The sequence below is a fragment of the Ceratosolen solmsi genome, unplaced genomic scaffold (genome assembly GCF_000503995.2).
Source record: "Ceratosolen solmsi marchali unplaced genomic scaffold, CerSol_1.0 scaffold29, whole genome shotgun sequence".
NCBI classification, from domain to species: domain Eukaryota; kingdom Metazoa; phylum Arthropoda; class Insecta; order Hymenoptera; family Agaonidae; genus Ceratosolen; species Ceratosolen solmsi.
In genome coordinates this window covers 7,670,605-7,742,693 of record NW_011948417.1, presented here as the reverse complement: position 1 = coordinate 7,742,693, position 72,089 = coordinate 7,670,605, and the positions used below count along the sequence as shown (strand labels likewise).

The window sequence follows — 72,089 nt, the reverse complement described above, 5'->3', positions numbered from 1 at the left end:
ATGAATTTGCTTTAAGAAATAGAATAAATAAATAAGAATTTGATATTAGTAAAATATATATATATATATATATATATAAATGTACTTTATTCGGTATTATTGATTGATTGTATGAAAGTATTTATAATAAATGTATTAAATTATCTGTAAAAGTAGTTGAGAAGAACTTCGCTCAACAAAATTTTTAATAGTTTTAGTATAGGCAATTATATTTACAATACTTTAGCCTTATAATTAAATATTAAATGGTAAAATGAAAAATAAAATAATATTTAAAAATTATTTTTAATTTAAACGTACATATTCTTTAATATCTTATGTTCTAAGATGTGAAAAATATCTTGAACTTTTCAAAACTCACACTTCAAATTAATTATTTTATAATGAAAAAATATTATTCATTCTAATTAAATTTCCGGAGGACAATAAAAAAATTTAATAAAACACTGATGTCTTATACCGTTCTTAATTTGAAATAAAATTTTTAAAAAATATATGATTAATTGCAGGTTTTATAGAAGCTTCTTTTTTAACTTTTTTAAACTTTAGGCAGAGTATTGGTTTTAGAGTAGGTTTTTTATTTAATATTCAAGATATAAAAGTAGAATATAGTTATAAAAAATATTAGAATAATTATGTATTATTTTGTGAAAGGGTAGAGAATTTTGAATGGACGTTGAAATTGTGTTTCAGGACGATGAAAAAATGTCGATAAAAAAAATTTAATTTTGCATTTGTTTGACTGCGCGTTGTCATCGATGCAAGATTTTTTGACGATAAAAGACAGCGATCGAGTAAATTTGAAGTTGCACAATATATTTAAATAATTATATTTGTTGATCAAGATGTTGTCATAAATTTATAGCTTAATCCAAAAATTTCTTTATTCATATCTGACGAATTATTATAATTAACAAAAGAATTAAAAACAATAGTCGTTATTAATTATTGAGAATAAAAGCTTACTATAAACTATTAATTATGATAAAATATAACTTTCACCGGTTGGAAACGTAAAAATTTTCTTCTATATGTCAACTGATAATCCAACGAGTAGAGAGTCGAATTGTCCTCATTTCACTCGTGTAATTATAATTTAAATAATATAACTAAAAAACGGGATACTCCAAATAAATAGATTACAAATAATATTTGACAAGTATTTATTTATGCAAAAATTAATTGTTGAACTTCACACAAATTGTACTTTTATAAAATTAAAATATTTTTATAAAAATCTTGTAATTATTCGATAAAAACCAGCATACTAAATTTAAAAAACAAGACTTTGTATAATATTGCGAACTTTTATTCTTCATTCGCTTTTCGTGAGGTAAAGTAATATAACATCCTGATTATTATTATTCATTTAAATATTTTGCGTCCAAAAATTTTCAATTTGTATGATGACGACTTATCTAGAGATAAAAATGAAAATATTATACTTCGATATAATATATTTTTAAAATAATTTCTAGTATAACTATATTTTCTACAATTTGCATAAATATTCAATTCTTTGAAATATTTGATTGTATTAATAGTTTAATTAACGTTTGCACAAATTAATATAATAGTATCATTAACATAATTTATTTAAATGTTTACTCATTTTAAATATTTAATTCAGCCATCATTTTAATGATATTTTTTTTAACCTAGAGACAAAAATGAATATATTAAATTTAAATTGACATTCCATTATTTGTAATATACATATAAATGTAAAAGTATTGTCAAAAAATTAATGATATGACAAATTACTGGCAATTCATAATATTTCAATTACTTGAGAATAAGTTATCACAAAATCGTAGACAAACGTTTTTCATGTCGGTTGGGAAATCTGGAATAACACATTATCTTTAAAAAGTCCATTAATTATTAATAAAAATTACTGTATCAGATAGTGGATAATTTTACCATTGCATCTGTCTTGGCAATCTTCTATTGAAGTAACTACAACAGAATCTACGAAATGAAAAATATATTGTTAATTTGTCTGCAAAGCTTTCGAATATGTTTTAATAAGTTAATTATAATTACTTTGTCCAGCGAATGATCTGTCACAATGTTGGCGGCACCTTTGGTGAAAGGTAATTGGGAATTCTAAATTGAAATGAAATATAATTCGTTATTAGTGAATATATGACTATATTAAGAATAAAAAAAAAAAATTATTTGCATATTATTTGTTAATAATAATATCATTTAACATATACATTACAATGAATAAATGAATAAATTCAATTTCACAAAGATGGATAAAAAAAATTTGAAATTAATATGGCTTTAATTATATTAAATGTGATTATAGTTCTCAAAAGTAAGGAATTATTACTTAAGGTAAATTTCAAAAATTTAATAATCTAGTTTAATGTAACTTAGTGCATGACATACGCTATTATTATAAAATATATATATGTTCTCATAATTAGAAGTTATTTGCATTAGATAATTAAGAAAGCTTTGAAATAAAATTAATTTAAAGATAGAATTTTTATAATCTCATAAATTTCCGCAAAATATAATAATATGTAATGTATTGAATAAATTTATATTATATGACAAAAATCAGTTGGTAAAATCATATATTATGTTATATTACAATGTTATGAATTATTTACTATCTTATTGAATTCTATGAATCGCTTTTATTAATTTTTTTATTATTCATTTTGAATTCATTTAAAGGAATTTAAAATATTTATTTAAATGAAAGCATGAAAATATAATTTTATTATAAATTTTTGCTATTTAATGTTTAGATTTCTAATAAACTTCTGCTCTGTATTATAATATGTATACTTTTGAGTTTATTGTTTTTAAGCGATTTAATCTTTTGTAATTAAAGAAAATATAAACTGCATCAAAAATTTTAAAGCCACATTTTGTATATTGTTAAGTGATAAATTGACAATGATGCCTATATATATATATACATTGGACAATCAATTAAAATTGTAAAATACAACCGTTGATCATTATCTGTGTCCTAACAAATGAATGAACAATTTCAATCTAAAATGTCAGTTTATAATAACAATTTACGTACATTAAATATTTTCAATTAATTAAAAAATATTTCTATTTATAGAAAAGCTCTGCTTACGAAAGAAAGGAAAAACCTTTCACAAATTCTTATTTCTAATTTAAAAGTTAATAGAAAGAGAAAACAACTTAAAAAACATACATTCTGTAATATCTTTCGGTTTACGTTTTTTATTATCAAATAACTATTAATACATATTTAATTTAATCTGACTTTGTAATTTTAAAAGTTAGTTATTTAAATTTATGTGTCAATAACCATTATAAAATTATAACATCGTATAAAATTTATTAGAATTTCTGACACGGAAAAAATTAAAAGTATTTTAAGTATATTATTTAGTGGCTTTTTTCATATTTCACAATTCTAATATATAATTGTATTCTTATTATTATTCTATTGTATTGATGAAAATTTGGACTATTAATATGAATTTAATCAATATTTTCTGTATAATAAATAATATATATGCATTGTAAATGTTTTTAGAAATATAAATATTCTCACCTCTGCAATGATTGTAGCAGTCCCTTTTGTATATTGTTTTATTTGTTGCTAAATATAAGAAATATAAAAATGAGTAAATTTTGGTTTTAAAATTATAATATGAATAATACGTACACACGCATATACGCAGAGAGAGAGAGAGAGAGAGTGAGAGAGAGAGAGAGAGAGAGAGAGAGATACCTTGAGCAACTATTGCACAATAAGTGACAATTAATGCAATCAATATAGAAATCTTCATTTTTGTAATATTAGTATTATACAAATCTTTTTTCAATCCTAAAAATTTTATAAACTTACGCTACTGTGACAATTTTAATTTTACCTCTATTAATGATTTTATTATTTCGATGACATTTATATAGATAACAAATTTTTGATTCATTTTAAAAAAGGGGATAATATAAATTCTTTAAAATGTAACTAAATCATTTTATATATTGTTTATTTATAAGATATCATTCTTAGAATTATTATTGTTTGAGTGATTTAAGTACCTAAATTACAACATATGAAGAATATATAATGTCTTAGGCAAATAATAAAAAGTATTTGATATTCTTATAATTAAACATTTCTGTTACAGCTGATTTTTTAGACATGTGTTTTTGTAATGAATCACATTTAATCCAATGTCAAGTTGTCATTTAAAATTAATATAAACAGATTTTATAAAGTATTTAATTGGACATCTTTTAATACTACATAGAACATCTCATATTACTAATGTATAAATGGTATATGTCGGTTATATGTTAATTTTATTTAAAAGCTTTCTTATTAATACACCCGCTTTTTCATATTTTATATTGAAAAAATTTAATTCTGTATTCCCATTGACAATATTATATAATATCTTACCTTTTAGAATTATTTATTATGTTGCTTATATTTTTTATATAAATAAATTCTTTTTTTGCCCATTTTTTCTTTGAACCATAGTTAATTGGTTTTGTTCACTTTGAGTTGTATATATATATATATATATATATATTTTTTTTTTTTTACAGCTACTTAATAGATTAATTCCATATTATAAAATATTTGTAATAATAGAATTCATTGTATTTATTAAAAATTAATACTATAATCAGCATTGGTCTTCTATTATATTATTTGATTATTTACTTTATAAATGTATTTTATTTGAATTATAAAAAATGAATAGCTTGGTAATAAATTAGTTAGTTTAGTAAAATAACTAATTAGAATCTATTTAATTTAATTTAATTTAAATCTAACTATTCAGTTTAATTTATTAATTAAGTTATATATGTGTATATTATAGAATTAAATTGTCTATCATAAAAACTAATCCAGGCCATTAAGTAATAGATACCTTGTAGATTTCATGCTTTAATTCCTTTACGCGTGATTAGTATTAGTATTAGTATTCATTGATTTACTTATTGGTTTACTTTAAAATACTGAAACTATTAAAATCTGAATTGTGTGTGTATTCTTTGTTTAAAACCATACGGCTTCTTAATGAAAATATTGGAATATTTACGCATAAATTTTTGTCCAAAAAAAATTTATTATAATAGTCTTTAATTGTGCTAAGGTCGTATACCTAATTATTATTGAAAACAGATTTGTAATAAATCAATAATAATTAAATGTAGAATTTTTGTTATTTAATACTTTGATGCAGATCAAATTTAATTAAATATTTATTTTGACAATAAATAATTTTGAATATTCTTAATAGCTCAAATTGTTTTCAATTTTATCATTGTTATCCCTATTAATTTTCTTGTCCGATAAGAATAATTATAACAAAAACATTATCATTATTCAAAATTTTAACTTCTAGAAATTTGTAAGTGTGTGAGTGTGTGAGAGTGTGTGTGTGAGTGCGTGCATATAGAAATTGATTATTTGTATTTAGTCGCAATAATCAGTGTATTTTATATTTTAAAGAAGAGTTACACAATATTGACGAATCTTTTTCGATTAAATAAATTCTGAAGACCTAGTTATTAGACGGAATAGTTTTTTTTTTTTTTAATAACTTATTTCTAAATCGTTTTGTTATGTGTACTGTAACATTTCAATAGAATATGTTAAAAATGATTTCATAAATCTCATAAATTAGCTTAAAGGAAGGTTTAACATATAATTCATATAATAATTACTGAATATTTAAACAAAAAAATTGAATAAAAATCTCTGTATTAATATAAAATTTATTACAAAAATTTATTGTTTATACATTTCTTGTAACTATAGTAACATAATATATTGTCTTAAAAGATATTGCAACTGTCTGAAACAATATTATTTAACTTTCATTATTAAATTTTCTTTTTTGTCCTATGATTCCTTTTTTACCAGATGTCGAACACTCTTTTGAATCTAAAGATATATAATATATTTATAAAATATTTATTTACCATAAAATATAAGATACAAACAATTCATATCATAAGTATAAATTTATTAATATAGATATACTTACCAGAGAATAAACTCTCGCAAAAATGAAGACAACTGTTTCTCAGGTCGACAGGGAATACTTTAAAAATTGTTAATATTATTGTAAAATACAAGACCCAACATTTACATTATATACATATATATTTAGTATTGTAGATGTATTCAAATTTAACTAAAAGTAAATATTTAATAGAATTAAATTTAATAGTTTCAAAACATCAAATAGATTTAAAAGAAAATTTATAAAAAAGAATTTTGTTCGTGGGGTTATGTACGCATTATAAATAAAGAAAATTAATATTTGAATACAGACGTATGACTTTTACTGCCTTTTAATATAATTAATTGCTGAAAATATTTACCTTTGCATATGTATTTGCAGTCCTCCTTCGACTCAATTAGGATTTGATCTATACAAGATAACAGAATAATCTATGTAATACAATGAATGAAATTTATTTCTTTTTAAATAAACGCTATTTCTTTTTAAATTATGTATATTGCAGTTATATGATATATTCAAAAAATTACTTGTAAGAAATGAAATTATATCATCAGAAAATTTTTGACTATTCAACAATGTAATAAAATCATAATAACATATTTTATGCTTTTTTTACGAAATTTTCTTACGTATCACTTTATTAATATAGTGACAGAAGTGGAAAATTTATTATAACGTCTGAATTTCGTAAAATAATGCCGAATGAGCAAAAATTATCATAAATCTTTAATTGAGATGAATGATGTAATTTTGATAAGGGATGATAGCACAAAGTGTCGAAAGGATTGAAGTTTGTGAGAATTTATGACGATTAGTCAATGCGAAGATGGCATATTGAAGATTTCACCCAATTTAAAAGAATTTATGAAAATTAACTAATCCAAGAAATTTTAAACTTTAAATTTAATTTTTATTTTAAATTAGTAAGTTCATATTCTTTTACAAAAGTAATAATTAGCATTTAAATTAGCATTTAACATATATGTAAATTGTTATTAATATATATTCTAAATTATTATGAAATAAATAATTTTCTACTTACTTCTGGTACCGAATGTTTGATCACAATATAACTTGCACTCTGATTCAAATTTCTTAGGAAATTCTAAATTTAAATCAAATTAGTAAAATTTATTAACAGTTATTTTAAATTTTTATATGCACTATTATTGCTAAATTCTGCAATATAATTTAATAATTAAAAATAACATAATGATAATAATATAATAATTTTAAATAATAATTTTTAATATAAAAATTTGCTATTAAATGGTTAATGAAATTTCCTTTGATATAGAACAAAAAATTATGCATAAATTGAGTTCTATAAAAGTATAAGAAATTTATTATGTATAAAACTCGATTTACTAGGTTTTAATCAAATTTAATGAAACAACAATCGTTTATTCTACAAGAAATCAATTTTCAAAAATTTAATATTTATCAAATTAATTGTGTTATTTACTTTAATCTTTATTTACAATAACATAATTAAAAATTGTTTGTTGTAAATTTGTATATATTTTTTTTAATATTTATATTAGTTTTGAACTTACATAATACTACCTAAAATTAATATAAAATAATATAATAATTGGAAGTTAAGTTTCATAATATTTATTTGTTTTAGCATATTATTTTATTTTTAACCAGTTATATATTGTATCAATTGCTCATATCAGATATACAGTTATTGAAAAAATTATATATAATTTTGTAATTTAAATTAACGTTTTAACAAAAGAGAAACAAACAGAATAATTTATAAATTGGTTTATGAAGTGATTTAAATGGCTATACATTATTAATATATTATATTTGTAATACGAATAGTTAAGCAAATGGGAGAATTTAAAAGTACGTTATATTATAATATTTAAATTATATAATATATTCAATTATATAATATAATATTCTGTCAAACAACGGTTCATGAATTATTTGCAATTTATTGATTGTTTTAGGCCAAGTTTGTTGTTGAATATTAAAATAATTTATTTAATAAATATAAATATTTGGGTAACATGTATTGAATTAAATACAATTTTATCCAAAAATTTTAGCATAAATCTATTTTTGTACACTTTATTGCAAAAATTTAATAATAAGCAAAAAATTATTCTTACGTTTACAGAGGTTATAGCAGTCCGTTTTTTTTATAGCTTTTTCCGCTATTAAATAAAATAATAATTAACTAATACATTCTTGTAAATATCAAGTAGATTATAAATATATACCTTCAGCAAAGATTACACAATAAATACAAATTGATAGGATAAGTATGAAAATATTCATTTTGGAATATTTAAAATTTTGTTTAATAGCCACAACCAGAAGTTTTAAATAAAAATACAATATCATTCATTAAATAGATAAAATTACTATTAATATATGTATTAGTTTATGTGTTTGAATTATTATTTAGTATTTTTTTTATTGTTCAAATTGATAAGTTCACAAATAAAAATTTTTAAGACAGCTTGGAAAAATAAATTATAAAAGTTATTGATATATCTAGCAAAATTATTTTCACGAATACTATTTGTAATGTGATGAAAAAGTGTTAAATATTATCTTCTAGTGTTCAAAATATATTCAATTGATAAGAAATTATTCACATGATTATAGCACATGAATAATGTTTAATATCTTAGGTAAACAATAAAATATAATATAATTTTTCCTATTTTTGAGTATTTTTTAATTAATTCTTGTATAATAGTAGTATAGCGGGTGTTTCTTAAAATTACGTCTTATTCTTATTTAGAAATTGATATATAGAATAATAATATATTTATTATATCTTACTTAGTGCTGCACGTATAATTCATAATCAATGCAATGTCTAAAGATATATATGAAAATATTAAAAATTACTATATTTTATTATTTATACGACTTTATAAAGAAAATTCATCTATTATTTATAAACTATCAAATTATTTTCAATAAAAAAAAAAAAAAAAAAAAAAAAAAATCGGTCTTTTAATATATATTAAAGCATTATATAATATTCCACCACAAGTATGATCGTGAAATTTGTCAATCATTGAAAATTTGTAATCTTAAATTTTTAAATAATAAACATTTAATTTAAAACGCAATTTTTGAAAAATATAGTTAGACATTTTTTTATTTTAATTACTAGTAATTTCATATTATAATGGGTATACCAGTAATGATTATTACAATAATATTACTAATAATAATAATAATTAAGAATCGATTTAATAGTCGAATAATAAGGAAAAAGTATAATACTAATTGAATTACGTAATTATTTAATGGCAGCGACAATAATAATGATATAAAAATTATAGGATAGATGTGATCGGTGGTATTTATAAAATTCAAATAAAATAAATCAAATTGAAATTAAAAAAATATGGTTGTTGCGAAACTATTATAATACATTCGGCTTAGACGTTGAATTCATTAAACATGGTCAAGTATGTTGAATTGGACTATGTTATGATAAGACGGGTATTATTATAATTGAATACGGTTGAGATAATGAGAAAATTTATATCATAACACCATAACACAATTAATGGCAAAACTTAGAAAGTCTTATTGAAATAATTTATAGTAGACTGGAAAAAAAAATGCAATGGTGAAATGAAAGCAACTCGTTTAAAGAATTTAGTATTCATTATATTACAATCTATTTAATAAATTGATTTGATTATATTTAATAAAATTCATTATTAAAAAAAAAAAAAAAAAATTAAAATTAATAGGAAAGAGTACTTTTCATTCAGCCTATTATTATAATTATCTTTTTAATTAATGAGATATATATTTATACGTAGAATAAATGATGTACTTGGGGTAAAATGAAACCAAAAGATTTCAAAATTTTCGTATTTTATGTATATATGTTACTATTAATGTTCTGCCTTCAATTTTCAAAAATATTGTTCGAAAGTTCGTATTTCCGAAGACATGAAATTTGAAACTCTCATCTTCAAACATTAAATCGGAGTTGTCTCTAATGTTGAAATGCACTTTAACTTCAAAAATGAAGACTAAATAAGAAGAGAAGGCTTTCATACGATGATCCCTAAAGGGAATAATCAGAAGAGATAATAGTTGAACGACTGTTGCAATTTATGTTTTCTGTGTCCTCATTACCCATTTTTGTAGGCGTTGCTCGTGTCTATGATGTCGCGATAACGACGAAATTATTCGTAAAAACACGCGGTTAAATATCACCTAAATTACATTTAATTAGATTAAGAGCATTCATGGTATGTATAGACACTACAAATATTTGTCAATTTCGACGAAATGAAAAGCTGTGTATTCGAGTAGAAGGACACATGAAATTTATATAAAATTTAATTAAAATGACATAAATTCATTATTAATACTTTAAATTCTGATAAGTTATCTATATCTGATAATATCTAAATACTAATAAACAAATTTTTATTGTTGACTTAGAAATTATATATATATATATGCATATAAAAATTTATTATGTATATATATATATATATATATATATATATATATATATACATAATAAATTTTTATATGCACAAAGATGAGATTAAAGGTTATTCTTTTCTTTTCTTTCATTATCTCAAATAAGAAATGCTTTAATTAATATATAAATACGCACTCTTCGAATAAATTTGTTGTATTGGTAAATGACTTGTGATATGATTTTAATATAGTGTCTTGGTTTGGCTTTTCAATTAAGAGAAACTCAATTAATCCTAATATCGCTAAATTTCAAATATAAATGGCTTTCCTTTATGATCGATTGCTCATTTATTTCCATGTCAATGTCTAATATGTAGACATCTCGGTTATTCTAAAAAATCATGAGTACATGCAATGTATTCTTGGTACTGTGTATATAAGTTTCGTTTTTCCTTGTATTTTATTTACATGTGGAACCATTGTCAAAAATAAAATATATCATTTTGTTATTGAATTGCAGATATGCGAACATATTACCTTGCTTTTAATAAGATGGAAAATAACTATAAATGATCTTGTAATGTGCTTGATATAAAATAATGTATAAACTTACTTTTTACTTACATAAATAAATATATATACGAAAAAATAAAATGTGGATATCAATATAAAAGCTATATTAGATTTATTTTATTGCTAATACATTCAGCAAATAATAAATATCTATATTTAATAAAAAATATATCAGACATTAAATGTAAACCAAATATTATTTACGAAGAAAAGAACTATTTTGTTGATATATACCAAATAGTAAAAACAAAACCTCGTATTGTCAGTATCTTAATAAAGTTTCTTATTAATTTTCTGATAGAAGTAATAACCTTTGAAGTAACTTAAAAATGCTTGATTATAACAAAATAAAATGTATTATAATATAGAATACATCTAATTAATTGTTAAAAAATTGACATTCTAATTAGAAATCGTGGATTTATTAGGTATAAATTGCTTATATTATTTTAAAGATCTTAGTTGACCAACGCCAATTCAGACATCCTTGATTATTTATCAATTATAATGATATGGATAAAGTACGAGTTGGGTAAAGTATAGTATTTTCCTTAAATTTATATTTAAGCGTAATTTATCCTTTGATTTGCTGGTAAATTTTGTTTTATAAAAACAAATTTGCATTGCAGATACTTTTTATAAACTTAAGAACCTTTTTATGAACATAAGAAGAAATTAACTATGTTTTATTAAAAATTAGCGAATTTTTATTGTTGATAGAATTTGATTTTAACATTAAATTTATTATATATAGGAAAATAAAAGTTCATCAATATTTTATAGAAAAGCTGTAAAATTATTAAAGTTTTTGCTCATTTTAATTATTTAATTCTATTAATTTATGTCAAGTACATTAAAAATTGATTATCTGCAAAATAATAAATCCCCTGTTATAATATTATTATCTTTAAAAATAAAACATTTATAAATAATATTAAAATGTACGTATATATGATTTTTAAATGTTATCATATTGTCTATATATTCATGTTTTGTTAAATAAACGATTTATTTATAAATATTAGTATCTTTGTACTGATGAATAATTTCTTTTTTTGTTTAATAACACTATCAAAATATAAGATAATGTTTTATTTTTTTAAATAAATTAAATGTGTGAAAGGTTACGTATGAATGTAATCTACAAGAGAAACGAGTCCCAATTAGAATTATCAAGGTAAAAGAAAACATGGAGCACACTAGTATAAAATGATATTAGAACATGCTGTCGCATAAAACCTGTCCACATCCATGAAAATTAATAAAAAAACAAACACTTAAAGTACTCTGTTGGCTTGAAATTTCCACACAATAATGCATATGTGAGCGATAACCTTTAAATGTTTATTATATCTAAAATCAATTACATACAATTTTAACATCTCTAGGAATTCTAGGAATCTATGAATCAATAGAAAGTTCTATCTTCTTCTCTTTCTCTATATTTATATATATATATGTATATATATATATATATATATATATATATACATTTCTCATCATTTATAAATTATAAGTCATTATTTTACAAGTTAAAGCAACATAAATACCATCGAATCTTTCATAAAATAAACCATTTTCCCTTTTTTCCCCGTTTTATATAAAATTTAAAATTCTCCTCTGCTGTTTATTACGTTTTAATACATACAACACATTATTAATTTAAATTTGAATATTAAGATATTCATGGGGCTTACTTATAATTACCTGTCTCTACTCATTTGTTTTCAACCTACATAACATATATCAAATCAGACCCAAATAATCTCTTTGATAAACACAATTTATTATTTAGATAATAGTTAATATAAATTCTTGTATATGCCTATATGTAGATTTTGTGTGCTCAAAAAAAAAAAAAAGTGATAAACGACAGCTTTAAAAAAAGTTTATTTTCCTTTTGTAATTTATTTGCATTCACAGCCAAATTTGATAAATTTATAATTACTAATATAATATTCGAGATATATTTGAGTGTACATATTTATTATTAAATCATTTAAATTATTTTGACAATATTTATTTTAGTTGTTGTATTGTTATATAACAATATTATATATTATTAAATTTACGTTTTTTCTCATTATCTGAGTCTTGTCCATGATTCTAAAATATAAAAATATAATTATATATATTCATAAAAATTCATAAATATCAAAATATACACACATTACAAAATAATATAAATTTTTTTCATACTTTAGCATCTTTCTGAAATAAACGTTTACAATACTTAATGCAACCAGCTTTCATATAATCGGGAAGTTCTAAATACAATTTAATAATATATTTTTATTTAATTTTATTACAATATTGAATTAAATTAAATTAAAAATTTAATTAAAATTAATTTTATGTCATTTTAAATTAATTAAAGTTAGTTTTTATCTTCATATAATAAAAATTAATAAATATCATTGGAATGAGAATCTTGTTTTATGTATATAATTTAGCCAACTTTATTCGTGAATCTTTATCTATATAATAAGGTAATTATTATTAAAATAGCTTATATTTAACAATTTACCTTCAAATTTTATAATTAATTACACAATTAATTGTACAACATAATTCTTTTACAATTTTATAAACAATTGTTAAATTTTTAATGTATAAATTTTATCTTTTTTTTTAATAAAGAAATTTTCAAAAATTATAATAGCTTATTCAGATTACTGTTTACCAATTTTTATAAGTTAAAAAAATATGGAACTATAAAATTGATTTGAATTTATAAGTATGAAAATGAATGAATATAAATATCTTACAAAATAAATCAATGAAAAAATTGAGTACCATGAGTTATTCAACTGGACTTAACTTAATTAAAAAGTAATAAACAATTATTATACTTTAATATCAAGTTCTTCGCCGCATTATCATATTTCGTATTTCATATTTCAATATCATGCTTATATCAATATAGTGTCTTAATAGTTATAAGAAAATAAAAAAACTAAAGATGTACATATAAATTGTGAAAATCTTATTTTATCAAGTATATATTTACTTTTGTAAAAGTGATTAACATTCATAATCATTGGAATTAAAAAAAATCATCGAATATACAATATAATTAAAAAAAATTACATATTCAAAAATTTAATATGAATTTAGGCAAATATTTTTATAATAAAATTAATTTAATATATAAACATACTACTTACTTTTACATATAGTCAGGCAATCGTTTTTATTGTGAACTATTATACAATCTGTAGAAATATAGAAAATATGGATAATTTTAGAAAATGGAACGAGTACATAAAATCATTTAATTTTATTAGTTTTCTTTCAAGCGTGTAATTTCATTCATCATAAAATTACTTTAAAAAAAATATATATGGTAAATTTTATAAAGAAATTATAGTAATAAATTTATTGTCTTTAAAATATAAATTTAATAAAATTTTATCACTTTATTCATATGAAATTAAGAAACACATTATTTGTATTAAATGTTTTATTCTAAAGTAAATAAAACTTAAAAATTAGAAAAAGATGAAAAATATAAATGAAAATAAAATGATTTTTAGAAATACACTGATAATCATGTATTTTAAGTAAACAAAGCAAAAATAACAAAAGAATTTTTAAATAATCAAATAATTAAATACTATTCGATTCCAATAAATCATTGAAAAAAGAAAATAATTAAAAAAATGAAAGTAATTTGCACTTATTATTTTACTTACTAGCAGTGTCGAATAATACATCACAATTTTGACGGCAAATTTGAAGGTAATTAGCAGGTAATGCTTATAACAATGTAAGAACAACAGTTACAAAACATATATCTATCATTAATATATATAAAATACTTTAAATATGATAACACTGATTTGTATAAATGATTTTTTATGATATTGTATATAGACATATACAAGAATTAAAGAATAAAAGAAAATCATGTTTAGAATGTTATTTAATTTTTATTATAAATCTTAATATACTTAAAACATGCGCTTATATATATATATATATATATATATATATATATATATATATAATCAAAGTAATATTTAAATAAATAAATAAAAAATGTCATATTATATAACAATGCATACTTAATTTGAAAGTTGTAATTGTAATTACGTACTAAAAATATAATTGGAATGCATAATTTGATTATATCTTTTATTATGGTTAAATCAATGTGGTTTAATTTACAAAAATAATTAAGCGTATCGCAGAAATAAAAATCAGAAAAGATAATAATTCTCATACTTTAAATCCTTTTAAAATACTTAAGTAAAGAAAAACCAAAAGTAATTACTATTAATTAGTTAAAAGACTATGTATTAATGATATATAGGATTAAAAAAAAAATGATTATTTTGAGATCATTATTTTAATAATATAAATTATGGAGATTTCTAGCAATCTTTTCCCTCGTTGCTTTTATTTTAAATTATATTTAAGAATTGAAATTTTCGATTTTCATTTCAAATTTTTTTGAATATATAATTCAATACTATTATATTACTTTTAAATTGTAGCTTATACATTATATATAAATATAATTAATAATTAATCAATGACAATAAAAATTATTTAAAAATGTTGCTATTATATAATTAATGTTATCGTATAAGATAAATAGGTCGTATTACAATGAATTTAAATATCGAATTAAATTGTAGTATTTTTATTGACATATAGAGAAAAATGTGTTATGTATTTATTTAATAATATTCAATAATTTGTTCATCATTATTTAATAAACAATTTCCAATTATAAAATTAGACTTATTAGAGATGTATATCCTATAGAATAAAAATAATAATAATTGCTATCGAGTTAAATTAAAAATAATTGTTTCCATTCAGGAATGAGGTAAGTAAATCTTACTTGTACAAAGTTTATAACAATCTTCTTTCGGTATGCTTAGTGATCCTTGAAATGAAAGAAAAAGAGTTTACGTCTTTAATTTGTAATTATCTACTATCTCTAATATATATTTACCTTCTACGAAGGACGAATAACTATGGAAAACTAATATACTTAATATTATAATTTTCATGTTCAAATGTACTCGACTTTACATTAGTATTTAAAAAAAAAATTTATTTATTTAATACTGTTTATTATATAGTAATATATAAATATAATATTTTAATACTCCAACATTATTGTTAATTTTACATTTGTAGATAAATTATATATTACTGTTTGATGCAATTTTATTCCATCACGTTTTAATAATTATTTTTTATAAAAAATTTGCATAAAATAATTTTTAAAATTCATGTGAAATAAAGAAAATTTAATTATATGTCTATTTCCACTACCTTAAATTCAATTCTTATTTGTAGTTTAAAATTAAACTAATTTGAAGTTTAAAATTATAATCAGTCTATTCATATAATTGCCTTTATCAATATTTCGTTTATTCAAATGCTCCCTTTAACTCCAATAAAAATTTATCCCATGCCGCCCCCCCCCGCCACCACCACCACCACCACCACCACCACCACCACTATTATAGTGCTATGCGATCAAATCCCCATTTATTCATTATTCTTTATTTTACTACTTCCTATATTTACACGATCATGTGTATTATAATTCGATGAATAATCTTTAAAAAGGCCTTAAAAATTCAATATCATTATGGTTTGATATACACGTATTTCTAAAAATAGATAAAAATGGCATATAAATATGGTTAAATTTATTTTTTTCTTTTTTTTTTTTAATTTATAATGAAATAATTGAAATTGCATAGCAATAATCCATTTGAAAGATTAGGAATAATCGCAATAAATAATAGGTAAAGTGAATATTCGTTATGTTTTAAAAGAGTAAAACGTAGTTTAGTTTGTAAGAATCTTTATTTAATAATTTTAGTAGAAACAAAACATTCGTTATCTCCCAAAGAATTTTCTTCTATTATCGTTTACTTCACCAAATTTCTGTTATTTCAACTTTTCAACAATAAATGAAAATTTTCATTTGCTTTAATTTATTACTATTTAACAGCATTTAATTATAATTATCATTATAAACTATTTATCGAATTTAAATAATCGACAAGAAGTATGGAAAAAAGAAACAGTCAGCCATTAGATAATGGTAACAGTATACTATACTAATAACAAATAAAATAATAATGTCGATAGATAACGGGGAGTCGAAAAATCGAGCCAGAGAGCAAAAGACCATGAATTGCATAGGCTGACTTATGCACGCAACTGCAAAGGATAAAAAAAATATATATCCTTCATCGTATATCTTCTTCGTAGTCGTATCGTAATTCGTAAGGATTATTCGCGATTGAGAAAATTGGAATTAACTGAATTAAAAACGTCTTCCATCTTCCATCTCAAAATGCCTTGATAATAATTGAGTATTTTTTGCATAATTTTTTACGCTGGAATGTTTAAGTGACTCCAAAACAATTGTTTGAATCCAGAAATATAAAGTTGCTAAAGGGCCTTTAACTCTTAAATGCAAAATCTCAATCCATTCCTTAATGTAAAATTCAATGATTTTAACTAATCTCAGTAAACCAAAGTAACCAAAGAAGTCCAAATGCCGTGTAATTAATTCTTTGTAGATTTTTATATTAATATAGATGACGCCTTAACGCTTAGTTACGATTCGTAATTTTATCATTTTAATGTTAATAAACAAATACACGGTGCATGGTAAAACGTAATTAATTTTATTTATAATTTATAATTATGATAAATAACAGCCATAATGAAAATAATGCAAATGAAACAGGCAGTAAATTATTTGAAAAATATATGTAAATATAACAATGGAATATTTACACGCGCAGGGTTACGCATACATTCACATTCAATGTTTCAATAATTGTAAATAATATTATGTTTTAGCTTTAAACTTATATAGGCGAAAAATCGATTGAAAAACTTCCATTGGACTTAAAGCCGAGATAATAAAATTCAAGATCGATAAACGCCAACACGTGGTCATCTGCGTTATATACCAGCGTTACAAAGTCATAGTCACGAAATAAACTATGTAACTATGTAACTATGTAACTATATCCAGCTGCGCCAGGTTTTTGTAGCCATCAAAGTAGCAATACCGATTCGACTCTTCTTTATTTCTGTCGGCCATCTCCTTTTCCCTTTAGTACTAATATGTCCACTGTGTTCAGATATGTCTATGGTTGAAATGAGAAAAGATGAAGATTCGTAATAAGTATGCAATTCTCAATGAGAGGGTTTTTAAGATTGATCATTAACTAAGAGTACAAAGTGCATTTGTTCTTAAAAATTTAATTAGATTATAATTCAACTCTTTACTGTAAATATTGTGCATTTACAAGAAATGGCGGACGAAACGGTAAAACACGATGCTGAAAATAATTTAGTGTGTAATCAGAGAAAGCAGTTTGAAAATAACCGTAAAATAAATTATTAGCTTATAGCTTATAGTAATGAAATGATATTTTTTAGATGCCAACGCCAAAAATTAAACACGATTGGTATGAAACGGAAGTTTATGTTACTGTTATAATTTTGGCAAAAAATGCAGAAAATCTTAAAGTCACGTATGACGATACAGCAGTAAGTAAAACAAAAATATTGAACATTAAAATGTGGAAAGTAATTGTAAATAAATAGGCCAAAGTTGTATTAAAATTATAATATTTCAATACAATCGAATTGCTTAATATATTAACGATAATAATGGATTATTACATTATTATTAAATTATCTGTCCATTATTTTTCCTTATAATGTTATTAATATTTTTTTACTTAAAGGTTAATCATGACAAAATTTAATTTACAAAATAAAACCATATTCTATTGGTAATACTAAAATAAAATTTCTATAACCTTGTACGTAAATATCATATTACTATAAATATGAATATTAATTTAATGGCATAATTATTTTAGCCTATAATACTTTTTATTATAAAGAAGTCAGCTAGTTACAATCAAATATAGAATAATTAATATTAATAGTCAATATTATTCATACCAGGTTGTTATGTTAAAATGAGTAGAAAAAATATAAAAATTTTGCAGTAGGATTTATAATTGGTTTTTAAAAAGAATGTAGAATCTATTAAAGTGTTAAATGTATTGAATATTTCTGTATTTATATGTATTAAAGTTGTAATTAGTATCGTCTCATTGTTCATAGTAAAAATTTTAATTATGAAACATTTGAGGTTGGAATCGACAAGTTAATGTGACGTTAAACTATCCAATATCAACTATAGATTTGTCCTGCTAAGCCATATTTTAAGAATCCAACCAAATATATAAATAATGAGAATAATCATGATATTATATCTTATTTTATTACATTATTATGGTATTATCGTCACTTATAAAATGTAATAAAAATATAATAAAAATATAATAAAAATATAATATGATAAGATTTGATAAAAATATGCTTTGAAAATATGAAAAGATTACAATGTTGTAGTAAAATTCTTTCTAACTAATTATTATTATTAAATAATAATATACTTTTAAAAATTTTTACTTTTAATCTATAATAAAGATAAAAGCGTGATTACACGTATCCAGTGTATTAATTTTGCTGTAACTACAGAGTCAGTTTTCAATTTCATTCAAATACATAGACAACTGTGTAGTTAGATGTATTAGTAAAAGTTATCAAATTATATCTATTTATAAATAAATGAATAAATATATTGTCATATGATTTGTGTATACCATGTATTTAAAATAAAGTTGATGCAACAATGGTGGAGGGAAAGAAGTAACACCATTACCATTACTTTTAATACTATATTTAAGAAATGTGATTTCATAAATATTATTTATATTATTCATAATACGGAATAACGCTTATTTATGTCATAAATTAGAATATGTACATTTGGAAATCAAATTATTATTAAGATCTATGAAATAAATAATCACGCACAAATAATAATAATATATATTGTGATATTTTGATATTAAAGTGGATATTAAATGTACTATTAAACAATCATATTATATATATTACATAGATTCTAATTAATGCTTATAATAATAAACTTCTAATACAATATTTTATATTCTTTATGGTAAAGTATGTGCATAAACTTATAAAAAAGATCTCATCTTGCGATGTTATTTTGATTAGTTGTAATAAATTACTAAACAATTAATTAGTATATATTAAATTATTTCATATTAATTTTAATTAATATGAGTATCTTTTATGTAGTATACGAATTCATATAAATTTTCTTAAAAATGAAACTATTTAAATTTGCTGGTTTTTTATTGTAGTGATTCAATATTCTTCTTAAGGCTTACTTACGCATCAACGAAAAGACAGTGAATCAATATTTTTATGTTTCTATACTTGTACTAAGCTTAATAAAAATAATATTTTCAAATATCATTAAAATGGGTTTTACTAAATGCAGCAATCAATAATCCACAGGGTTTACAGAAAAAATCTCAAAATTTGTAATAAAAATTATTATTAAGTCTGTTTTTATAAAATCTTTTAATATAAATTTACAACCTCAAGATTATTGATTAAAAGAAAGAGAAAATTGTTATTATAAATATCGAATACTTTTATGCTGCAATATTCTCAATATTTATTGCTTAAAATATAACAGTATGTTCAAATAATTTTATATTATATAATTAATAAATAAAAACATTAAAACAAACATTCATTTGTTTATTATATAATGGAGATTCATAATAAAATCTATTATATTTCACATCACTTATAATAACAATATATAAATATGTAGATTGTGGTTACATTAAAACATCTAGAGCAGTAGAGAATAAACTCGTATGCCTTTAATCTTATTGAATTAAAATTATACCAATAATATAGATGTAAAAAAAAGTACCAGAGGAATTTTTTAATTATATATATGTAATGACACTTCGATAATAATTTTCCATCGTTTATATATAAATTTAAGTATTCTATACTTTATTTATGATAAATTCAAAATATTATCCAACTTATGCAAATAGTTTAAGGAATAACGTTAAAATTTATGCTACTATAATATTTACTAAAAAAAAACTCACCTAAATAATAACAAAAGAAACTTGTTTATACAATCATGCATTGTATTTTATAGTTTCTTTATTTTTAGCTTAGCGTCTCCGCTAAATTACCAAATGGAAATGATTACAGTTTAGAGCTAGATTTAGCCCATCAAATTGTACCTGAAAAATGCTCACACATAGTCACACCATCAAAAATAGAAATAAAATTAAAGAAAAAAGAAGGATATAGATGGACAGTTTTAGAAGGAAATCCTGAAAAGCAAGAGATTCAACCCATTCCTCAAGGTAATATATAAAACATATAATCAATTGATTTGGAGTAAAAATTATTAATATAAACTCTGTTAATTCAGAAATATTACAGGCTGGAACACAACCACTTAAATACCCAAGTTCTAGCAAAAAATCTAAAGATTGGGATAAAGTAGAGAAGGAGATTGAAAAACAAGATAGTGAAGAAAAAGAAGGTTTAAGTGCATTAAGCTCTCTTTTTCAACAGATTTATGGAAATGGTTCGGAAGAAGTTCAACGTGCTATGAATAAGTCATTTGTAAGTAAATTATTATTTTACTTTTCAAATACTTTGTAATGTTAAATTAAAATGTTTTTGCAGCAAGAATCTGGCGGTACAGTATTAAGTACCAATTGGGCAGAAGTTGGTAAAGGAAAAGTAGAGAAAAAGCCCCCAGATGGATTAGAATGGAAGTCTTGGTCTGGATCTGGATCCAATTCATAATTTTTTTTTTTTATATTTAACAAATTTTTAATTTATAAAAGAAATATGCTAATTTAAATGGAATACTTTTAATATTAATAAATCTTTTTAATGTTATTAATAGAAGGCTATTTTATTTCTGTGCCTTGATACTTTTAAGATGAATGAATATATAATGAATCAACATATTTGCAAAAAATTCAATACTTTATAAATAATTATTTTAATACAAATTTTTACTATTACATATATTACAAGTATCGCTATACAGTATTACGTTAAATATATCATTATTTTTATATATATTCAATTATATGTATATATATATATCTTATCGATATATTCAATTGTTAAAAATTTTACATAAAATATAAACAACAGTTCCTATTACTATAAGATGACTTATTTGTTTCATATCTAGTATTTCCATATTATGTGGTTTATCTACATTAAGCATGTTAACTTTAAGGTTCTCTGTGCTTTTTTGATTATTAAAAAGTTTTAAAAATTCAGTTTTTAATATATTTTCTATTGACTTCTCTCCCTGATTAATAGTGTCCTTTAAATCTGCCACTCTTTTATTATTATAAATAATAGATGCGGTTAATGAAACAATTCCTAAAAATGCTGATGCTAAAATAGATAGATATTTATACTTTTGTGTGTTCATAGTCTGACAGTCATGATATTCCTTTATCGATGTTGCCAATTGTGCAAAATAATCATGTTCTTGTTTTTCTAAAATATTTAATTGTTCCAAAATTTTCGAGTGCTCTTGTAAACTTTTATTTTCCATAATTGTTAATTGTACATATTTGGGATTATCTCGTTTTGTTTGAATTAATTCGCTATAAATTTCTTTTAACTTCCCATTGATTAATGATATTTCTTGTGTACAATTACGACGTTGATTTTGACACTCGAATAAATTATTTTGCACTATAATGACTTGTTGCTTAGCAATTTCCACTTTATCCAAGCCTATTAATTTTTGGTACCATTGCCAATAATTAATAAGACGTGTTGGTAAAGGAGGTGATAATTGCAGCAATGTAGTATCAACATTTGGAATAATTGTAGGATTATTCATTCGCTATAATTAAAAAATAAAATTTATAAATCCATTTATGTTTATTTGTACATTAACGTGATACTGTGATTGTACCTTCAAAGCAGTATTAAATTTTTCAGAAACGATATTTGACAGGTTTATCACCTTATATTTTGTATTGTTTGTCGCATTTATAATTCCAGACTTTCTATTCAATATTAATGGTAATTTCTGCACCTTTTCTATTAAAAATGTTAAGGCTCGTCTCGAATCTCCTGCCATTTAACGATATTAATTGAACAATTTAAAGTATTCTACATACTTTCATATTCTTGTGATACAATGGTAATACATAACCTACAATATATTTTTCTAATCTAAAAAATTTTCTTACAGCTTGTGGATCAGCAGAAATTGATGTTACTTTAAAAGTTATGATATTTGCGCGAATTCAAAGTTTAAAGTGAACATTAAATCATTTTGATAATATATATTTTTTTTTTTTTTTTTTTTTTTTTTTTTTTTTTTTTTTTTTTTTTTTTATTAATCTTTCGACGTTTCATTCCTACTTTAATGTATAATAATATTAACTACAGAGCAAATCAAATTATTATAAAATAAATAAAAAACAATCATGGATTTCGTTTAAAGATTTTTTTTAAAGATATTTTCGTTTAAAGATAAATTTCGATTTAAAGATTCCAAAATCCCTTATAATTTTAATAGAAAAATTAGAATAAAATTATTAAATATGGTATAAATAAAGTAATCTAGCAAAAGTGTAATGAATGAGTGAGTTTATGGCATTAATAAAATTATTAAAATTAATTTTAACTAATTAAATAGGCCTCGTAATGTACGGTAATGTTTTAATTTAAAAACATGCAAATTTTAAGTAAATTAATTTGCAAATAAAAATGTTTAAAAAGCCAGATGCGAATGCCATAGCTAGAAATAACTGATAATTGAAATAAATTTGATCTTTTATGTTAATTTATATTTGTATAACGAATAAATTTAATACAATACTCATATTTTATATACGAGACCGAAGTATTTTTATACTATGCGTAATAAGATTATGGACAATTATGTTTGAAAGAGGGCAAAGAAAATGTTTATTTAAATATCAGTAACTCGGAAAAATTGAAAATTTATTGCCAACAATATCGGCATCTACAACAAATGTACAATATTTTAATAAATAACATACAGATTTAATATAATTCCATAATTGCATCTCGTCACGTTTCCTCAAAATAATTTTTTATTCCCTAATGATAATAATGTTTACCGATAAAAATATTTTAAAAAATTAAAATACGAGTGTATTTGCATTGAAAGAATTTAACATTAAAATCTCTGCATTCTCATTCGCATGTAATTTAAAACATTTCACGCACAATGCACAGTTACGGTAAAAATGATAATTTGAAAATTACCAATGACATTGAAATTGAATTTTCACAATTGCTACCAACTTTTAAGCTCCAAACCTTCATATTCCTGCTTTACATGCGGATTTGTTAGTCAATATCCCGTTAAGGTTATTTTTCTCTATTTTTCTGTTTTAACGATATATGAATATATGAATATAAGAAAATTAATAGATGTGAAATAATTTAGTAATAAATGTAAGTTATTGAGAAATAAAATAAAGTGACTAAAATGACATCTGATAATTCAATTATAACAATTGAAGATAACAGTTTTAATGATTTTGTTCAGGTATAACAAAGAGCACATTTCATTTATATAAACAATTTAAATATTTATGTACATTGATATATTTATAGTTTTATTATCAAATTATTAATATATAATATAGCTTAACGTATTTAAATGCTCAAGATACTATTTTTATATTTATTTAGGAATATATTTAATAGCTGAAATTTCAAGATCTAATCATTTTTAATTAATATTTAAAAATAAATTTTAAACAAAATTTTATTTGAATTTAAAGGACTTGAATTGTGTATTCGCAATGTACATTTATTTTTACCTAAGCTAAGTGCACTCGATATTATATAATACTAATAATTTTATGATTAAAATAAATACAGATAATTCAACATTTATGGTAATTATACCATATGTTCCCACTTGTATAATTATTATAACAATCAGGTGTTATTAAAATATTATTAGTTATTATATAATAATATTAAGACATTAAAGATATTTATTGCATTTGCTTTTATAGAAACATTCAAATTTCATCGGTGTAATTAATATTATGCAATAAAATTATAAAATTTTCAGAAATCATTTAGTATCTTAAAAAAAGGTATCAAAGCTTCTAATAGTCTACCCAATAATGAGAATTTCAATTATTACTCGTGTTTTCCAACATTTAATGAAATTAAAAATGAACAAATTAAAAAGATTATGCATTCTATGCAGTGCATTGTTAGAAAAGCAGAAATTTCAGGTAATATTAAACAGAGAGATATCGAAGAAAAATTTGATTTGTTACTGGAATCAAATGACACATTTTTGGACAGAGCTGTGAGTAACATTTTTGTTATATAATGTTTAACTATCTATTAAAATTAGCTTTTTAAGTAATGATTAGTCCTGATATTCAGAACGCATGTATGGACGAAGAGGCTGGTATAAGTAGAAATCAGGGTGTTGAATTAATAGTTACGCAAGCAAAATTAACAAAAAAGCTTAATGGATGTTGGAATAATACCGTCGATAAACAAACTTCAACGAGTAGCGATCCTACTCAAACTGTGCGATTACTGGCAGGTAAAAATATTCAAAGACCACAATTGACATTTAAAGACAAAATTGATAATAGTCCAATGCCATGGCAGCCTAAAATTAAATATAAACCAAATTCTATAAAACCGTTGGCTATATATTTAGAAGATGACGATAAAGAAGTATTTTGTCATCCTTACGAATGGGAACTCGATAAATTTGAGCCATCAGAAGAACAATTAGTAAAGAAACATCCAATTAAATATAAATCATTAAAAGAAACGCCCCTAATTATAATTGAGAAACTTGATGATCTCAAAATTATACTAAATGATTTAGAAAATTATAATGAAATTGCTATAGATTTGGAACATCATTCTTATAGAAGCTTTCAGGGCATTACGTGCTTGATGCAAATATCAACTCGAGATACAGATTACTTAATCGATACTTTAACTCTTCGATCTGAATTACATGTTTTAAATGAAATTTTTACAAAGCCATCGATTCTGAAAGTATTTCATGGAGCAGAATCAGATATTTTATGGCTACAAAGAGATTTATCATTGTACATTGTAAATATGTTTGATACTCATAAAGCAGCGAAACAGCTTGAGTTACCATTTCTAAGTTTATCATATCTTTTAAGAACTTATTGCCAAATCGATCCTAATAAACATTTTCAATTGGCTGATTGGCGAATTAGGCCTTTACCCGAAGAACTTATGAAATATGCTCGAGAAGATACGCATTATTTATTATATATAAAAGATATTTTGAATAATGCTCTAATCGATGTTGCTAATGGTCAAACTAACATACTTAAAGCTGTATATGCTTGCAGTACTAATATATGTAAGCAAACATATGAAAAACCAGTTTGGTCAGAAATCAGTTATACAGCTATGTATCGTAAAAGTCAAAAGATGTTTAACAATCGACAATTATATGCTTTAAAAGAGCTGCATAAATGGAGAGATGAAACAGCCCGAAGTGAAGATGATAGCACTCATTATGTTTTACCAAATCATATGCTATTGAATATAGCGGAAAGTCTTCCAAGAGAAATGCAGGGTATTCTAGCCTGTTGTAATCCTATTCCACCTTTAATAAGACAAAATTTATTAAAAATCCACAAACTGATATTGAAAGCAAGAGAACAACCTCTAATAAAGACCGTATTGAATGACGATATAATAAGATTATCTCAAAGAAGTCAAATCTCCAACTCCGAATCTTGGATTTGGACACCACATGACCTACCAAATGATATGGAAGCTAGAGAAAATCTTCCTTGCTTATTAAATACCACTCCTAATTCATTAGTATCGTTAAATCAGATAAAATTAAAACCAGGCATAACAATTTTTGACAATTCGTCATCAGAGGTAATAATTTTTTTTACTCACTAATTTTCTCAATGGTAAACATAAATTAATAACAATATTTTAAATAATTTGGTAGGATGAATGTAAGGACTCCGTAATAGAAAGTTGTAAAAAGCCAAACAAGCTTATTTTTGTCAGCCCTTTTGAAAGATATAAGCGAGTACAGCCAATAATAGCTGAAGAAGAAAAGAAAGAGAGAGAGAAACAAGAGAAGGAAGCTGAAAAAATAAGAGAACAAATCGAGAAAAGTAAACAAGAAACTGCCGCAAGCATAAAACGAGTACATGAATATTTTGTACAGTTAACGACAAAAACTCAATCGACAACAGCAGCTCGCGAATCCATTGTATCTACAGAAAATACTGATTCAAAATCTGATAAAACGAGTCAAAATCCAAAGCATTTTGTAAAGGATTCGAGAAGTAGTAATCTTGCACAAAATGATGACGTAGTAGATACAATTGTTAAGTCGCATATGCAAACTTTAAGTAAAATGCAAAATAAGAAAAGAAAAAGACAATTAGGACCTGAAATAATGCGATCAAATAAAAAGAAAAAGGAACGTCAAAAAGGCTTTAAAAAAAATACCGATAAATGAGAACATTTTTGGTATTATATTTTTACATTATTGAATGTAAAAAAATTTTATGAGTAATTAGTTTTCATTGTAAATAATACTAATTAATAATCATTATTTCCTTAATATCTTTACTTATTTGTTACCGTTTCTTTTTCTTTTTTCTACTTACAAATAATTTCATATAACTATTATTGTGTTTAATGTACTTCTAAATTGCTGGACAGTATGTTGTATAAATTTTTTATTTTAAAATATATTTCCTAATATAAAACTCGTACAATAAATATGATAAGAATATGTATGTACGTACATAGTATGATTAATTATGATACAAAAATATAATTTTAACATTAATCTTGAATAAACATCATTTACACGTTGTAATTAATACATTTTTAAATCTAACTTAATTTATCATTTATAAAAAATGAACGGCAAACGAATGTCTTTTTTTTCTTTCTTTCTTTAATTGAATTCTTTAGTTATTTTTTAGTGTCATGAATTAATGAGATTTGTATAACATATTTTCTCTTGTATTTCGCCATTAATATTAAAATAGTTAATTTTTCATTCGCACATTATATTAAAAAAAAAAAAGAAATAGAAAAAAATAGCATTAAAAAAATTATAATTGCACTAATGGCATTAAATATCTTTTGAAATTCATTTCTATACACTGAATTATTTTAAATGTGATTTTTAATATTAATTCAATATTTCTATTTTCTAATCATACAGCAAGTTTATAGGTCCACGAGTTAACTGAGACTCAAGAGTCACTATTCCGTGTTCGATGTTCGATATATTCTTTCCCGGCGTTCTTATAGCTCCATGCGATAACCTATGTATCTTTGATTTAAAAATGCACGAAATAAAACAAACTCTATAATTCATAGACTTCATAGACTTTTTAAATTAATGCTCTTTTCAAGTTTCTTTAACGAATTCCTTTCTCAGCTCATATTAAAGGCATTCACCATTTTACTAATAAAAAAAATAAAAAAAAAAAAAAAAAAAAAAAAAAAACCTGTATGCCCATATGTGCATATGCATATTTGCGCGCACACGCGTGTGGGTGTTTTCGTGTGTGAGATTAATGTTGGGCGAAATTAGCACTAAAATGAACAGAAGCACGCAAAAATATAAGTATTAAGTATCTATCCATCTATCGTTTCCTAATAATAACCAATATGATCAGATAAACGTGAAGGAAGAGAAGCAGAGATTTTGTCAACTTGCTCAACTCTATTTCATGTTTTCTTTATGAACGATAATATTGATTGATTGTGAAACCGAAAAGTACTTAAAAATTTGAAAGCCCCATTGTAAACGTCGTATCCGGCTTGAAACGTTGCGCGCTAGCCCCGGTGGTTCCACCCATATCATTTAAAACTCTACTCGCAGCTACGACATTAATCGCGATTCTCATATTTGACTGAAATTATTGCTCGCAAACAGACAGCACCGAGTTGTTGGCCGACTTTACTTCGTTCGCGATTGATGCACTTTTTCTGCAAGTACTGTGCAGCATGTTTAACACTGTACCACCAGTCGTCCGGCCGTGGCGTAGATCATCCGAAGCACGTATGCGGCACGAGCGACGGCGGCGGCGCAGCAGCAGCAGCAGCAGCTCCAAAATTAGTAAATAAAGATGGTGCCTCGACAGAAGAGGTCCGCTCCGTGTCCTCGCTCATAAAATGTCGCGCAAAACGAGACGGAAGATGGGTTCGCGGCCCTGTGCCGTATCGAAGCAGGTCTAGGCGTCCCCGTCGTCCTCCTCATCGTCCTCGTCAACATCGTCGACACTGGTAAAACCGAAGGAGGAGAGCAGAGACAACGTTTAAGGGACAGACAAGTGTATACGTCGCTTATCTGTTCCTTCGCGACGAGATCGAACGACGGTAAGTTACGTTTTCAACGAGTATTCCTGCCTGCCTGTCTGCCTGCCTGCCTGCCTGCCTGCCTGCCTGCCTGCCTGTAACGCAAACCCATCTATACATTTTTCAAATAAAAATCATTCTGCCGTGTCAATGTATGTCAAGCCTCCTCCTCCTCCTCCTCCTCCCTACTATAGTCCTGAATTCCTGATCTCTCGTCGTCTAACGCACACGCATACTGTCGCTCGGGCGCACACATGTTCGTTTGTTCGCTCGCTCGTTGGCGCTTTGGCTATGCTCTCTGACACGTTGCAGCTCGTGCTTACAAGCAATGAAAAAGCGGTATCATCGGCAAGTGTAAACGAGCCACTTTTTTTTTTAATTACTCATTGCACAATTACACGCATTATCATTAACAACACGTTAAATTATGCGAGTAGATTTATGCCGTCAATGCCTTCTATGCTTTTTTCGTCAAACATTTCATTAACATGATAATAATTGGCTTTCCTATGTGAATGCTTACGTTTATCGCTCAATAGAACCGATCATTCTCGATCGATTCGTTATTAAAAAATCATTCTCGTCATTAAGAACGAAAAAATAGAATTAAATATGTAAGAAGCCACAGCGATATCAGACCCTTCTATTCTGAATATCAAAATACTATTTTTATCCTTAGACGCCTACATACCGACGCGTAGCCATCGTCATCGTCGTCGTCGTCGTCATCGTCGTCGTCGTCGTCGTCGTCGTCGTCGTCGTCGTCGTCGTGGTCGTGGTCGTGGTCGTAATGTTAATTGGAATCGCAATCCTAATCGTCATAATCAGAGTCCTAACCGTCGTCGTCGTCACCGTTGTCGTAATTACCGGTACTCATACCCAAGCACGGAACAGGAAAATGATGGTTCAAACGTTGATGACGGTTTATATAAAAAATTTGATGTATTATAAAAGATTACAGCTGGTTTGAATGACAATGAGGTTCTTTGGCTGCTATGGTAGTAAGCTTATTTTCAAGGATGTTCAATGATTATTTGGGACTAACAATTCTCGTGGTCAGAGCTGTACATTCGCGTAAATTACTTAACGATTAATTTGTAGAATATTCTCGTGTAAAATAATTACGCTGAGAAAGAAAATTTTTTTTGTTCAATTTACTCAATCTATTCGATTTACTATAAAAATTGTGTACAATACTTTCTGTGTCGTCTGGCATATTTTTTACGATGATACTATATTTGGCTGCAATGCAAAATAGTCAAATTGTGTAGGTGTAAATATTTAAAAATTTTCAATAATTTTTCAAACTTAATTTTGACTAGCGCTATCGGTTTCTATTAGATTCTCAAGAGTCGATAAAAATTTGATCAATAACACTTGTGTTTTTCACTTGTGTTGTCAAAATTAACGAAAACTGACTGCACGTATTGTATGACATATCGAGTGCAACGACAGTCAAAGATTGTGAAAATAATTTTTGAAAATAAGGGACGCTACGGAAAAGGTCATTTCAACACTGTCAAGTATATTTTATACCAGGAAGTTCAGGAAAACAAAAAAACAACAACAACAACAACAACAACAACAACAAAACAAAAACAAAAACAAAAAAAAAAACAAAAAAATCAAAGAAACAAACAAGTTGGGAAAAAGCTGAACATCGCTGAGGCCTTGGCGTTATACCAGAATTTGATCTTCTTGAGGTGTAATAGGAAACCGTTGTAATGCTCGTGAGAGAATTTAATGTATTGCTATGAAGAATCTTTTTCGAATAAAATAGAAATTGAAACCATAATGTGCTTGAACGTCCTATGGCTCGTAAAATATTTCAAATCTATTCAATAATATCCCGTGAATCGTGCATTATAATTTTTCTTGAGACATGTATACAACATCTATGTGGATATTAATTTTTAAAAAAAATTATCGAAGATTCAATCTTTTTATTCATTTGCCGTAGCGACGCCGCTTTTAGCTAATGAATTATAACAAGTTATTTTCCTTGAATAAAACTGTGTAATCTGTAAGAGACGAAATGCCAAAAGTAGATTTTAGATTTTAGACACATAAAGAGGATCATAATAAACAAACAAATAAATTTGCTTATAAATAATATTTACAACTTACAATTTTTTATACGTGTTTTCATATTATCACGATCTAGATAAAAATTGGTATGGCCTTTCATTTACAGCTAAAAGTATTGTTTTATGCATTAGAATTACACAATAATATTATATAACAGAATTATACGGTATATGATAGATAATTAATATTGATAAAAAAAAAGTGTTAGAATAATTTTAAGAGATGTGAAGCATATTCTAATGGCAAGTATTGTTAAAGCTTACGACAAACATTATTATTTAATTTCTCGTATATTAAACGTCCTTTTTTCACATCTCTCGTATCTTAAGCCAAAATGAGCCTTAAAGAACACATAAATTAAGACTAAACGAAGTGACATCAAAAATAATCGATAAAAAATTGTTTGAAAAAACGATGAGAGACCAGATAGATTGACAGTCACGAAAGTAGATGATCCGATGAAATAGCCAATAGACCGAGGATAAGAGTAATAATATTCACGGACTATATTCCTAGCATATTTAAAAAGGAAGGATCCTTATTCCTTAAATCGGTTGCGAAGCTCGAGTGCGGAAATCGGATGGTTCATAAGACGTGATATTAGCGTAAAACAGCGAAAAGAGGATTGGGCCATGCGGCCTAGTGCGTGTCGCCGTTGCTGCCGTTCGCCTGCTACCCACGTCGCTAAAAATAATCATCGAAAAAGCCGATCGGGTATACACGAAGCGAATCCGATGCTCTTCCGTCTTCGGTATGTGTGCTTCTTGTCTCATGCAGCCACGGACATTGTACCGAATAATGACGAGGCGGTGGTAGTCGTTCGTAACAACTACTTTTCCTTCACCTCCTACCCTAATAATTTATCTCTCGGTATAATACAAAATGCATCACCTACATACATATTATTGCCAATCTATATGTAACTTATTTAATCCTCTACATCTCTTTTTCTCTTTCACATCCATCCATTTGCAGGGCATGCGCCCCCTTCTACCCCGCCCCTCTCTCACGCACACCGTTACTCTGTTTGTTTGTTGTCGTGTGTGCGCGCGTGTGTCCCCCGTAGAGAGACTAAAATTATTATTGGTATTTAATTCACATTTTTTTCTAACATTTGTTAAGATTAAGGAATGGAATATCCAGATATATACTAATGTATGTGCTCGTCTGCACCCATTTACAGATATATATTATTTATCTGTATAGTCATCGTCGTAAAAAGTTAGAAAAAAAGTATCGTAAAACGATAGCATATTTTATAATCTTAATTCTCAAATTAAAGAAAGGAAAAAAAACTTTCATGCAATTGCAAATACATGATCCGTAAAAAGAACTCGATGAAAATGTGCAACTACAAATTATATATCATGTAATATCATATAAAATTTATATATATATATATATATATATATATATATAGAAAATTTTTTAATCATATTTAAATCAATTTATTTATTATGTTTATTTATATTCCAATTAATATTTCTTTATATTTACACGAGTCTAAATGTTATTAATTTATAAACTTATAAATTCAGAACAATTACGAACATTTTAGTTTTTTGATACATTTTTAATGTAAAATCTATCCACTTATGTTATCATAAGAAATACATATATCTTTGAAAAATCTCGATAAATTAATATAATTATTCTATTTAATAAATTAATATAATATAATTAATATAATTTATTCATCGATAATAATATTTTAGACTTTATGAATACTTTAATTTTAAGGTCAAATAATTTAATATTACAGTAAAATATAGAAATCCCAATGAAATTTAATTAACTTTCTTAATATTTGATTATCCAAAAAGTTTCTTTTTCAAACTTACATATTTTTTATTACAAAGTTTACGAAAATTTGGAAAAATACTGTTAGTGCTTTAAATTTTGAAACCAATCGAATGAACTAATTATAGAACTGGAAAAAAGTTATTTGAAATACTCTTAATTGGTATGCTAATACGAGAATTGCAATTAGAAAGTATTTTGTTCAAGGGACCAGTAAAATGAATGGAAAAAAAAAACTTGAGGGTATGTAGATGAGTAGGAATTAAGTGCAATAAGATTAAATTCGTGAACCGAATGGACGTTCAATGACTTTACCTACATATATGGAAAGAAATATTTATGGCACATCAAATTCGCTTGCTTTTGTAACTTTTTCAATATCAATATTTTAATGATCGTACATCTTTCGAAAGTTTAAGCATTCAAGTTAATAAATTGTAATTGAATATTGTCTGATATATAATGACAAACCTTTTCATTCAGAATAATATTATACCATTGCTAAAAATAAATATTCTTATAGAAAGTTCTTTGTCAAGATAAGTTCCCTAAAAATAGTATAGCCTTTGAACTTCATACTTGCATACATGTAAAGCACACGTTTAATGCACTTTAAATTCATTTTAACTACAATCAAATATTAAAGTAAAATATATTTTGTGCTATTTTTATTATTTCATTATTACTGTGGTTTGCGCATACATGACGAAGAATTTATTTTAAAACCACAATACATATCTAATTATCAATATAAAAAATTATCCTATTTACATCTACATGTTGAATATAACAAATTTAATATTATTTAAAGCATTGTAATATAATCAAATTTTGTTGGAAAATAAGATATTTTTATCTAAACACTGTTACGCGTAAAATTACTTTAAAAATATTTTGATTAAACGTTGTTAGAACAACGCTAAATGCAATTTATTTGCGCGTCCACACTCATTTTAGTTTCCCAACTTAAATACTTGAACTTCCCATTTAAAAGATTACTTATAATCTTCAAATAATATTCTTTAAATAATATAATCTTTTCTCGGAATTTTAAAATAGTCGTGGCAATGACTTAAAAATAATAAGTACTGTAACTGGATATAAAGCGACGTATTCACAATTAATGCAATAATATATATATTTTCGAAACTTTCGAAACTTTACGAAAGTTTTGCAGATAATTTAAATTTGATAAAATTTAAGGATTATTGCTTGAAAGATACACAGTCGAAGCCGAAATTAAGTAAATCGAAGGAGTAAAAATTTTTGTACACTAAGTAATGACAATTCATTATTATAACATTCGTATAAAATTCAATTGTAATTTTTAAATGTTGAAATAACTATAATACGTTATTAAAAAAAATTTGCTCATTAATTTATTAATAATATGCTGGCCATAAATGCAAATTAATGTTAACGTTAACGATAATTATACTTTAATCAATACAATATTTATGCTAAGAATACGAATAATTAAATCAATATTTATAAATCATTTACTAGTCGTTGGCAGAAATAGTATTAAAAAAAAAAATTCTCACCTTTATGATGTCCCATCTATTATATATGTTATACAAATTATGAATTATGACATCAAATCAATAGAGTAGTATAAAGCGTAAAATAACGTCCACAACGAGATGTAGAATAAAATAAAATTTATTCAACGGAAAAATAAAAACAATTTTATTGTTTTATTCGAAAGTACTACTTTATTTTATTACATTTTATCTTTTTGATAACTATTATATTAGCATTGCAATCTATATGATACGTATGAATATCTTTGAGCATTACAGTTAAATTTTGTTATGTACCAAATGAGATATTCTTTGTTCGATTTGAAAAAAGTTAAATTATCATAAATTTTGTGACGAGTATATAGTTTAAATATACATCTTATTCGTATCTAGACTTTCTTTCTCGAAAGCTAAATAATGGTTTAATGAATTATTGGGGAAAAAAAAAAAAAAAAAAAAAAAAAAGGTAAAACATTAAGGAAAATTTTATTTCGTTCAAATTAAGGAATTAATAAAGAAAATCGCAATGAAAAATATTTTTAATAAAATTACTGAAATATTTTGTAATAATATTGTCATATAAATGTAATAAACAATGATGTAGACTCGGATTCAATAATGATAATCGAAAATTTTTAATTTTTTCTGATACGAATTTACATTAAGTCCTTATATATAGCATCTAGATTTTATTTTTTCCTTCTATTTCACAAAATTCTTACATCTTCGCTTTCACATTTGTATGTAAATGGATCAATCAATCACATGTTTACTATTTATATATATTATTTGATTGTTTCTGTAAAAAAAAAAAATACATTCATATAAATAACAGGTAAACATTATATTAGTTAATTAATTAATTAGACTTTGTTATTGCAAATATTATTGTATCTATCTTAACGATAGATTCTATTTTATACATTATTATTCATATAATAGCATAAAATTATTTATTTGCCTAGATACAAAAATAATAATATCATTCAAAATTGTAATTCAACATATTTTTATTTATCATTATTTATTCTCTATAAATACTTTAAACATAATTTATTAATTAGTCAAATTAATTATAGATTAGAAAATAGTTATAAAAAGAATGCCCGATTACGTATCTTATAAACATACTCATTTGTACCTTTAATTGTTACATCATTCTGTAAACTAGAATGTGACCATTTCATTATACTTTTAAAAAATTAATGTTCTAAAATTTTTTTAATAAATATACTATTTCAATGGAAATAATAATAGTATTATTATTCATTAAAAGAAAAGAGGAAAACTATATTTTTATTTGAAAAATTCGACATCAAATTTGTACAATTTTATAAAGTTTAGTTTGTACTAATTCAAAGTTTTATATATTTTATATATTGCATGTATTTATATTATGGCATTTACAGTATAAACTCCTTATAAATTAATAAATATATATGATTGTTTTAAAAATTGCTTTAATATGTTTAATGGTTATATAATATTATTTATTATCGTTATATTTTTTTGCAATGCATATATGGATATAATTATAAAATTAATAAGCATATTAAATGATCAAATTGAATATAAAGAACTACGAAATTTCAATTTAATTTAAAGTAAAAATTTTAGATTGTTGTAAACGTGCTACAAAAGTCGCATGGACAAAGTTATGTTGCACAAATTCTTACAAAATGTATATTATAAGTTAATCCAATGACTTTATCGAAAAAAAATAATAACTAAAAAGATTCAAGTCTCAAAATAATTTAGAACTTAAAGTTTATTTTATCGGTATGCATGTCGTAACTTCTTTCTCTGGGCACAATCTCCAGGCACTATCTAAGATTGTTAAAAAAAATTTATTTAAAAAAAATCAGATAATATAATAAATATTAATGAATAAAAATTATTGTTCACGTTGGTAAAAAGACCTATATGTATATAAGCACACATCTTTTATTATTCACTCGATTACAAGATGCTCGAACTTGTATGCATTTATAACTATGAAAAAAAAGTTTATTAAGTACACAATAATTTATAACATTTATAACAATAATATATATAAATTAAAACTAGAGCCTGAATGTACAGGTTGGTAGCCTCTTATCTGCCTGATCGATTGAATTGCTGAAAATGTAAGCGGAAGCAGACTAGCCTTTCTTTTTATACCCAACTAATAAAGGTGAAGGGGCTCTTGCGTGTCATAGCATAGCAACAAGTTTACATACACGTGTTGCCCGATATATATATATATATATATATATATATATATGAAATCGTCGTCTTTGTGAAAGTGTAGAAGTAAAAAGTAAAAGAAACGGAAGCCACTTAACATTTGTTTGCAATGATACATAAGCGATTGGTCGATTATATTGTAGTTTGCATGGATTGTCCCTAGAGCCACCGACATACTAGTAACATTGAACCTGTTGCTCGTCGTGGAGGTAGTAGGACAGTAGTGTAGGCCTTTCGCTTTTGGCATTGTGTAAGTCGACGGTAGACTTTTCAAATACGAGATCAACTATAGCACTTTGAATATTGAGTTTCACACTTTCATTGTAAATGGGTTCTAGTCAAAGTTATTATTCTTCAAGTTTTACTAATTAAGTTGTCATGATATATTTGCATTAAAACGTTTAATAATTGATTTTTTTTTTTCACAAAAGGATTTTAATGAAAGTGACAGCAACTCGACGAAACTTAATAAATCATTTTATTTTGCATAATTGTGTAAGTTAGTCATATGCATTCTGTTAAGTAATAAGCATGTATTACTTACGACTTTATATAAACGTTATGTTTTTCTCTAAATTTTATAAGTTTTAAATCTCTATAACTTATAAAATCCATTTGATTCTATTGGTTATCTATTTAATAGATCGAAGACAATTTTTTCAATTGGCGTATTAATTATAAAATTAATTCCTATATACTATTGCTTATTTCAAAAGTTAGTAATTTGTATAAATTATAACAAATTTAATTAATGTCAGTCGTTAGGCAAAATGGTGTGTTATTTAATTTTTGACTGTACTGCAATTTTTATACAATACATTAATACATATGTTTGCCTTGCATTAAGTGAAAATATGACAACTTTTTTTAGAATAATTTTGTAAATATTAATTTTCTAAATTAAAATAATTTTTTATTTTACATGATAATTGATTGATCTGAATTCAAATCATAGAAATAATGTAATAGTTATTGAATTTTATAGCTATATGCATATGTGTATATATGTATATGTGTATATATGTATATATGTATATATGTATATATGTATATACACTTTATTACAACTTTTGAATTGCAGAAGATAACATGAAAGAATTGTTAATTTATAAGATTATTAAATATTTTAGACGATAATTAAATTATTGATTCAGTTTGTGGATTGAAGTAAATAATAATTTAATGGAATAATTTTTTTTTATATACATTATTTAGCTTAACTTTTACAATTGATCATGTTTCTGAAAAAGAAAAGAAAAGAAAAGAAAAATACCCATGACAATTTGCATGAAAGGAATTTATTTATATCTATTTATCTAAAGAAATAACAATTACAAAATGAAAATAATAAAAATAATACAAATAATACAATAACAATTACTGTACGAAATGGCGTGGGGCATGGGGTAATGAACTCAAGTGGAACGAGCAATAAAAGGCGCGCTTGATTTAACAAGTAATCACATGCGAAGTAATTATTAATTTAATTTATTATTAAAGAGATTATATTGCGGACGATCAAAGGATTTGAAAGACGTTAGATCTGACTGTGGAAGGAGCAAGAAGCTCGCACACCTGCTCGTCACATTCGTCTCATATCTCGAGATCTAATCGTGCATGGCGTTTGCAAAGAATTTTTCATCCGCCGACACTTATCACAATACAGTACGCGCTTTGTAAAAACTTCGGCGTCATAATGTCGGTTCCTATCACATCCCAGCGCAATAGAAGTAGCAGCGGCGACGGCGACGGCATCAGCATCAGCATCAGCACGTGCTCGGCTCCCCCGGCTGCTCCCGTAGAAGAGACAAGCGGCAGCTGCTGCTGCTCTTATACGACGGAAATAAACCTGCCGGGATTTTCTCGCCCCGCCCCGGCGCACGAAGCTATTAACGCTCCTCGCGGACAGTCTACCTTCCTCTTCGCGCTCCCGGCTGATTTTACGTCGCGGCAACCGACGCCTCGATAAAATCCATCCGTCGTACTTTCCTACCCAATCGACTCGCTGAGATGCGGCCACCACTTCTCCCCGCGAGAGCAGAGACCCTTTTGGATAATATGCTTCTTGGAATTGTGCGCGGGACGCTGTAACCCAAATAAATGGATGCAAAAAAATTCGTGTGTCTTTGGCAAAGTGTCGCAATGCCTCGCGACTCGATTTTTGCAATTGCATTTACTACTTTTTTATTCGTTACCGGCCTTAGTATTTTGGAAAATTTACTTTTTTTTTTCTTTTTCTTTTTTTTAAGCGAGGGACAGCATTTTATTCCATAGGAATATTTTTAATTTTTGTACGGGTATAAGTAAATTATTTTTAAGCTTGAAGAGTCACTACAAGCAAGCTATTCCAGATGTACACTTACATGGTTAGAAATATTAACTGCCACATGGTAGAAACGAAGAGCGGATAATTTCATGTTGCCTACTACGTACAAGTACAATTTTCATTAATTTCATGAACAATCGTAAATATTTTTGCTCTTTATTTAAAGATCGTTTTTACCTCAAAATTCATATATTACGATAAAAATATATATATTTTCAAATTTTATTTCTCACGCCTTTATATTTATTTTGATTTTTAAATGAAGCGATGGTACAAGTAAAGAAATTAGTCCCCGTAAGCAGTTGAAAAATTTTATATCAAACCAATACGTTAAGATCATATTTTTTAGCTCCTATTCCATTAATATTTCTAATGTAATTTCTAATTAAGACACATAAATCGTAAGCATTAAAATAACATTGATAGCAAGGGGTGAAACGTGAAAAAAAAATAATATGTTTTTACATATAATTTTTAATATTATAAAATATACTTTACTCTAAAAATTGCAATATTTTAATGTCGGGTAATTATTTTTCTAATTTATTTTGTGAACCGATTGTTATTTAATAACAAATTTGATATTAACAATAAGGAATAGAAATTAATAGAACTTACAATTGCGAACCATTTTTTTTTCTTCTAACCGAATTTCCAATAGTTACACGTTACACGTAATGGTCATGATGAAATTCGAGAAAAATAATGAGCCATACTAACACAATCCATCTGTGGGTGTACCAGATTCAGTTTTTTATATTCTTAAATAGTCGCCGAGATGAAGACTTGTGTTTATAAAAGCTGTTATTTTAATTCTCTAATATAAGTATTGCATCTTCTAAATTTAGAACTAAATCGTTAACATTAAAGTTGTTTTCAAAACATTCGATATTTAATTTAAATATCTATTATTTTTTCTTACTAATAAAATAATTAGTTTATGCAATAAAGTAAACAAAATAAAATCAGTTACTTTTACAGATTTCAAATTTTATGCACTGCAAAGTTCAGTAATTTTTCATTGTGTACACTATACTCATTTTTCATTACATTTGATAAAAAAAGACTTAAGGAGGATGTTTAATTAGTGTCGTAAATTTACTCTTATATAAACAATTAATTAATGCATCAACTTAAATGCAGTATAAAAACATTAAGTAAAGTAAAATACTTATTTACTTTATTATAATAGTTAGCAGTTATATAATATATTTTATCGCATGACTTATAATTAAATAATTTTGATATTTCTTGGTCTTAATTTAATACACATAGTATAAAAATTCATATTAATTTGTATATGATTTTTTTTTTTAATTTAAAAGTATAATCAAAATTTTTTAGTAAATAATTGATTAATGTAAAGAGAGACAAATTAGTATTAGAAAAGTATAATAACTGTATAAAGTATAATAATAATTGAAATAATTATTTAATAAATTTCATTATTTAAATAAGTAATTGATAATTTATATTTTACAAAACATGCGATATATTATATGCAAATATTCAACTGACTATTTGAAAAACAATATCTAGAATGCATATCAATTCATAAATAAATAAATATTATTATAATACACTTATGTATAAAGAACTTATTATACTTATGTAACATATTTATAAAAAAAAAAAATTCATTTATTTAAAGAATTTTAAAAATTTCAATGCAAATCTATTCATATAAAACTTAAAAAAATATACTTACATTATAAAAATCTCAGGTTTACATTTCTTCAAAATAATTATAAGTAATAATATTCTTGGCCTTTATGTATCATTACATCATTTTTACACATTACTGCATTTTATGAAAAAAATTTATACGCAATATATTAAATTGATATAAATTTCAATGTAACAAACACAAATATTTTATAATAAAATATGCCATATATTTGTTTTAGGGTTAATAAGTGGCTAATGTAAAATTATTAAAAGCATCATTTCTCTTTTAATTTAACTACTGCTTATCTATTTATATAATTACATTGATGAAATATTTACAAATATTATTTGAATTTTTAGAAAGTTTAGAAATAATTTTTTTCAACACAAAAATGCTAAAGCAAAAATACGTGTATTAAACATTTATAATTTATAATTTGCATAATTTCATATTGTTATGTTAAATTAAAAGTTCTGTAACTTTTGCATAAATCCAATGGGTTAATATTTATTTAGGAATAAATTTATTTTATTTCTATACTTTCAGTTTAGATAAATTTTTAATTTTTGTTTTACTTTTAATATTAAATTCATTTCCATAATTTTACTATTATTTTCACTGTTCAATATATACGACTTAAATATATTTTCGTCAAATAACTTTAAAATGGATTGAATGAACATAGATCTATGACGACAATATCTGACTTTTAATTAAAACAAAAATTTTGGGTAAAAACGAAAACGTTATTCTATCGTACAATAATATTATTATTGCAAATGATTATAAATAAATATTATTGCAATAGAATAATTTTTATTCTATTATTATTTATTAGTGGAGAATATTTCGACGTGCGAACTCTATATGAATGCGTTTCAGCAACACCACATTTTTTTCAAATTGATTTTATATTTATTGCTTCATACTTAATTGAAAAGTATTTTCTAAATTATTTGAGCTGAAAATCAATGTATAAATAGTTATTTTTATCTCTTTATAGTTGAACAAAAATGAAAGAATGAATACTTTCTATATGTATTTGTAATCAATTATAAAAAAATAATGTATATAATAAACCAAGCAAATATATAATAAAAGTCTATGTAATATACGTATAAAATAAGTGCATATAATTTATTAAAATATACATATAATATGTTTTTCTTTTTCATTTTATATATAGACATAATACAATTTCATTGATTTATGTTTTTGTCCTCGTTGAAGTAAACAGAATCATATAATTTTTAATTGGACAAATATAATAACGATTCATTAAACTAAATATTTGTAAGCAAAGATAGCCTGATAGTATTTTAAATATATTTTAGTGTATATACCAATATAAAATCTTCGGAAAATTATTTCATAAAAAGTATAATACTTAAGAGTATTTATAATCGAAGACCTACATTACGTTAATAGTAGCTTATATAATTGTTTCACACTAAAATATATTCAATGAAATCAGTTACTTAATAAAAATAATTAATTTCACCTATTATTTATCATTTCAAAGTAATATAATTAAAAATATTTACGATAAGCTCGTTTCATTACGAGGCATAAATATTGCAAATAACTATTTCTAAACCGTATAATGAAATAATAAGGTTATATGTTCATTGCATTTTTCGTACAGAAAAATTAAAAAATAATAAAGATTTATTTTATTTTAAAAATTGTCAAAAGATATAGAAGATTGATAGAAAATAGAAATAGAAAATAGCTAAAGCTGTCTTACAAAATCATAATCTTTCTTCCCTATAAAAAATGTTTTTAATTAATTATCGATTAATGTTAACGATTGAAAAACAATATTTTGCTTGTTAAATGCTTATAATATAATATTATTTTTAACATTGTTCAGAAATTAATAAATTAAAGGAATATTTTATTTAAATTATATTATAATTTAAGATGTCAGATGTATTTTTATCTTAAGTCAAGTGATTTCATATGTTTTCATGGAAATCTTTACATCTGCAAATATACTCATTAATACATTGAAACGTTACATGTTTAAATTATAACACTGAAATGACTGTTGAATTAAATACAAATGTTGTGACGACTAAAAAAGTACTAACTACTCATTTAATCATAAATAATTGGTAAACTTGAAATAATTTTTACACGAGCTAAAATTCCAATCTAACATTTCCTGAACATTAAATTTAGAAGTGAATGTAAATTAAAAAATTTAAATGAATAAAAAAGACAGATATATGTGTTAATGATGAATTTATGTACAAAATTATTAAAATGAAATTAATAAATTGAATTTTACCTATTTGCACTTGAAAATCTTCCCAATTAATATTTATGAGTTTGAACATGTGCGCAATTGAAAGAGGTAAAATTACAGTTAAAATTTTTATTATTAAATGATTCATTAATTTAATTCCCGTGTTAATTAATTCGTTCTTATCACTTATATCAAATTTATTATTTATTTTAAATAAACGTCTTGGGAGGAACGTTAGGAAAATTCGTACATGAATATGAAATATGTGCAGCATTGAATTCTTATATTAGTGAAATAAGTAGTCAATATTCAATGAAATTTATTTTTAAATCATGGAATAAAATCATAAAATTGTATTTTGATGAATATTTTATGCCGCTAATGTGTCATCGTACCATAAAAATAAATGCCAATAAATAAGTCATATTAGAAAATTCGTTGATATAAATAAAGTAAAATTAGATTATATGAATTATTAATTTAATGACTTTAAAATTTAACATTATTAAATGTAGATAAGTGCAATGTTGTATAATTAAAAAGAGAAATAATTGTGATAGAAATGTATCTGGAACATATTTAGAGCACAATAATCACATAGGTACAAATTCAATAAAAGAAATATAAATATGTCTATAGGTATAAATAAAAAATTAATAAAAGAAATTATAAATGTCTAGATGCGTATATATGCGTATGTATATTGTTTAATTGTATTGCTATTATTTTTATACAGATTACAAAAAATTTGCCAAAATGGTTGACGGCGAAGCAAGTATTCACAACATAATGGGTGGTATGGAGAGCACTGGCGGTGTGCGTCTTCATAACCACAAAAGAAAATTAAAACAAAGGTAAGTTATTTCTATATTTATGTAAAAATCAATATGGGTCACACCGGCCAAGCAATTCTTTGCCGATGACTAATAACTAAAAGTATAGTAGCAAAAACAATTGACCCTGAGATTATTAGTAATTTAAGTTTAAAGTTTTTCGAAAGAACTTCGTTATTTTTTATTGAATTAGTTATTTGAAATTAAATTGCTATTAATTCATGAGATATGCGCTTAACTAATTCGATCTATTTAACAAGTGGTAGATGGCACGTGCTTTATTATAATTGAAAAAGTACTTTTTAAATGCTAAGTTATCCAAGTGTGCAGCATATGTAAATCAATTAAGTTGGCTTAAGCCACTAAATTCGTTTAAATCAAGCGCAGCATCACTGCTTTTCGATTGAGTACGATGCACTATTTAATTAAAAAATCCCGTTAATGCGAGCTATTCGTCCACTAAGCTGACTGCCAAAACCTACTAATAGAGATACTTTATTATTACTGACAACAATGCGGCAACCTTTTATTTAATTTACGTATTACGAATAAATTCATTGTACTTGTGAATCTTACAATTTGAAGAAATTCAAGCATATCGGTAAATTATTCTTATTCTCATTTATGCAAAATGCGTACCTTAACTCCGATTAACATTTTTTGCTTTCTTTTCAAGGTTTGACATAATAAAGAAACTGGGTCAAGGCACTTACGGCAAAGTACAATTGGGAATTAATAAGGAAACGGGTCAAGAGGTGGCGATAAAGACGATAAAGAAATGCAAAATTGAAACGGAGGCTGATCTTATCAGGATAAGAAGGGAAATACAAATTATGTCGAGTGTACAGCATCCCAACATTATTCACATTTACGAAGGTGAATACCAGATAACGTCTCGTGTTTTTTTTTTTTTTTTTTTTTTTTTTTTTTTTTTTATAGTGAGGTCGTATACATAAAAATATTTGAAATCGTAACGTGTTTACGAAACCCAAGATATTTAACGCTATTTTTTTTATAATAAATACATTTTTATTAATGAAATCTTTAAGAAAAGTAAAACCCGATTTTTTTATTAAATACTTTTTACTTGTAAACTCAATTAAATTGATATCAATGATATTAGACTTAGAATATACGTTTGCGGTTATCTTTAAAAATTGTACGTAATTATTAGCAGAAAATACGTGTGTATGTAGTTACATCAATTGTAATAAAAACAATATATAGATTATAAATAACTTTTTAATGGATTTGGTCATGTTTAAGTAAAACATTTTAAACAAGATTTCAAGAAAATTTCCGAAATCTTATTATTAAAATAAGCATGCTTTTTGTTGTAATTTTGTATCTCTTAATTATTTAAGAATTTATTTAAAAAAGAATTTTATTTAAAAAATATTATCATAATCTTAGTTTTAATTTGCTTTCATTGAGCATAAAAAGCAAAATTTACTTAATACTTTACTATTTAATTCTCCAAAACAGTGGGTAGAAATTTTGTTACATGATATATTTTCCTTTTTCACTAAGCTTAATACTATTAATTTCGTATTTTTATATAAAGATGTAACACTGTTAGAGCAACTATTCGTATTTCTTAAAATAAGCCCAGAGCATAGTTTGCTTCATAAGATAAAACTAAACGTGAGCGATGCTTGTGTCTACGCGTGCGCGCGCGTGAATTTTAACAAACTAAAACTTTTTTAATTTTCGACAGTATTCGAAAACAGGGAGAAAATGGTGCTTGTGATGGAGTACGCAGCTGGTGGTGAACTTTATGATTATCTGAGCGAGCACAAGGTCTTGACTGAGATGGAGGCGAGGCGCATATTTCGTCAGATATCCACTGCCGTATTTTATTGTCACAAGCACAAGATTTGCCATCGCGACCTCAAACTCGAAAACATACTTTTGGATCAAAGCGGGAACGCCAAAATTGCTGACTTCGGCCTATCAAACGTCTTCGACGAGCGGAGATTATTGAACACCTTCTGCGGCAGTGCCCTGTACGCGAGTCCCGAAATAGTCAACGGGACACCGTACCACGGTCCCGAGGTCGATTGCTGGAGCCTCGGTGTACTTTTGTATACTCTTGTTTACGGTGCCATGCCCTTCGACGGGACCAACTTTAAGAGGCTAGTCAAACAGATCTCCGAATCTGATTATCGCGAACCTAAAAAGCCATCACGTACGTAACTGTTGACATTATTTGTTCGTTTTTTATTTGATTCACCTTGGTGCAGTGACGTAGTCTCGATTTTCGTATCAATGTGCATTTTAAAATTTTAAGTCCAATATATGGGCTACTATTTGATCAATTGTTAATTAACGCATACACGTTATTCCATTGCGTGAATATTTATGTACATCATATTTTATTAAACATTTGTCTTAAATAAGTGTAGAATCATTGAATGGCTTATTGAAATAATAATCATTGGAGTTCGTTGCTCAATAAATACAAATGAGCTGTTGTAGGAATAAAGTTTAAATGTATACGGTTACTGAAGTACTGTAGTATAAAATTAATCTACGTTTACGCAAAAGATACGCAAGATTAATAATGATTTTGATGCTTGGATCATTTTAGTAAAGCAAATGATAATCGTGCCTTTGAAACAAAATCCGACAAAAAATCATGACACTTGTAAAATATATCGAGTCCCAAAACAACTGAATACGTAACTGAGGTATTCGTGTAAAGAACAAAATAACGTAATTGGCGACATGAATTTTCAATGAATTTGACCTTTAGCATATCCATTATACTATTGATATAAATTTTAATAGCCGCTAAATATGATGATAATACAAAGTACAAAGACTCGGCTGTACTTATCGTATAAAATTGCACCCTACCATTGTAATAAATTTCTCATGTACTTGACTAAGGAATGTTTTTACAGGCGCATCCCCTCTGATAAAAGCCATGCTGACGGTGAGTCCTTCGCGGCGAGCGGATATCGAAAAAATCTGTACGCACTGGTGGGTGAACGAGGGCTACGAACAGAATTGCTTGGACATAGCCGAAGATCTTGCCGCACAAACCCCCGTTCGGCTGGATTTACTCCTCTCGCTTGTCCCGCAGTCGGCAAGCGCCGAGAAGCTCGTGGTAGGCAGCGACCAGCCATCACAGCCACCGGACATCGCTGACAACTTGTCCACGGAGGCGTTGTTACCTACCAGATGCCACTCGGTTGGCAGTCTAATGGAGCTAGACCAGAACAACTCCGACAGAAGGATCAGGGAAATGGTGCAGCAGGAGTCGAAGGCTCAAGCTAAGACGAAGATAACTCCGGTCGTCGACTCTAAGAGGAAACTCGAGACGACTCCATCCACTGAAGAAACAACTGCTATTGGTGTTAAGAGAAAAGAGCGCACCAAGAAGAAGGAGGCCATTGATGATAGGGATTCTAAAGCGTATAGAACTACCACAAAGTATGCAATGCAATATATTTTTAATTAATAGACATTGCGTGTGATATATCATTAAATGTTTAGTATAATATTAAGGCTCGTTACATGTATTTTTACATTAAACATACGGATTATATAATAGATAGACTTCATAACTTTTATCAACGGGATTAACGTAAAAAAATATATATATATAAGCTCTCGTTAAAAACAAAAAAAAAAAACGAGAGAGAGAGAGAGAGATGTTGATGAGTGTCCTATCTAACGTTTATTGCCCTTCGCATACATAAAAAAGGAATAGACAAAGTCACATAAACACGTATAACTTTTTTCATTCCTTATATGTACGTTTATCGTAGCACAATACATATAATGTAAAAAAAAAAATTCATTTTAATTCTCGTTTTTCATATATTTTATAAATTTACATTGTAAATTATCATTCTATTGTATAGACGCATAAAAACAAAAAATGAAAAACAAAAAAGAAAGAGAGAAAAAAAATTATAAAATAATGATAAATATAGTGACTTGTGTTTTACATATTTTTATCGTCTTCGAGTCCATCTAAATTTCCGTTCTAATGTTTAAATAATATTAAATAAAAGTAAATTAAAATGAAGAAAGAAATTTTTTCTTAAAAATAAACCAGTCCGACGGTCTGTTAGTAATAAAAAGAGTACAGAATATTACTTAATTTCTTACCTAGAGAAAAGTTTTTGCTTTTTCTTTCTTTCTTTCATTCTTTTTTTTAGTTCTTCGATAGTATTTTAAAAATCAACTTGAATTGCTAATCCCCTCAAGCTTAAAAATCAAAATAGCAAGTATGATAAATATATAATGAAAAATGTTTTTTTAGGCATCATTCGGCACCAATACCAAACTCCATAGTGGAAGAAGCAATGGATATAGATCAAAGTGTGGTGATATCAGTTCCTACAAGTAAGACTGTCGATTTAAAGAAAACTGGCGATTCCATGACTTGTTTAGAAATAGTAGATGGGAATCGGGAAGAAAAATCACCTAATAGAGAACGTAGAAAAACTCTCGCTTCATCCGATTTAATTCAAGTGTCAGGCAATAATGTAACTGAAAGCGAGACCGTACATGATATTGCGACTCTTCCCAATGAATCGAATGAAACGAAAGGAACGCAGCAGGAGTTGGTGTGTTCCTCTCCTAAAAAAACCGTCTCACAGCTGCAAACGGAAGAGAGAGACGCTACGATGGTGGATGTGCTAAAAGAAAAGAGTCCATCGAAAATTAACGAAGCCATTAACAATAAAGCTTGTATGCCGAAAGATACAGTGGAAAAACCCGACGAAGTCCAAAAGCGAACGAACGTGACAAAGAAGTTGCGAAACAAATCGCTCTCGCTCGATTGTGATTTGATCTCGGACGACTCGGCTCCAAAGCCCACGACCGAGCGTCGAAGATCTAAGATTTTCGAGACCGCGGAGAAATTTAACCAGCTCGCATCACCGGTCGAGCCTGAAAAGCCTAAAAAGATCTTTATCCCGGGTGTGAACGTTGGTGGAGCCAAACTTGTGTTTGAAAGGAAGGCGAGTCTATCGTCGGCCACGGTACCGCAAACCATCAAGGCTCCAGTATCCAAGGTAATCATCGACGTGCCGACGTTCGATAAGCAACCCGAGAACGGAAAATCTCTAGAGGCGGATATAAAGAAGGATAGGAGACGCGACGAGGAAAAGAAGCGAGCCGTAGATATTATAACTGGGGCCTTGGGTAAGCCACCGATGTTGAGAAAAGCTAGCGGATCGCCGCCAATTTCACCTCAAAGCATTGAAACTAAGAAGTTGGGTCTCAAGATCCCTCTCGGTCCAAACGATGTTAGGAATGCGACAATCACTGTGACAACGCCAACGGAAACCAAATTCCCATTTGAGCCAAAATCAGAACTGCATAACAAAGCCGTAAGTAGCGCTTAATTATTCTTACTCATTGTTTTTACAGAACGCGATAGTGCTGTTAGCCATCAATTTCCATACTCACGACTATCCGTACAGTTAAAAGATAAAATTATTGCCCCTCAAGTGTTAAAAGCAAAGCAAAAGCAAATATTTATCAATAAGGATGTTGCTATCGCTCATTGGATTTTATCCCCTTCGTTCTCTGCCGTTTAATTCCTTTAACCATTGATCGTCGCACTCACGGTAAGAGCAGTTCAGCACTGATTTTTCAAACTGATTTTCCAAGTTAAACTAATTGCAGTTCTCTTAAATAATTCATTAAACCAATTATCAAATTTAACTAATTATCGCCACATTAACATCGTCCGAAATTTGCATTATAATTTAACAATACTAACGTGCATTATTATTGCAACATGAAATAATTAATGAAAATTCGTAAGAATAACCCCCGTAAAATTTGGCAAATAATACGACCAACGTATCGATCGTTTATCCAAATGAGCAAATTAAAATCGAGAAACAATGACGTAAAATCGGTAACTCCTAGCTTCAAACTACCAGACCAAATATCGACAGAATAATAACCGAAGGAAATGCTTGTGCAGGTGATCGTGAGCTCGGATACGTCGAGCCACGACGAGATATCCAAGTCGACGGCCGACGAACCAAAGAAATGCAGCAAAATGGAAATAACGCTGAAGAGTGCGACGCTTCCCCGGCCCCACAAAACTAGCAAAGCCGAGATTATACTGGCGGGCCCGAGACCCATGGACGTAGCTTTCCGCTCGGAGATCGAGGCCAAGATCGACGCTTTCCATCCGCAGAAACTGCGCAGTCAGCGCTCGGAGGTTGCCTTCCCAGTAAACGCTGCCGTATCTAACTCGACCTCGCACCGCAGCTCGAGCCTCGAACCGGCGGCGCGAGCGACCAATCGGGGCTCCTTTGGCGAGCGCCTCATACCGATTCAGATAGAGCCGACACCCCAGCTGGCGACCGTTCACTCGACGACGCCACCACCCAAACCCCCGATGCCCCAACGCTCGCTCTCCCAGCGCTCCAACTCCCTCTCGCGGCAGTCGACCGCCGACTCGGACACGGACAGCGCGCTCGGCTCGACCGTCGGTCCCGAGCCCATCAGGAAGAGCCCCAGGGAGTACATAATACCGATCGCCGTCGAAGGCGGGGGCTACGTTACACCCCGCTCGGGTAGTCTCGAGCCCGAGAGTAAAAACGGCACGCCCACCAGCGTCAATCCGCCGAGGTCGAGGTTCGGCAGGCCCAGGAGGATGGGCTCGCTCCTGTCGGACGCTAGCGAGGATGAGTCGCCCTTCTCTTCACTACATAGGTTTGCACTCCCTTGGTATTTATCCGCGTTCCCCGTTCGCTCCTTCGCCTCCTTCTCTACTACTCTCCACTGTAATCCTTGCACTCGCTCTTATGTAAAAAAAAAAAAAAGCCCAAGACGCGTAGCAACAGCTCGACTCAACTCATTTTTCCAAAATATTTACCAGGCCACAGTGAGAATTAAACCAACACAGTGTGCTTCTAAAGGATTATTTTCTTCTTCTAACTTCTTTCATTTTGCTTTAATAATTTCTATTTCTTTTTCTTTTTCTTTATCCGCATTTGATCCATCGAACGTTAGCTCGAATATTATTCTCGAGCACGACGATCGTAGTGAGATACCTTGTCTTGTATTAGTACCAACGTATTTTCAATGGATGAACGTATTCATAGGGATAACGAGGACTTACTACAGAGGCACATGCATCGGTTGAGGAGCTCGCGACCGCCACGACAAGCTCCCGAGCACGCGGACAGCCTCTCGTCCGGGGAAGACGACGACGACGACGGCTTCGAGCTTCTCACCGCCGAGAATTTGTTCTCTACCCTCCTGTCGCGAGTGAGAAGTCTCACCCAGAGGCTCAACGTCGACGACAACAGATCCAATAGTGGCTTCCCGAGCAGCAGAATACTCGGCAGGCTGGGCTCCAACTCGTCTCAAGGATTCTGGGGAGCGCACGAGCCACTCTCGAGGTGTGTTTGAACAAATCCATCGCTTTGCTAGTTATCGCCCGTCAAACCTTATTGCTCAATCGTTGAGACAAATATAATGTCGATATAATAGAAAACTAACGAGATGATAATGGCTGTATATTCATAGTTTATTTGCTAATGAAATGAATTTACTTATGTGTCGCTAAGTTGTTGAAAAAATTGTTGATTCCTTTTGTTTTGTTTCTTCTTTTCTTTTCTTTTCTTTTCATTTCTTTTGAATCACTAATGCCACGAAAAGAGTATAGATAATTATTATTTTGATTGGCATCGTTAAAATCGTAGGAAAATATTGAAATTATCGATCTTGATTGATATTATTAATACTGTAACATGATACAATGAGAATCGGGGAGAGCTTTTAAAATTTAACCATAAGATCGGACAAATCGACACCAACTCATTGTCAATGAAAAAAGACAAAACGACAAAAAGACAAACATGCCATTACTACTATTAATTGTTGTGCAACCTATGAATATTCGATTTAATCCTAATCGGTAAAAATTTATGCGTTAGTTTTTTATTATTAATTATTATTATTATACATCGATGATTAAAGATTAATATTTGTGCTTGTTTGTGTGCAAGCTACGAGAGCTATTACGAAAGTCAAACGGTGACAACGTGAGTGTTCTAATAACAATTTTATTAATATTAAGCGTCTATTATTGTCTATAGCACACAGCTGTTATTGAGCGCAATGTAATGTCTTCCTACCTCTCGCTTTTCACCTGTTCTTACGTTGTTTTCACACGCAAGCACTACACCATGCCCACACTTTCCGCTCAAAAGTAGTATTTTTGCTGTCGAATGTTGCTGATTTAAAAAGAGCACGCTTGAATTACTACAGAAATAAGTGAGCTCGAAATACCTATCGTCACCCCAGCACCACCCCTTCATACATTCTAAATTAACGCATGCAGGCGCGCGCGCTCACACAAACACGCACGCACAACTTCGCTTAATCGGACTTTATTTATGTGCTTCAATTACACTTATTTCTTATTTCGCAACGACTGCTATTGAACTTACACGCGACACATCTCAAGCGACAAGAGCAGTTGAAGGGTTTGCTTTACAAATAAACTACGATGATTTTCTTCTTCTTCTTTTTTTTATTTTTTTCTTTTTTTTAATTCTCGAGTTACATCTGAAATTATTGGCTGTGGCAATGTTTTAACTAATTGGAATTAGTATTTGTTAATTTGGACTCTTTATTCTAATTTAAAATACCTTTCGCGTTCGCTTTCATGAGACGATTGAAAGAAAAAAGCGTAATATTTCACGACCTTATAGACTTTCGCTTTTTGGTATAAAGCAAACCTTTCAAGGATAAAAGTAGCATTAATGTAATTAGAAAGAGCTTCAAATAATGAAAAATTGCATATGAAAATGCGTGAGAATCGGTATTAAAGGGACACAGAGGCTACTGATAGCCCGATGGAAAATGGGAGAAATCTGTACATTGAAAAGGCGCGTGGTATTAAAATCAACGCAGGGATGATGGTGGCGGGGGGGGGGGGGGTCGAACGACAGAGTGAAACGCGAGTGGCAGTCTAACGAACGCGACTCATTAAAGAAAATATGCGACTTTTCGTGAACGTAGTTAGCAATGGCAAAGTAAGACAGAGAGATCGATCGCTCGCGTCTAATGCAGTGTCCTTCTTGCCGGCAATTAGACGGATATCAGACTCGCAGTTCCGACGCTCGATGAGCCGCGACAATAGCTTTGGCCGCAAGGAATCCAGCGGAGCCAACAGTCCAATAACCCAGCAGAACAGTCCGGGGACGCGAACGTCCTCACGGGACAGCCTCTTCGACATGGGGAGCAACACTTTACCAAGAGGTGAGTATCGTCACACGAATAGCTCTACGAAGCGCAAGAGATTGCTTTGAACAGCCTAACTCGACGTACCGCGAGCTTTTTATTACCGATTTCCGCTCGCTCTTGTCACGAGCTTTATTTACCGTCAGTGAAGGAACCCAAATCGATCATTTTAAAAACATTCATTCACACGAATTCGTATTTCGTTTGTTTGCTTCTCACCGAATATCGCATCGAATATTGTACCGAACGTCCCTTGGGGGACTTCATTACAATTGTTTTTACCGCTTCTTTTTACGACTACTTAAAAAAAAAAATTGACGATTTTTTTTTTTCTATTATTATTATTATTAGTAGTAAATTTGTAATTCTTTTTTTCATTTTTTTCTCTCTTTTTTTTATTTATTTATTTTTTTTTTTTTTTTTAGTAGTTTTTGTAGTTTTTGTAGTTTTTGTAGTTTTTCATACAAAATTTCGCGCATTTCGTTATTATTCCGCAATTGAGAATTGTAATTAAGGAGCTAAACTTCTCGTTTTGGAATTTTTAAATCAAATATTGAGTTCAGCATTTCAAAGTAATTTACTTGTCAAATTTAAAAGGATAGAATATCATATAATAATGGCACGCCTCTTTGTAGAAGTCTAGATATTATTTAAAAAGTATTTTCTTCTTTAAAAACAATAACCTGAAAATTAATAATAATAATGATGACGATGATGAAGATGATGATGATGATGATTGTGGTGGTGGTAATGATGATTAATGTTTGATGATTAATGACAATGATGATGACTACGACGACTACGACGCCAATGACACAATAATGACACGAGAATGACACGACGACGACGACGATGATGATTATCATGTTAATTTGATTAATAAACAATTATTATAAAAAAAAAAAAATTAAAAAAAAAGTAATGGTAATAGAAAGTAGCTTAGACTCCTGCCAAGTGGCAGTGTACATGAATATTTAAAGCCAAGTGAAAAGAAAATATACATAACAGAATTTGAAGTTCTGTCTGCATCTTCTAGAACGTAACTGTTGTCGAGTCGTTGATAGACAGAGCGCACATATCCATCCAGCCATACACTCAAACATTTATGTTTAATTATGATTATTTTTATTTGACATTAACTATATTTTTAATTATCTGTTAACTCTCGTTATTTCTCTCCAACATAATAATCCTTTTTTTGATTTGTTGATTGTTTGACGATGATGTTTTTTGCTACACTTTTTTTTTTTTTTGATACTAACACATAAATGTAGATTGTTTTGTTCGGTTCATATTCGACACAGGTGGGTAGAAAGTAAAATTTATGTATTTATATATATATATATAAATTTTTTTTGCAAAAATTAAGTATTTTATCGCGTAGTTAGTTTATATTACATATAATGTATGACGCTGATTTACAAATGGCTTTTATAATAATAATTGTATCAGTAATTTTTAAAATATAATTTTGTTCATTCTTTTCTCAAATGTTAAGTTCGATACTGAATTATTAATCTATTCCTTATATAAAATAAACGATTAAATAGCTAAAATTAATAAAAATAACATTTATATGAATATTTCGTTTTTTTTTTGTTTTTTTGTTTTTTTGTTTTTTGTTTTTTTTGTTTTTATCAATATAAGTAACAAACAAGATTCTATTGATAAAGCTTGATTATGCGTCAATTTTTATTCAATATTCCTCGTCAGAATTGCAATTAAAAAAATAATGTAAAATACTACGTCGATATGCAATGGCTAATAAATGTTCCTGAATTTAATTAATATCGCTTTCAGAAAAAAATATTTTTATTTTAATTCAAAAATAAAATAAAACACAAGAATATGTAGATAAGGAAATAAATACAGGCAAGTATAAATTTGTTAGATAAATGTATAAGTATAATGGAATTTAAATATATATTACTTTAAATGTTGATGAGTCTTTTTCTTTTGTAAGATTTGTTTAATCTCTATAACGCATTTTTTAATAAAAAAAAAAAAAGAAAATCTCTACAATTATATGAACAAGTATACTTATACACAAAAAAAAAAATATAAATTAAAAATAAATGAAGTTTACTATTTGTACAAAGTACAAATACAAATTTTGATATATCGTATTTACGACATTTATGACATTCATACATTATTTTGAAAGATCGTTTTTTCTTAATTTTAAAACATTTGCGTATTTATCGAAGCATTAATCAATGTGTGGAATTGTTAATATAATTTTAAATGTATAATTGAGTGAAAGCTGCATATAATAAATTAATTTTCTAATTGCAAATTCGTACGCACACCAAAGCACTTCATAAATATTCATTGATAAAGTGATATTTGACAAAAATAACACTGCTCAAGTGTAACGCAGGTTTAATCGCATCCTTAACTCGCCTTACTCAATACTTAAAACATGTTTTTGTAAGGTCTTGAAAATTCACGTGTCTCACATACCCTATCCAGACTGTTTTTTTTCTTTTTACTCATTTTGCCATACAAGAGACATAACAAATATACTTTTACGGGAATTCTAAGTCTATCGCCGACTCTTCAATCAGTGATTTTAAGTACTAGTTGCATTCACTATCGCCGACTGACTGATTTCTTTACACTATACTCTCGCAATAAAATAAAGAATTCAACCTTACGCCATGTCATATGAAATTTGATCGTATGATCATATGAAGCTTGATCGTAGAAAAAAGGCATGCGTTTATTGAAAAATTAACTTCAATTAACTGTCTCTAAACCATAAGAATGAGAAGTCAAGTGTTATAATCCAACGATGATCCAAAGATGATAAAAGCAATATAAGATAATACTAGAGATTAGCAAGAGTATACTCTGAAAAAATCACAGTTGCAATGCTCTCTGTGGTATACGTTTTTTATTGGTCTTTTCTGACGGTTGTTGCAGCGACCGTGCGAGTGACTCTACGTAGGCGGGCCGACGGTAATCCCCAATAGAGAAACCAAGTTAGGTACTACTTGCTCAGCCTAATCTTTAATCGAGATCGAAATCAACAACACGATACAGTGGTCGCGTTTCTTCTTCTACCGCTTCTTCCAATATCCACACCACTTACTCCACCTCCTCCTCCTCCTCCTCATCCTCATCACCATAATCATCGTCATCGTCATCGTCATCGTCATCGACAACAGCAACAATAACAACAACAACAACAACAACAACAACAACAACAACAACAACATCCTCGTCGTCATCCTCATCCTCATCATCATCATCATCATCATCCTCATCATTGTCATCTTTTTCTACTTCTTTGTCTTCTTCTTCTTCTTTTCTTCTTCTTCTTCTTCTTCTTCTTCTTCTTCTTTTCTTTCTTCGTCGCAAAGAATAAGAGAAAAAAGTAACGATAAGCCAAAAAGTAAATCAATAATAGAAGACAAGTGGATAAAATTGCTCTCATCGTATGTTATTGAAAGTATACACATTTTCTATCTCTGGTTTCACAAAAGAGAATAAAAGTAAGAAAGAATAAACACAATTCGTGCAACTCACTCACTCGGACACTCCTAATGCAAGAGGCAACACAACAAGCTAACAACTCAACACAGACAAAATTATGAAAATTAAAAATATGAAAAACGAATAATAACATTTACGAGAGATTATGTATTTGTAACAACGAACCGTTAAACGACCTCAGTTTAGCAAAAAAAAAAAAAAAAAAAAAAAAAAATAATAATAATAATAAAACCGAGTAAAAGTGAAAAAAAAATTTATACGTATAATAACAAGGGGAAAACCTCTAATTCGAAGGTTCTCTTATTATTTTGTAAATCTTGTTCGCGCATCTCCAAACAAAATATCCTGGTTTTCTTAAAGTATGATATATTCTACATATTAAGCTTTGCCTATACAACGAACGAGATAATAATTGATGAAGTGACTTCGACGGAACAACGTTATATGCTTACGATATGAAGTCGATTGTGACCTCGAACAGTAGAATAAATCATACTTGGCCAATTCAATGAGAGGAAAATTTACGTAAAAATGAATTTACGGAACACAAGCCAATTATATTTAAGCTGATTGTTGCGTTACCACAGAAGCAATTTTATAGATAACACGGTGAATTTTTGTATATGGCAATGTTGAGAGGAGAATGAAGAAATGTTTGATAATCTTATAAGGCCAGCAAGAACTAACCCTTGTATGACGATGGCTGCGATTTGTTGTGTTTTCAAGAGTTTATAAATAACAGCGTTTTATTATTTCATATTGTCTTGGCATGTTGCGATTCTTAAAATTGCTGCTACATACTGTGTATTCTAATATACATAATGCGAAGTATAAGAGAAAGTCGGAGCAGGGCTTACTCATTTACAAACAAGCCAACAAATTTACTTGATATTAATTATCGATATCTCAATGATAATCTTAGGAATAGCGCGATTATTATCTTGGATTGTTTCTTTGAGATAAATCTAAATGAGCTTGAGTCCCGTTAAATGAGTACACCTTTCTTCAAATACACTGTTTTATTTCTTTCCATGTATTTGTATTAGTGATCTCTTCGTAACAATGTGGCAAATTGTAAGTAATGCATTGTCGATTGAAAAAGAAAACGATTTCTTTCTCTTTTGTTCTTCTTTCTTTTTTTTCTTTTCTCCCGACTTTGTTCGAGCGTTTTCCTTGGATACCTGCTCCTGAAATTTTTATTATTTTTATCAATACAATTCTTAATTCTTAATATGAATAAGTTTTAGCAATTACTTGTTATTCTATTTAATATTATGCATCAGTACTACGAAACACTGCCAAGTGCATATTTGTAAATGTACATATAAAAAAATAATATATATATATATCATTACCGATCTTAACAATAACAACTATTTAATAGTTGTAATTTTAAGATATTAAGTATGAAAATAAATTTCCATGACATATGCCATGTCACATGTAAAATATTTATTCTAATGCGAATTAAAGTATTCATTTTAATCTACAAAAATGGAATAAATTCCAATTAAATTTTAAACAACTTTTAAAGCAATTAAAAATATTATAATAATGTATACATGATAAAATATACAAAAAATTATATTAATTACAAACAATCTGTTCATACATTGTATAATACATTTATTTACGCATTTATCATATAATTTGAAAAAAAAATTATCATCTGTTCAATATATACAATAATATAAAAAAATAAAACAAAAAAAAATATTGTGAATACAATAAAATTTCATAACAAGGTATTCTTTTATTGTTCGTTGTTTTTTTTTTTTTTTTTTTTTTTTTTTTTTTTTTTATTTTGTACGTCCTATTTATATTTACGTAAATCCAAAAATATTTTATTCTAATACGTGTTAATAAAAATTCTGTGGATTCGAAGAAATTTTTCTTGTTCGTTTTTTTATTTGTTATTTATTTCTTTTTTTTTTTTATTTATTTATAAGCTTTTTGAATGCTAACTCTACCTAAAGTGCTTTTCATCTAAATATTTATCAACAAGCGCCACATCGTTCCGAAGAGACACAACCATTATATTGTTTTACCGAGAATCCGGCTTATTACATTTTAATTTACAAGTGTGTATACAAATATAAGAAAATTAAATAAGCTTTTATGTTCTCTCTTTTTTCGTTTCGCAAATCCGCTCAATTAATTATTATGGTATACAGTGATCTTCTACATAATTCTAAGTCATAGTAGTCAAAGAAAGTACATATTATAATATATAATTTTGTACATCGCGTTTTCTGAAATAAGACGATAACTTATAAAACAAAACAAAAGTACAGAGAGAAATATTAACTGTCGCGGAATATTCTGAATAACAGTCTTTATTTATTCTTACTTTTCGACGGATTTTATAAAAACATTTTATGTATGTAGAAATAAAGAATTGTATATAATTAAAACAACTTGATTTATTTACTTTTATAAACCATTGTTAAACATCTGCTTCGAATAATTTAACATCAGATTTGATTTAATTTAATTTAATTTTACGAAATTCAATGTTGCATTTCTCAATACTAACTTTGTATTTTATTCCAGATAATTACTATGATTTTTATTTGTACTTTAACGGTGTAGCTGTTTTCTAGTACTCCTAACTAATTGTGTAACGGAATGAGGCACACACCATTTTGAACACAAATATACGTTTACGTATGTGTTTGTGTGCCCGCGCGCCTGTTTGTTTATGCGTGTGCGCGTGAGTGTTTTTTTTTTTTTGCGCGCGTGCGTGTGTGCGTGTGTGCGTGTGTGCGTGCTCGCGCGCGCGCTCGTACGTTTGTGTTAACGTAAAGGCTAAGAAATTTTAAAAGGGAGAGATATAGGAATAAGAATAAATAATAAAATGTCACGATTTGTCAAGAGGACATAAGTCAAATAAGTTAAACGAATAAGTAAGTAATTTACAATGTTTTAAATGTTGATAAATAGCATGATTAATATTGTAGAGTGTCAAAGAACATAGCACGAGTAAGGAATGTAATATAAATTTTAATATTAAAACTCTTTTCTCACTGAGTAGTGCCCTCTTAACAAATTATAATTTTTCTACTTGAACTGTTTGTTAAGCACACGAACGTGTGAGAAACAAAATTACACGGTCGTACATTATTGGCCATTCGTGAATAAGGTACGTATTATTTAATGAGTCTTATAAATAATGAAATAGATAAGTAAATGAGTAACGTAGGTAATGTGCTTGGAATGTTTCGTTGAGCTAAATAATAGACCTTAGCCGACATCGGTATTCTTTCATTGGAATCGGCTTAATAATGAGCACCATGAATGTCGCTTTGAAAATGCAGGGCAAGGATCGATATCCTTGCCGATCGGCCTGATAAAACATTCGATGAAAGATACTCGGTGCGCACTGTATTAATTGGAAAATTTCGCCGTGGGTCGAGTAAGCGGTAACATCTGCACAGACACGTTTTCTCCGCTATTTTCAGCTAAAGGTCAGCAGGCCCAGCAGCAGCAGCAGCAGCAGCAGCAGCAGTCCCCGGGCGAGTCGCGCCGTAGTCCGGAGCCGAGCCCCGAGCTGAATTTCACGCCGAGCCTCGCCCGACGGCTTAGCCGACACTTCATCGAGCGGACCCGCCAGTCCCTGCCCCGCGATGCCACCTATCTCGGCCCCTTCCCCCCCGGCTTCGACGGGCCCGAGCGGCTTCGAAGCCGCTCTCAGGAGCGCGCTTCCGCTGGCATGAGACGCGCCAACAGCCTCCTGGAGCCCAGCCTCTGCAGGCCCGAAAGACGCTCGCCCCGCAGAAGCATCAGCCTTTTCGACGACGAGGATCGTTATCTGCCGCCCCTGCCCCTTGGTCGCAAGTATCGGGACTCGAGCAAACTCAGCACGACACCCATCGTCGTCGAGAAGATTCAGGAAGAGCCGCCGGAGGAGCCGTCGTCCCCGAGGGACGGGCGCCTCGAGGCCACGTCTATCTCGGCCTTCGATTGCCGGGAAGCAGCGACCCCGGGCGACGACACCTCACCCATCGGCTCCGCCTCCACCTGCCACGCGTTCGAGCGCGGCTCGTCCTGTAGGAGCGACGCCGGCGACGACGGTGGCTCCTTCGACGATCCTCTCAGCAGCAGGGAGCTCCACAGCAGACTGCTCGCCGCTGAGAATCTGATTAAGGAATCCAAATTGAAGAATCTCGGCCTCGTCGCTTTCAATCCTAATCTGAGCTCGAACTACAGAGAGCTGGAGAAGTGCGACAAGGAGTTCCTCGGTGCCATGTCCGAGACGGCGAGTGCCGCGATAGCCAAGAGGCGAAGCTGCATTCCCAGTTTGAGGCTGAGATCCGGCTCCCTCGGCAGGGAGAGCTCGCTGAACGGCGATAGAAACGGCGATAGAAACGGCGATAGAAACGGCGATAGAAACGGCGATAGAAACGGCGATAGAAACGGCGATAGAAACGGCGATAGAAACGGCGATAGAAACGGCGATAGAAACGGCGATAGAAACGGCGATAGAAACGGCGATAGAAACGGCGATAGAAACGGCGATAGAAACGGCGATAGAAACGGCGATAGAAACGGCGATAGAAACGGCGATAGAAACGGCGATAGAAACGGCGATAGAAACGGCGATAGAAACGGCGATAGAAACGGCGATAGAAACGGCGATAGAAACGGCGATAGAAACGGCGATAGAAACGGCGATAGAAACGGCGATAGAAACGGCGATAGAAACGGCGATAGAAACGGCGATAGAAACGGCGATAGAAACGGCGATAGAAACGGCGATAGAAACGGCGATAGAAACGGCGATAGAAACGGCGATAGAAACGGCGATAGAAACGGCGATAGAAACGGCGATAGAAACGGCGATAGAAACGGCGATAGAAACGGCGATAGAAACGGCGATAGAAACGGCGATAGAAACGGCGATAGAAACGGCGATAGAAACGGCGATAGAAACGGCGATAGAAACGGCGATAGAAGCGGCGATAAAAGCGGCGATAAAAATGGCGATAAAAGCAGCGATAAAAGGGACGGCCCTCAGGAGGTAACACCCGAGCGCTCGCTGCTCAGCAAAATCTTCGGGAGCGGGACGGAGGACGCAACGAAGGACCGGTCGGAGACGCAGCCGAAGTCGAAGCCGCGTCAGCGCAGAATCTCGAGATTCCTCAGACCGGACTTTTTCGATACGCCTCGCGAGGAAAGCCAGTACGTTAAGGAGAAGGAGGCTCTCAAGGCGGCGGAAAACGAGCGCCGCAAGTCGCGCTTCATGAAGAGAAAGAGCGAGGCCCGGGCCCAGGGTCCGGACGAGCGGCCGGACAAGGACGGAACTAACGTGACGAGCGCGACGGGAAAGGGCGCCGAGGACGAGGGCCGGGCACCGAGCGTCAAGGCCAGCTTCCTCCAGACCCTTGAGCGCAAGCTCGAGAAGTTCCGCTACGCGGACGATGCTTCCAAGGCCAGTGGCAAGCCCGAGCAGCCCGAGTCCAGCGCCACGGTTAAGCGGACGAGCAGTGCGAGCGACCTTTCAACGAGCAGCGGCTGCGCCTCGGCCAAGCTACCCCCCAAGAGCAAGGTGAATTCGGTGCTGGGCTTGTTTAAGAACAACGAGCCGAAGGTCGAGCAGAGCAATGGCCCGAGCTCGTCGCGGGCCCACGGGCAGACGATTTTAAGCCGACTGAGGAAGAGCCCGTACAAGGGCTCGAGCTCCGACGGCGTTCTCGCGGCCGACGGCAATGCCAGCAAAATCCCCACCAAGCTGTCGAAGGCCGATGGGAAATCGTGGAAGAAGCCGAGCGAGCCCGGCAAGTGCCCGGATAGGGCAGCGCCAGGCTTCAAAAGGTCCCCGTCCAAGGAGAAGGAGGAGGCCTCGTCGCCCAAGAGAATCAGCCCCGTGGCGAAAAAGCCCGCCATGGAAAGATTATCAAAGTCGTTGAAGAGGAGCCCGGAGAAAGTCTTGAAGGGAAAGGCGGAGAAGGACGAGAGGTCGGTGGAGGGCAAGAAAGATCCCTCGCCGATCAAAATTTTGGAGAAAAAGAAGTCGACGGATGGGGCGATAGTGAAAAAAAATTGCTCACCCGACAATTCGCCGTTAAAGTGCAAGTCACCCGAGATTATTTTGGACAATAAGCGGCTCGACGAAACGAACGGTGAAGATGATAATAGAGATGAGAAGGGTGGGGGAAAATTGAAAAAGAAAATACCGCCCCCGGCTGTCGCGATTGATAATACGAATACTTCAAGCGCGAGGTCGGATAATAGCGAGAGCGGCAAGGGGGTTAAGAAAGTTTTTAAGCCGAAGGAGCCTAAGGCCGATAAGGACAAGGATGAAGCTGAGAATACAAAAAAAAAGCGAATAGTGCGAGTTGTAAGGAAAGTCGTGAAAAAGTCGTCCGACAACGCTGAGAATAAGAACGCTGAGGGGAGGATAAAGCCCATTAAAAGCACTGTCGCGAAAACGACTTTATTAAAGACACATAAGAATACTGAAGCGTCCGCGGCACTTGGCGGCGTTCGAGCAAAGAGCCCCGAATGTCCTCCGACTTCTGCGGAAAACGAGCAGACACCAGAAATAAAAATAATACCAGCTATGGATATTAGCAGTATTAATCAGCATATTAGAAGCAACAATTTGGACAAGGTATCTAATAACGGTAATGAGCAGGCAGATACGAGGATGCTTAACGACATCGTTGAATCCGAGGTAACGGAAATAAAGCCGAGTCGAGAGAAGCTTAAGCTTGATTTGTCAAAAATTCCCCAACACAACTTTAGAAATATCACACCGCCAAGGAGGGAATCTCCAAAAAGCGAGACTCCGAGAAGCGAAACTCCAAGGAACGAATTGCCGGAAAACTCAAAATTCGTTCAAAGTAATCAGTCGGACGACGTTAATACGGAGAAATTAATGGAAAATCTGCCGAGGGCACATAATCGGGCGGCCGTGTCAGGGAACAAAATTTCAACCGATAAATTATTACGAAATAATAAAGATACGCCAGTTGTGAAGTTGAAATGCCAAGTTAGTGGGCCAACAACAATCGAGAGGAACGACATATCTAAAGAAAACGGCACTGCGTCGCGGATAATCAATAATTCATCAGAAGTCGAAGTACAGACCGACGTACGAGAAACTGGGGAAACAAAAATATCGGCTTCTTTACCGAAGAATCGTTCGAGCGCTGATGATTTGGTATCGCCGACAGAGGACACCGAGAGCTTCGATTCCTGGTCAATTTGCTCGGCCGATATTAATAACACACGAGGGGACTTGCATTCGCCAACATACTCGATGTACATACGTCGAGATCATCCTAATACAGAGTCGGTTATAGATAGAATAAGAAGAAAAAGTTTTTACTCTAGGTTTAATGATAGAAAACGAAAAGCATCTTTAAATGCACCACCACCAGGTATCAATATGTCATCTAGCGTGACATTGCCAAGAAAATTTAGTTTTCATAGTGCGAGGGATATTAGCAAGGATCAGAAAAACAACAAGACAAACAACTACACTCTGCCAAGCAGAAAAAATCCCGAAAAATCTTACAGCATGTACAACGACGACGCCACTTTATTCAGAAACTCTCCGATCGAGCGCGATAGGTACTCGGATGGTGGAAGCTCATCGTCGTACTCGAATGACCTGAAGTCGCCTAGTGAATCGTACGGGCATATTTCCTCCTCCTACGATCCTCTTAGAAAGTATTTATCCCCTATATGTAATTCCAGTGTTGCACGTAGAAAATATCACAGTTCTGAATTCAGCACGAATAATGATTTGGGTTCTTACAGAAATTCGTCGTCACTCGCCGACAGTATGCTCGAACCCAGCTTAAACACAAATCTCAGTGCACTACCACGGAGATACGGACGCAATGTCTCCGGTTTCGAGCCCAAAACTGTCGAGTATTACGAGGAATTGCTCGCGCCCAATAATACCGATTATCTTCGAGGTCGAAGGCTCTCTCCACTCCCATACGATAATTACAATAATAAATTTGAAAATGGATATCATAATGGGAGCATCGAGCTGCCACAAATTAATACCGACAAATGGAAGAGCCATTCTAATAAAGCAAGCCGAACAGATCTCACTGAAGGAATACAAGGCGATGATTGTACAAGGTATAAATAAACATATTTAAACCAGATAAAATGACAATGATTAAGTTTTTTACCAGATTAATTTTTTATTTTTTATTATCATTATCGAAATACGTTAAAGGTAAATTCATGGATTTCATACGAGGCTTGTACAAATCCATTTACATTTACATGACATTTACATATTTAAGATCGTTGACGTGATTGTTGAATTTTGCAATTCTACCCCAATTGATTTGTATTGCAATTTCTTACATTCATATCTTCTGAACTTCTTCTGCAATTAATTGAAATAACGGAGAATAAATGATAACTTACAATAATTTCAGAAAATTAAGTCAGTCTTTACACGAACGAGATGATTTATCCTCAAATTCTCTAGACCAACGAGCAACCGCTTCCACTGCTGAGTGATATTTGTTTAAAAATTCATTAAGCTATGTTAAAACGAAGGAATTCCAATGAAAGTGTAAGAGTCAGATGTCAGTATACTACATTTTTTTTTAATCGACTAGTCATGCAGAACTTAATTTTAATAATTTAATTAACAACGGACTTCGATACTTATTAAAAGTGCAGTCTATTTCCAAACGGGGAAACGTAATTTAAACTCCAATCACTAGGTGCCAAAGAGATAGAAACATTAAGCAACTTAAAGCATAGTCAAAGATTTAAAAGATCATATAAGTATATTATATATAAGATTTTTATAATCAAAATGTCAATAAAGAAAGCATCGTTATATACATATTATTTAATCAAATTTTTAAAAGAACTAACGATGATGCTCTTAAAAGTTTGTGAAAATAAGTGGAATTATGTATGAATGAGCTATTTTTGACACATTTTTTTTTTTTTTTTTTTTATCTTTTAAATGAAAAAAATTACCATTCAAATTAAAGGAAAAGCGAGAAAGGACAAAATTGCAAACTCCAATATGAAATTGCACGTTAATGCGTATACGTTATCTCGCACATGATACATTGCTTAACAATTATTTTTGTTATTAATATTAAAATCATATTTCGAGCGTTTTATATTGAATCAAAGGCCTATGCAATGCTATTTTATTCCTATTTAGATTTTAAAAGTTTGTTTGAGGCAAATAGAAATTTATTAAAATAAAAATATTAAAATATCCTTAATCTTGTTAATAATGCAGTGACATACATTTTAAGCTAAAAATATAACAGTGGCTCGATAAATTATAGAAGTATAATGCAATTGGTAGCCAATATTATTAAAGAGGAGGTTTTGAACTACATTAAGAGTATCTTAACGCGTGTTCAGGTATTATCTTTATCCATAAAGAGAAACGACGAAAACCTTTAGTTCCTTGTATGGATATTACCTTGTAGTAATCGGAATACTTTTGTGACCAGACGGAAAGATACACACACACACTGTTCTAATTTTTGTTAATTTTTAAACGATCTTCCGTATATTATGTGTACTATGTGTTTTCTATTGATATACATATTTTAAAATAAACATTTCAAACAGAAGCGATTGTTTTTTCTTACCTTCTCTAAAATTTCGAATTTATTTTCAAAATAATGAAACGTTAAATATCTTTGGTAAGATTAAATGTATTTATATTTCTTTAATTGATATAATATAACGCCATTGAGTACAAATTAAATATTGAAACAAAAATATATTGAGTCTAAGCAACTAAACAAAAATAATACAATTTTATAACCAAATTGTGAGCTATTATTTTTGGATTTCAAACTTAATCAATTGTTGATTTGGCCATTACAAAATATCATAATATTATCGATATTTTAAATTAATATTTAATTACTTAATGATAAACTTTAATAGCTAAGGTTACATTTTTTAACAATTGACATGAAATACAAATCTTATATGTCAAAATAATGAAATAGTATTTAAAGCAATGCTTAAGAGTAAATAATTAAAGTTTTAATAATTGGAATACTTTGAATGAGGAGTTATCATTCTATAACTGGATGAATTTGAACTTGAAGAAGAAGCGGTAAAATATCCTGCTGATCTTGGGACTTTAGTTGACGTTGGTACTCTAAATACTTCGTCATTTCTTGTTGAATTGACCATATGATTTTTAAGATAGTGACCACGCGGATGATTATCATGACATTTGTAATTATTTATTTGATTTGGTGGAGTTTCATATCGAGACCTATTAAAAATAAAATTTATTATTCATTAAAGAGCCTAGCTAATTTAATTACAAATTTGAAATAACTTTTTTTGTAAGGTAAAATATGGGTAATAGTGCAAGTAGGCTTATAACGCCTAATTTTTAAATATTTTTAAATAATAACACTCACATAGGATGACTAGTTGTAGACATTGATTTATTATTTTCTTTTTGTATCATAGCTACTGTCATTTTCAATTTACTGTATTTTTGATAAACTTTCTTCAAATTTTCAGCACTAACCCAATATGCTTCTTTCAAACTTTGATATTTATTATCCTATAGAAAATTATTAAATATGAAAAAATAATAAATTTTAAAGATTAAAAAAAAATTAACAATTATTAATAATAATAATCAATAAGCCATTTGACTATTACAATTTACAAATAAAATTCATTATAAAGTGAATAAAAACATTATATACAGACATATATGTATGTTTATTAAGTATTTATATATATATATATATATATATATATATATATATATATATATATATATATATATATATATTCATATTAATACTTAATAAACTTACATTTATGTCTGCTCTTTTTAAGCAAAGAGATAACTGAGATTCTTGAAATTGTTCTGCTTGAACAACTTTTTCAAGCAAATCAGCAGGTCGCGTAAAGTAATGAGATATTTGAGGACTCAGTGGCTCTTTTAAAGGAAGTGAAATAGTGCCCGCAACGCCACATTGATGACATCTTTCTTCGGCTTTACATAACAAACTTTTATAATAATGGTCATAAAAATATTCTAAAAATTATTACCTTTTATGATGCACTTGTCACAATAAACATGACCGCATTGAGTTAAATGGAACTGCGATTGTTTTGCTTCGACTTTAAGCCAACAAGAGTTACAGCGCATCCACTCCATATTTTATGATTTGACTGTGGAGGGAAAATGTGTTTATTATGATAGAATTCCACGAAAAATAAGCGTTCAAACCAAAATTCATTCTTATCAGAATCTTTTTACCAGAGCGAAATAAATCAGAGAGAAAATCATAATACTCTATGTATTACAAACAAATTTTTTTGCAAAGTGAAGAATATACGGCACTAAATATGCATAAGCCACAATCAAAAATTTTTTTACAATATATACTGAATCGGTAGTCGGTAAAAATTATTCTCATGTATTATATATAAATTATCAATGTTACCAACCTTCTTTATACTTTTGTATTTCTGTTTATTCTCGTATTGTGCCTTGTAGTGTACTAAAAATTCACTTAGATAAAAGTTTTCTGGTAGTAAGTAACTAAAATCGTAAAAAATCGTAATTAAAATTGTTTTCTGTTAATATGAATGAAGAAAGTAGTGAAATTGTAAAAAAAAAAAAAAATGATTTGAAATTTCCCCCAAGATCTTATATCCAGACGAAGATCAAAACTCGAATTGGAATTTTATGGTAAAAATGAATCTCATATTAAAAGAAAATGTTATTTTATCCCTAAAAATGCCTATTAAATATTCATTTTCAAATCACTAAATAATTCAGTAAGTTTTAAATTAAATTATAGATTGATGTATACTTCCATGCAATGTTCTATGCTAATTGTTAGGTAATATTAAATTAAAAATTATTAAAAAATTATAAGCGATTCCAACGAATTTACATATATAAATTGATAAAACTGTATAAATGTTTATAACATATTATAAATTGTACACAGAAAATATATATAATTTATAGTACATATTATAAATATAAAAAAAAATTTAAATTCCTCGTTTTAACCGTTTATGGTTTTGAATATTTTCTTATTTATGTATTATCCAAACAATAAAAATATAAGTTTCGATCATGACATGTATATCAAGGACATGTATATCGACATCTGTATAAGTATAAAAATTTATTAAAATCGTTTTCAAAAAATACTGATTGAGAATGAGTAAATAACGAAGTTAGTGAGTACAATTAATTTTTTGAAAGTATATTTATAACTAAAATAATTATATTAGACTAATATTTCTATATATCTTTATGAATATGCATATAATTTTATAATTCTATTGTATAATATTGTAATAGTTATTAAGTACATTTTTTAGAAAAACCATATTCAAACAATTTATTTATTTTAACAACTATTTGCATAAAGCACATGAAACGAATTATGTTTTTGTGTGGCCTTAGTTGGAGTTTAGACAGATTTCTCCCTCAACCTTTCAAAAAATTTTATCTTTTAGATCTAGAGTTCATGAAATTGAAATATTTCTTAATACTGGATAAAAAAAGTTGCACAGCGAAAAAATTCCTGGCTAAAATTAGCTTTTCAACCATCAATACAGAAGTTGGAAATAAAATAATATATAATCAAAATGTTCTCTTTATTTTGTGCAGTGTAATTTTAACGGTAAAAAGTTTTTAAACGTCATCGAATTATTAGCAGAATAATTGATTTAGTTCTTAATTTCGTTCTAATAATTAAATCATAATAATTACTTCTACATTTTTAATTTAATATACAAATAAGCTACAAGTTACACACACGCGCGCGCGAGCGCGCGCACGCACGCACTTATTGAAGTTCTTGAATTGTATTTATTCAAATTATTCAAAATGTACCTATCATAGATAAATTCAAGATTAAAGTTAGTAATAGATTAAATAATGTTTTTCGTCGGCCTTACGTTCGACAAAACATTCATATAATACGATAAATAACTTATTAGTTTTTAATATATGTACATATGCAGTATATATATTTTTCACCCACGCGCACCCAATGCTCAATATAGGTTGGCAGTTAAAAAATATCAAAATATTGTATTAAATTGTTTTGAAAGACAAGAAAATTGTTTTTTTCTTTTGTCGATATTTTTGATAATATAATACAGCGTTATGATTACTTAAATAACTTAATGTAAGGATAAAATTCTAATGGACGTTCAATTCGTAATCGAAGAGTGTCTAAATATTCCGACGCGCACTAAAAAGATAATGGTCCTGAGGACACAGGAAGGGGAAAAGTTTAACATGAGACAGCGGCATTGGCACGAAATATGCAGGAGAAAAGGCGAAAATAGTTCAAATTTGCGATTGAGCATGAGCAGTGTCGGGGGCTAAGTCGATTGCAAAAATAGTTGCAAAGAACAAGCGTGAGAGTAAATTGTATAAAGAAATGGAAAGGGAAAAAGAGGTAGAACGACGACGAAATGGTGTAACTGGTACGCGAAAGAATCCAGATGTTACTTACACGAAATTGTCTCTTTATTGCTCATTTGAATATAATTAATTGCATATAGTTTTTCTCTTGTGTAACCGAAGAAAAGAATAAAGAAAATTCATTAAATTTAAACGGCACCGGTCAAAGAGTCACGGACGCTCAAACCCTCGTCCGCTTTAACTCTTTATTATGTTTTTTTATATCTCAATAATCAGTTGAATTGTTTACCTGTCCCAGATCATTCGACACTTATGCTGGCGATTGATGATCTTATATGCGCGTACTGAAGATCTAAAATTTGAAAGCACTAGAAAATATAATCAAAGCTCCGAGCATCCAAGTGCATTTAGTATTTTTAAGTGACCGTTGGGTGAGTGTGAGGTGAGGCTGGTAAGATCGGCTACGAAGTATCGCACTATATACTTGATCCGTTAATCATTAATACTTCTATCTTATGAGAAATTATTAAATAAAGATAAGAGGAATTTTCACGTTCTGATTTAATTCGATTCGGCCTGAAAATATTTAAGAAAGCTAGCAAATCGTTAAAAGACTGTTCAAAATTAAATTTATTTACTATTTAATAAAAATAATTATAGAAACTTTCACACCAAAATGTACTTCAATTTATTCTGTTTACTCTTTATTGATTTATTGTTTTTGTTATACTGATAAATAATAGCCGTGCTAACGTATAACAATCGTATACTACATTTGACATTCGACATTTGTACAGATCTGTATAAATAAAATAACAATGTACAGAAATATTGTTTTAGTGATTCTAATATACTAATCGTAATTAACAATTTTGTTAATATAATAATGAAATTAAGTTCATTTAACTAAATTTTGGTAATATACATATTTGTTAGATGGTGATGGTTTACATCTGACATATATTAGGCCAAGACAAAATAGCATATCCCTGCGTTATTCTCGAAGATGTGTTACATAACTGAGCAATTTTATAAATATTTTTATGTTACTTGATAAATTAAAGTATTAAAAAAATACACCAATAAACATATATGTGATGTAGTATTTATAAGATTTAATAATGAAAAAAATTATTGGGTGCCTCTAGTTTCCTAGCAACGTAATCCTAAAACACATTTTGGTACAAAATGGCGTAGAACGCTTTTAGGGCGAAAACTTGTCGGTTAAATTAACAATATTAAAGTTTAAGTGATAGATGTTATCTTTTATATTTTTGGAATGGAAAATACAAAATTCAAATATCTAATTTCTCAACTCTATAAGGACTATTTTCCTATCATTGTAGCATTTTTGAAAAATCAATATGGTTGGAAGAGCATTTTCTGTTAAAGTAGACCTAGATCTTCATGCTGTAAGACTCCATCTAAATGAATTCAAATAAATAGTAAATAGTATAAAAATACTTATCTCATTTAAGGTCTCTTGTCCAGGGGTATGGCTCTGTCCAGTTGGAAAAGTTTCTGTACAAATTAATATCTTTGATTCATGCACATCTACTCCCAAATTGACGTCTGTATTTCCTCTTTTGTATCACAACAAGTTGATATTTAAAAAAGTATTTACTGGTGTAACAACATTAGCGGAGCTACAAAAAAAATTATCCGAAGAATATATTTCTGTTGAGCTAATCCAATGGTCTACACTGAACAAAAATATTTGTTTAGCAACATTTGAAGCAAATTTAGTTGATGTATTGTATCCGGTACCTTGTTTTAAGGGTTTGTTAGCTGGAGTTGATATAGACTTACTTATGGAGCCCACAAAATTTTTTCCAGTAATAACAACTATTTAAGAAAATCTTTAATTTTATAATTTAATATTATTAAGTTACATTATTCTATAGGGTATTTT

At 28.5% G+C, this 72,089-nt stretch overlaps 7 protein-coding genes across 7 annotated transcripts in view; 5 read left to right on the top strand and 2 right to left on the bottom strand.

The window, feature by feature from the left end:
• The first annotated feature begins 18,013 nt into the window (after positions 1-18,013).
• On the top strand, positions 18,014-21,740 carry Sgt1 (suppressor of G2 allele of skp1). The gene is made up of 5 exons (XM_011496799.1): positions 18,014-18,324; positions 18,438-18,548; positions 21,091-21,289; positions 21,358-21,554; positions 21,618-21,740. The coding sequence occupies exons 1-5, from the start codon at positions 18,310-18,312 to the stop codon at positions 21,738-21,740; spliced, it is 645 nt and encodes a 214-aa protein (XP_011495101.1). The 5' UTR covers positions 18,014-18,309.
• Positions 21,741-22,055: 315 nt separating this feature from the next.
• On the bottom strand, positions 22,056-23,198 carry LOC105359792 (uncharacterized). Its single transcript, XM_011496481.1, has 2 exons — positions 22,885-23,198; positions 22,056-22,812 (listed from the first exon to the last, which is right to left on the bottom strand). Exons 1-2 carry the CDS (start codon positions 23,050-23,052, stop codon positions 22,063-22,065), a joined length of 918 nt encoding a protein of 305 aa, XP_011494783.1. The 5' UTR covers positions 23,053-23,198; the 3' UTR covers positions 22,056-22,062.
• A 1,240-nt stretch (positions 23,199-24,438) lies between these two features.
• Rrp6 (exosome component Rrp6) lies at positions 24,439-27,468 on the top strand. The gene is made up of 5 exons (XM_011496798.1): positions 24,439-24,498; positions 25,036-25,300; positions 25,339-26,870; positions 26,947-27,118; positions 27,200-27,468. The coding sequence occupies exons 1-5, from the start codon at positions 24,439-24,441 to the stop codon at positions 27,466-27,468; spliced, it is 2,298 nt and encodes a 765-aa protein (XP_011495100.1).
• Positions 27,469-28,527: 1,059 nt separating this feature from the next.
• Positions 28,528-63,234, top strand: LOC105360025 (uncharacterized). Its single transcript, XM_011496797.1, has 11 exons — positions 28,528-29,351; positions 43,950-44,067; positions 44,723-44,922; positions 45,764-46,234; positions 46,953-47,484; positions 48,323-49,397; positions 50,003-50,742; positions 51,135-51,434; positions 53,135-53,301; positions 60,243-63,121; positions 63,199-63,234. The coding sequence occupies exons 2-11, from the start codon at positions 43,970-43,972 to the stop codon at positions 63,232-63,234; spliced, it is 6,498 nt and encodes a 2,165-aa protein (XP_011495099.1). The 5' UTR covers positions 28,528-29,351; positions 43,950-43,969.
• On the top strand, positions 63,182-65,586 carry LOC105359791 (uncharacterized). Its single transcript, XM_011496480.1, has 2 exons — positions 63,182-64,881; positions 65,190-65,586. Exons 1-2 carry the CDS (start codon positions 63,344-63,346, stop codon positions 65,272-65,274), a joined length of 1,623 nt encoding a protein of 540 aa, XP_011494782.1. The 5' UTR covers positions 63,182-63,343; the 3' UTR covers positions 65,275-65,586.
• A 1,588-nt stretch (positions 65,587-67,174) lies between these two features.
• LOC105360024 (RING finger protein 212B) lies at positions 67,175-68,309 on the bottom strand. The gene is made up of 4 exons (XM_011496796.1): positions 68,230-68,309; positions 67,828-67,950; positions 67,590-67,771; positions 67,175-67,327 (listed from the first exon to the last, which is right to left on the bottom strand). Exons 2-4 carry the CDS (start codon positions 67,934-67,936, stop codon positions 67,175-67,177), a joined length of 444 nt encoding a protein of 147 aa, XP_011495098.1. The 5' UTR covers positions 67,937-67,950; positions 68,230-68,309.
• A 3,070-nt stretch (positions 68,310-71,379) lies between these two features.
• The window catches only part of LOC105359790 (uncharacterized), a 2,040-nt gene continuing 1,330 nt past the window's right edge, over positions 71,380-72,089 (top strand). The window contains exons 1-3 of the mRNA XM_011496479.1: positions 71,380-71,589; positions 71,656-72,012; positions 72,082-72,089. The exon at positions 72,082-72,089 is cut by the window's right edge and continues 109 nt beyond it. Of these exons, the coding sequence (XP_011494781.1) occupies positions 71,542-71,589; positions 71,656-72,012; positions 72,082-72,089 (413 nt within the window). The 5' untranslated portion in view covers positions 71,380-71,541. The remainder of the gene's footprint in view (positions 71,590-71,655; positions 72,013-72,081) is intronic.

What these genes read in the sequence shown, in the direction of transcription:
- Rrp6 (XM_011496798.1), top strand. Translation starts at nt 24,439, where the DNA reads ATGACATCTGATAATTCAATTATAACAATTGAAGATAACAGTTTTAAT. An exon ending in TGTGAGTAACATTTTTGTTA is followed by an intron (nt 25,301 to 25,338) that starts TATAATGTTTAA and finishes TAGCTTTTTAAG; the next exon opens with TAATGATTAGTCCTGATATT. An exon ending in AAGAGAACAAATCGAGAAAA is followed by an intron (nt 27,119 to 27,199) that starts GTAAACAAGAAA and finishes AATCGACAACAG; the next exon opens with CAGCTCGCGAATCCATTGTA.
- LOC105360024 (XM_011496796.1), bottom strand. Translation starts at nt 67,936, where the DNA reads ATGGAGTGGATGCGCTGTAACTCTTGTTGGCTTAAAGTCGAAGCAAAA. An exon ending in TGACAAGTGCATCATAAAAG is followed by an intron (nt 67,772 to 67,827) that starts GTAATAATTTTT and finishes TGTTATGTAAAG; the next exon opens with CCGAAGAAAGATGTCATCAA. An exon ending in TAAAAAGAGCAGACATAAAT is followed by an intron (nt 67,328 to 67,589) that starts GTAAGTTTATTA and finishes AATTTTCTATAG; the next exon opens with GATAATAAATATCAAAGTTT.
- LOC105360025 (XM_011496797.1), top strand. Translation starts at nt 43,970, where the DNA reads ATGGTTGACGGCGAAGCAAGTATTCACAACATAATGGGTGGTATGGAG. An exon ending in CGAACCTAAAAAGCCATCAC is followed by an intron (nt 46,235 to 46,952) that starts GTACGTAACTGT and finishes ATGTTTTTACAG; the next exon opens with GCGCATCCCCTCTGATAAAA. An exon ending in AAAAGCGAATAGTGCGAGTT is followed by an intron (nt 63,122 to 63,198) that starts GTAAGGAAAGTC and finishes GCCCATTAAAAG; the next exon opens with CACTGTCGCGAAAACGACTT.
- Sgt1 (XM_011496799.1), top strand. An exon ending in TCACGTATGACGATACAGCA is followed by an intron (nt 18,549 to 21,090) that starts GTAAGTAAAACA and finishes CTTTATTTTTAG; the next exon opens with CTTAGCGTCTCCGCTAAATT. An exon ending in GTGCTATGAATAAGTCATTT is followed by an intron (nt 21,555 to 21,617) that starts GTAAGTAAATTA and finishes ATGTTTTTGCAG; the next exon opens with CAAGAATCTGGCGGTACAGT.
- LOC105359791 (XM_011496480.1), top strand. Translation starts at nt 63,344, where the DNA reads ATGGATATTAGCAGTATTAATCAGCATATTAGAAGCAACAATTTGGAC. An exon ending in CAAGGCGATGATTGTACAAG is followed by an intron (nt 64,882 to 65,189) that starts GTATAAATAAAC and finishes CAATAATTTCAG; the next exon opens with AAAATTAAGTCAGTCTTTAC.
- LOC105359792 (XM_011496481.1), bottom strand. Translation starts at nt 23,052, where the DNA reads ATGGCAGGAGATTCGAGACGAGCCTTAACATTTTTAATAGAAAAGGTG. An exon ending in AATTTAATACTGCTTTGAAG is followed by an intron (nt 22,813 to 22,884) that starts GTACAATCACAG and finishes TTTTAATTATAG; the next exon opens with CGAATGAATAATCCTACAAT.